The 72089-nt window shown below is 44.2% G+C and overlaps 1 protein-coding gene across 2 annotated transcripts; it reads right to left on the reverse strand.

Annotated features, from left to right (window-relative positions):
- Window positions 1–8421: 8421 nt before the first annotated feature.
- DEPDC1 (DEP domain containing 1) lies at window positions 8422–26753 on the reverse strand. Of its 2 annotated transcripts, XM_075002782.1 has the most exons (12): window positions 26706–26753; window positions 26138–26403; window positions 25417–25567; window positions 24332–24450; window positions 23272–23402; window positions 22902–22949; window positions 21389–21529; window positions 20059–20940; window positions 19200–19372; window positions 16850–17026; window positions 15248–15433; window positions 8422–8873 (listed from the first exon to the last, which is right to left on the reverse strand). In XM_075002782.1, exons 1-12 carry the CDS (start codon window positions 26751–26753, stop codon window positions 8733–8735), a joined length of 2463 nt encoding a protein of 820 aa, XP_074858883.1. In that variant the 3' UTR covers window positions 8422–8732. The 2 variants fall into 2 exon arrangements, with proteins under 2 accessions (XP_074858883.1, XP_074858884.1); XM_075002783.1 differs by lacking the exon at window positions 20059–20940.
- Window positions 26754–72089: the final 45336 nt, after the last annotated feature.

Raw genomic sequence — 72089 nt, forward strand, 5'->3', positions numbered from 1 at the left:
CTCAGGATCACTGCTAAAAATATAGGAGTCAGCAGTGTTGATGTTAGTGGCCATCAACTAATCTAACACAATAGTTAATGATGTACCTACTGCGGTCATACATACAAAAAAAGATTACAAAGACCATGAAGAATCACTAAGGCTCTTGTGATCTATAAGACAAGATGCTCCAAATAACTGTCACAGGTGACAGGAGGGAACTGAGAGGGTGTAGGGCCAGTGGAGCCTAATATACTGACACATGAGGGTAACAATCAAGAGGGCAGCATAAGTGGCACTACAATACATCTACTAATAGGCCTGTGAATTGTCTCTATTCCTATAAGGATCTCAGGGTTTCCAGAATTTCCACTGCAAGTCCCATATGGAAAATGTGGCCCCCATGGGGCAACTATACCTAACGTTTTCTCCTTCTGAATGTTTATTCAGCCTTCGACCATTCTGAAGGCTGGCTTCACCATGATTATGAAGGTCAGCTGTGTATGCTCTGTTGTGATTCCATTGAGCTATCCTTATCAGAATCTCAGTGGAGTAGTGGATGACTGTGGCACCCACCAGGGACAGTCCAACCATATTAGGTTACATAGCTCCCTTTTTTGGCGACTCTGTGCAGATACCCAAAAAAAGGGGATTAAAGCTCTGCTGGTACCAACAAGTCACATAGAAATAGAAATTTACCCAATACCTGTGAAAGGAACAGAGATGGCATTTTTCCTTCCTAACTCGTGTTACCATACCTGGCTCGGGAGAGCCACTGACTTAAACGTTGCGTTATCTTTACCTATAGCTGTAAGCTGTGACAATTGCTGGATGCTGTCTTGCCCACACCTCCTGTGTTCCCTCTGAAACAGCCATCTTAGATTTATGTGACTTCTGAGGTAAGACTGCGTGTTTTGAAGATGATGCTGAATGTGTTCCACCCAGTCTGCTCAGCACACAGTATGGAGATTATTTTTCCCCCAGCACTACCAGCTCAGTATCCCAGATTTTTGGATCCTCAGAGGTACAGCTAGGAGGATATTAAGTCTCTCAGGGGCTACGTCTATACTAGCCAAAAATATTTGTACATCCAGCAACCTCCTGGTCCCCGGGCTGTGAGATATGAAAGAGTTTACTGTAACTTCACAACACTATGCACACACATACTAGCTCTGAAGACACCACAGTGCAACATGTCAGGCCACAGGAATTGAGAAAGAACTGAAGTGGCAGCTGGTTTGACCCTGCATTACAAACCCTTGGAAAAAGGTGCAAGGATAACTAGGGCATGGGGTGGACAACATGGGTACTGCTGACAAGAAATCTCTGAATGCACATGGGGTGCAGCACTCTTAGGATAACAGGAAAGGTCCTCTCATGCATCAGTAACCAGTAAAAAGACAGGAAACAAACACAAATGATCAGTTTTTACCTCTCTACTCTGTGAGCAGTGAGGTCTCTGGAATCAGACCAGGGCTGTTCAATATATTCAAAGATTATCTGAGAAAATGAATAAAAAAGTGAGGTGACAAAGTTTGCAGACAGTACAAAACTACTCAAGTCAGTTAAGTCCAAAGCAGACTGTAAAGAATTACAAAGGGATCTCACAAATATTGCATCTGAAATTCAGTGTTTATCTGAAAGTAATGCACATTGAAAAATAATTCAATAATTCCAATTGTACACATAAGAAAGTAACCAGGTTACTCACAGAATCATGGGCACTTTCTCATGCTCCTCTACTAACATCATATGTGCCATCATGTGCCAAAAATGCCCAGATGCTTTGTATATTGGACAGACTTCTAACTCCCTTAGACAAAGGGTTAATGGGCAGAAAACAGACATCAAAACACTCCAGATCCACAAACCAGTTTGTGAACATTTTAATGGAATGGGGCATTCTATTAATGACCTAAAGGTATGTGTGTTACTGAAAAAGAACTTTCGCACCGTTCTTCAAAGGGAAGCAGCCGAGCTGGCTTTTATATTCAAATTCGGCACATTAACACATGGTTTAAACCGGGACGGGAACTTTCTGAGTCATGAGTCATTATAGGGGCTCGTCTGCATACTTGGGTTAATCTAATTCTTGACCTCCCGCCCTACCCCTCCACTCTCTGATTTGCTCACCTTGATTATCTTTTTCTGATTTGTCCTCCTTGCTTACTGTTTTTGGTTCTCTGTGTAAATATTGTCTGTTCTGGTCTGGCTACGGTCTGAAGAACTGGGTCTGTCCCACGAAAGCTCACCTAATAAACTATTTTGCTAGTCTTTAAAGTGCTACTTGACTGCTTTTTGTTTTGATAAGAAAGATCTTGCCACTCAAGAAGTAGAACTATCCATAGTAACTCCAAGATCTCCAGAAATATCTGCTCAATGTGCGGTAGTAGTCAAAAAATCTAACAATATTAAGTATCATTAGGAAAGGGATAAATAAAAAACAACAGGCTGACAGCCACTACAGGCCCTGGGACAAGGAGTCCAGCATGGCACTTTGGTGGTGATTCAAGGGGACAGAGACTCTGGCTGCCCTGGGGCAACTGCCCCCTTTCCCACCCTCCACCCCTCCCATCAGGCAAGATAAGACAGAAAGCATAATAATAACTATGTAAATCAATAGTACACCTGCACCTTGAATAGTGTGCGAGGATCTGGGTACCCCTTCTTAACAAAATATATTGAAATTAGAAAAGGTATGGAGAAGGGTAACAAAAATGACTAGGGTTATTTACTTTGCACCAAATAAGCAGACAAAAATTAATAGACAGGTTGAAAGCAAAACATAGTGAAGTATTTCTTCATGCAATGCACACTCAGTCTGTGGAATGTGTTGCTAGGGATGTTGTGAAGATGAAATTGGGGTAGTAAAGAACTACCTAAGTTTACGGAGTGTAAGTCCTTTGATGGTCAGAGATGCTACCCCAAACTCTGGATGTCCCTAAGCTTTTCACAGGTGATAGAATACTTCTTATGTAAGCTACTATTTCACAGCATATAGCTACTGATTTGGAATCTTTAAAGGTAACTTGCAAATGGAAAGGGAAGAAGGTTTCCTCCTTTTTCATTACTATACACTACATAAAAGCCTTGCTAAAAGAAAATCCTTTCCTTGCTTTTTTCACTAGTTACACCATCTCCCATAAGTCATGAAAGGTAGACAATATTTGCATTTCTATTATAAGAAAACACTCAGGATTTTTTTTTTTTTTGGAGGGGTGGGCTAAGACTTTCAGGATACAGTAGACCCTCATTTTGTGTGGACTCGACTTAACGCATTTTCATATTAATGTGAGCCGACTGCGGTGGGACCATACTTTATTGTACCCCACCTCTCTGTTCCAGCCGCATGCTTCCCCCAGCCAAGAAAATTCTGGGGATCTCCCCAAACTCCCTCCCCTAATTTACACAAAATTTGATTTATGTAGAGGTTGCCCAGGATGCAACCTCTGCATCAATCGAGGGTTTACTGTATGCTTTCACAAATGCCAAAAGAATGGCACAAAGCCTCTCCCTTTTTCATCCCAGCGTTTGCAGATCACTAAGGCTGCTCTTACTCAGCACTCCCCTTCCACAGGGGGAATGCAAATGAGCAAGATAAAAAAATTCAAATGAAGCGAGGATTTACATATCTCCCACCTCATTTGCATATTCCCACACAGTCATGTTTCCTGCAAAGACTTTTCGGAGGCAAAAACAGCCGTTTCAGGAAGAAGTGTTCTTTTGAAAATGGGTATTTTTACTCTGAAGGAACCCTGTCTATACGGCTGTTTTTGCTTCCGGAAAGGTCTCTTCCAGAAGTGCGAGCGTGCAGAAATATGCAAATGAGGTGCAAAATATGCATATTTGTGCTTCATTTGAATTTTCGATCTCACTCATTTGCAGTCCCCCTTCCAGCAGGGGAATGTTCCATACACATGGCCTAAGGGTATGTCTATGCCAGCTGCCTTATTTCAAAATAAGCTGTTCTGGAAGAGATTTCAAAATAATGCTGCTACACAGAAAAATGCATTTGGAAATAACACTTAGCTTTTCAAAATACAGCCTCTACATGCATACAGACTATTTCAAAACACAGCCCTTGGCTGCACTATGGCTTTTTTCAAAACAGGGTCTATGCCTTGGCCACTTCTACACATGCAAGATCTTCTGGAAGGCCAGCACTTTCTTCCAGAAGATCTGTGGAATGTCTACATGCGTAAGGCACTCTTCCAGAAGGAGTCTGGAAAAAGGCACCTCATCTCCTGAATTCCATACTCCACTGCAGAACCAGGAAAGAGAAGTTACTCACTTGTGTAGTAAAGATGGTTCTTCAAGATGTGTCCCTCCGGGTGCTCCAATTCAGGTATCAGGCCCGCTATGGCACCGCAGCTCGGAGATTTTCAAGCCGTAGTTAGCTGGACTGTGCATGTGCAGGAGCACGCCAGGCTCTTCGCATACTTTTGGTCATGTGCACGATCTGGTCCAAGCCAGTTCCTCGAAGACCGCCAGTGGTTGCAAACACTTCGCTTGTGCTCTACGCACGCATGAAACCAAAGTTAAAAATTGCCTGTAAATAGTTTGTTTTACTCTTCTTTCCCCCAATATTTTAAAAGTTTCTTTATTGTATATTGCTTAAAGGAAAAAAAAAAGGAGAAAGTTTTAATAAGTTAAAAATTAGCTGCAAGACAGAGGGGCATGGCGACCCCCTCAATGACACGCTCCCACCAGGGCACAAATGTTCCAGCCTCCATCCTGTGAAACAGGATGGAGTTCCGCAGGATGTGTGTGTTGTGCACCCTGCCTGGCCAGCCGACATAAATGTCTGTGAACCTCCTGCAGGCATCCACCGCTGCTGGACCATGACTGAGTGGTACCCCTTGCGGTTGACTTATTGGCTGCTGCTGTGGTCCAGGGCTCTGATGAGGATATGCATCCCGTTGACTGCCCCAAAGCACTGGGGGAACCCGGGCTCTGTGAAGCCCTCAATGAGCACATTCAGGTACCCGATGTGCACCAGCCGCCACATCAGCACGTGGTTGATGGCCCTCATGACCTGCAGGGGAACAGGAGCGGGGACACTGATGGGCGTGTGCAGGGGTGTCCCTGCCCCCTTCCCCATCTTTCTCCCTCCCTCCCTGCCTACTTGCCTGCTGCTGGAGGGATTCCCTAGGGGCGGCCATGTGATATGCCCCCTGGACTAAGCTTGCCTGCTCCCCGGTCCACCCCGCTGTCCCCAAGGAATCCCTCAAGCCTGCCGCCCCCTCCACAGCCAGGGTGGGGCCTGGGGCAGGGATTACCTCTAGTACAACAGGCTTGACCTTGGATGTATTCACCCCAAACTGCTGCCCGATGGACCGGTAGCTGTCCAGGTGGACAATTTCAATACAGCAATGGCCATGCGCCTCTCCACAGAGAGGGCTGACCTCATCCAGGTGTCCTGACACCACAGCATGGGGGACGAACCAGCTGCAGATCTCCAGGAAGGTCTCCTTCATCCATAGATTCTGCACCCAGTGGTCATTGTCCCATTCTCCCATGACGACCCTGTCCCACCAATCCATGCTGGTGGCGTGGGTCCAGACATATTGCACAGGCTGGCAGGGAGACCAGCAAGGGCAGTGTGGGGTCGGGACCCATGGGTCTGAGTCTCCATCAACACAAGAGTGCCAGGAGAGTGGCCAGGAGGACGGCCAGCTTGCAGGTCAGAGCAAGCCTGCTGACCTCTCGCTGCTGGGGCTCACAGAACAGGAACCTGGGTCTGCCTTGCTCCAAGAAGCTCAGTAGGCCTTGGAAGCTTGTGCAGGGAGGGGCTATTTGGGTGGGGCCCTTTGAAGGGCTGCGTGACCGGCAGACCCAGAAGGGCTCTCCAGCCGTGCGACCCTGTGCACGCCGTTTCCTCCCTGTTCTTCCGGAAGAGTGCCAATGCATGTGTAGATGCACTATTCTAGAAGAAGGGGCGGCTCTTTCAGGCACACATTAGGCCGTATCTACACGGGCCACTTTCTTCAAAAGTGGCATGGTAATACACGGCCCCAAATATGCTAATGAGGTGCAGATGCAAATTCCCCATGCCTCATTAGCATGCGGTCACGTGATTTGGAGTCCGGAAGACCATTCTTCTGGACTCCAAAACGCCGTTTAGAAGCGCGGCCCCGGGGAAGCTTCCGGAAGGAAGTCCTTCTTCCGGAGGCCCCTTCTTCCCAAAAATTTTTGGGAAGAAGGGGCCTCTGGAAGAAGGACTTCCTTCCGGAAGCTTCCCCGGGGCCGCGCTTCTAAACGGCGTTTTGGAGTCCAGAAGAATGGTCTTCCGGACTCCAAATCACGTGACCGCATGCTAATGAGGCATGGGGAATTTGCATTCGTGCCTCATTAGCATATTTCAGGCCATGTATTACCATGCCACTTTTGAAGAAAGTGGCCTGTGTAGAAACGGCCTTAGAGTGTAGACACTTTCTTCCAGATGATGATGCTCCGGAAGACATCCTCCAGAGGGTCATCTTCCGGAACAAGTAGCACACGTAGGAAGAGCCCTTGTCTCAACAGCACTTATTTCGAAATAGGCACTATTCCTTGTAGAATGAGATTTACTAATTTAGAAGTGATTGCAAAATAGTGGTTACATTGCATAGACGCTAGGATAGTTATTTTGAAATAATTTTGCTGTTTAGACCTATTCTAAAGTTCTAAATAATTTTGCCGATTGTTACTTCACAGTTACAATGCAGTTGCTTTAGGTATGAGCTGCAACTCTAATCCTACACAACACTTCTAAAGAATAGTCCCCTTGTAAGGGTTACTCACATGTATACATAGTTCCATGTGTTTGAATTTAGGGAGTGTATCTGGACTGTTAAATGGTGACATTTTGGTCCCAGTGAAATTAATGGTACAACTCTCTCCGACTCTAACAGGGCCAAGTTGTCATTCAGAAAGTTATCTAGAAATCCAGAGTGAGTGAGTGAGTGAGTGAGTGAGTGTGCACGCACATGCACACTTCTGTCTCTCTCTCTCTCACACACACACCCCCACACGCCACACAATCTAAGTTTAGTTTTGGTATGGTTTAAGATTCATATACAGAGTGCCAAAGAGTTCAATGGTCTGACAAAGTTTCTGATTTAGACAGATGATAAACCATGATTTAACTACATTAAATCACCAGCATAACTAACAGTGGCCATTTACATCTAATTTATAACTTAAATAATAGAAAATGCTTAAATATTAGACGAATAAGTAACCCATAGACTAGATGGATAAAATAACCCCCCCCAACATTCTTATATGAACACGTTGTCCTGAATTTAAATGGCAAAAACCAAACCCACCCACAAAAACTGTGACATTTACAAAAATAGAACACAAATTTTAGCATAGTGCATGGAAATTGCTGGAAAAGAGCCCTACTTTCAAGATTTTAAATGTATTGCACGGAGGTTTAAAATCCTGATAGCTGAAATCCTAGTTATCAAGTCACCAGGAAAACTCCCATTGCCTTCATTTGGGCCATACTATCACCCACAGGCTAGTGCTACACTCACCCCTAGTGCCGGCAGCTGACTGCAAAAGAGCAGTCTTGAAAATGCAAAATACCTGCTCATTTGCACATTCATGGTAGAAAACAAGCAGTGAAGACGTGGCTCTGTCAGCAAAACCCCTGCCACCAGACGGACACTTATCCTTGGAAAACATCAGGGATAAGGGGCTGCCGACAAAGGGGGTTTTTGCTGGCAGAACCACATCGTCACTGCTTGGTTTCTACCACAAATATGCAAATGAGCTACTCAAACATGCAAATGAGCAGCAATTTTGCATTTTCAAGACTGCTTATTTGCATCAAGGTGCTGGCACTAGGGTGAGTGTAGCACTAGCCATAATGTTTGAGAGGGAACAATGAGTCTTTTCAAAATGGCTTGAAAAGGCAGCTTAAGTTAAGCAGAACGCTGAAGCCTACTATACAGTGACTATATGCCAATTTGGTTCAGTGTAGGTATCATCCTTCCCCTCTTATTTTACCAGTATTTTGTTTGAGCAGTGTGTCAGTTCAGTTATCCATTTGAGATCAGCTTTCCATCAAAATTAGAAATACACATAAAACCAAGTATAATAATTTTAACATATATAAATATATAAAAAAGTTGACAAATGATTTACAAACAAGTGCAAAATGCAAATATACATACAAAGTGTGAAGTTGAATAAACAGATTATCCTAGCCTAGGGTGAATTTCTAGCCCTTTTGAAGTCAGTGGGGCCAAGATGTCATCTTTCTTAATCCAAAAAGGTAATGTTTTCTTGCAAGTAGACGTTATATGGAATAGCCAAGCAGAGCATTTATACAGTACACACAGAAATGATTAAAAACCAAAATTACCTTTTAAATGCATAATTCCCATAACAGATTTAACACAACTGTTATAACAATGTACGTATTTTTTCAGACTCTAGTAATAACACATACACACAGACATTTTTGGTTACTAATAACTTAGTGCTTCTTTTCACATTTTTTTTGCTTCTGAGATTCAAAACATACAACTAAACGTTTGCTTGCATGTATCGAATAACTTGTAAACATTAAATACTTATCTCATTTCGAGATTTGAAAAGTGATCTCCAGAACAAAGCTACTTTGGCACTTTACAACATAAAGTGTGCCTGTGCACATCTCTGCCCCTTCACAATGTAAATATCAGATTTTCATAGTATGTGTCCTTCACTAGATTACGCATATACCTGTCAGATGAACAGATTTAAGAAGTATAGCTGAATCAATATCTTAGGCTACGAAACTTTGGTTTTTTCAGGCTAAGCATTGGTTGCTTAATTGTTGGTTTGTCTTCAAATAATATTGCTTCACTTTCTGTAGTTGGAAATCTGTTTTTGTAGATCAGAGGATATTCCTTCTGAAACTTTAAAAAAAAAAAAGAGACAAAAAAGGAAAGCAATTTAAAAACAGGATACTTAAAAAAGAAGATAGAGAAGGCTTGAAAAATATAACAACCTGGTTATACACCTTTTTAGTCTGGGGAATAAGCCCGATAGCCAGGATGAAAATATCTTTGCAATAAATACCCTACACAATCCATGGCTCCTAGCCTAGAAGAAATAACTGTTTAACTTCAACTATAACATTATCCCATTTCTGTTTAATGTATTGATTAAAAGTGCTCCCTGGTATATCTGTGTGTTTTGGGGTGGTGTCAAGCCTTACCTTCAAGGCTTTACCCAATGTTTTCTTTTCTATAATATAGCATGGATTAACTCTTTTGTTCCTGTCTAGTCCTACACACTGGCTATGTCTACACTACAGACATCTTTCAAAAGAAGCTCTTCTAGAAGATCTCTTCCAAAAGAGCTTCTTCCGAAAGAGAGCGTCCACGCACAAAAAAGCAGATTAAAAGAGTGATCTGCTTTTTCGAAAGAGAGCATCCACACAGCCCCCACTCTTTTGAAAGAATGTGCCAGGGATCAAAAATGAAGACTGTTCTTTCGAAAGGGGGTGCTCTTCCTGAAATAGGAAAGGAAGAGTGATTTCGAAAGGACTGCCACATTCTTTTGATTTACTTTAAAAAGAATGCCTTTTGTGTATAGATGCTCCCTGGGCTCTTTCAAAAGAACTTTCTCGTGAAGCCTTCCTCCTTCTCCTCTCTTTCTACCTCTAACAGCTCCTGGGAAAGAGAAAGTTGTCTACACTGCCACTTTACTGTGCTGGCTCTCTCACTTGGAGGACAGAATGTGTTTTCACATTCCTAAGTGCTGCAAGTTACAGCACTGTAAAGTACCAGTGTAAAATAGACTCCCAGTGCTGTTAGCTACTCCTCTTATGGAGACCGTTAACCTGCAGAGCTGGGAGAGCTCTCTCTCAGTACCGCTCCCACGATCACATGGCCACTTCAACAGTACCTCAACTGCACTTTAAACTTACAAGGGCAGACGTCAAAAGGTGCTAGAAGAGTTACCAGGACAGCATGCTTGAACAGTGCTCATGGGGTCTGTCTTTCAGATCCAGCTCTCATAACCCTGAAGCCTCTCCTCAGAGAAAAAAGAAGTACATTCTCTGCCTTCCCCACTCCATGGCCTCTCGACTACTGTGTTTGAGATGGCGTTATGTTCAAGAACTTCTCTGTCCTGTACTCAGCCAATGCCAGTTATCCTTATGTAGAACTACATCCATCTTTCTATTTTAAACAGCAGTGACATTGACATGATGCTTATGAGTTTGCATTATCTATAAGTTCTGAATATTCCAGTCAGTTCTCACCCTTCAACAGCATAGCAAAACTGGAACTGTTTGCAAAGAAAGCCTTGCATTGGCACACACTCTTCTCATTTAGAATCTTACCACCACAAAAATAGAAATATAGGTTTTTGCATAAATTTTAGATCACGCATATATTGATAGTGGTAGGAAAGATTTCTACTCATCCTGTTTTACTGTGTGATTTAATATTTAATAACGTGAAGACATAGAGAGGTATTATGGTGAATGTAAGACCATGTATAAGATGATTAAAAATATTAATAGGAAGTGGCAGCCGAAGCAGATGGTGATCAAAGATGAGAACAAAGAGGTGCTCATGAACAATGAGAAGATGGGTGCAATATCTCATCCATCGCTGCACATTATGTACAAACTACAGTTGGACCTGAGTGTCTGAGAGAGACTGACTAAAGAACTGAAAGATCTCCACTGAGCATTGAGAGCGAGACCAATATTTTGAAGGAGGAAGTAGAAAGAGCAGTGGAACGACTGAAGAACAAATGAGCCCTGGAAATGATAAGATCACCGGAAAGATGATCAAATATGGAGGAGAAAGTGTAATCCAGGAAAAAAACATTGACTATGTAATATAGCGTGGAAAGAAGGAAGGCACCTAAAGAATGGACAAAATCTGTGCTAGTGACAATGTACAACAAACAAAGTGCATTGGAATGTAAGAGCTACAGAACAATTGCCCCAATGAGTCATCTAGGCAAGGTGCTGATACTGACAGAGAGACTAAGATCAAAAGATAGAAGAACATCTAGCGGATGAACATGTGGGGTTCAGGAAAGATAGAAGTACCCTACAGAATATACTGGCATTAAGATCGATAGTGGAGAAAGCTCGATGAAAGAACAAGAACATACACTTGCTTTGTCAATTTTCAGAAGGCATTTGGCACTATAGATCAGAAAGTGACTTGGGTGGTGTTGGAGTCGTATGGAGTGGATAGCAGAACGATACTGTTGTTGAAAGATCACATTGACGATGCAGAGGCAGTGGTGAAAATGTGCAGAGAGTTGGGAAGCTGGTTTAGAAAGAGTAGAGATACAATCTCTGATATCACCGAGTATCTTCATCACGCATCTAGAGAGAGTGATGGACAAGATCAAAGAAGAGATAGAAGGGATATCTGTGCACGGGATAAGAATTAACAACTTGAGGTTTGCAGATGATATAGTTATAATTGAGAAAGATGAGGAGAAGCTAGTGAAAACAGTACAGGTGTTAAATGAGAAAGGGAAGCAGTATTGACTAATTATGAACATCCATAAAACAAAAACAACGGTATTTAGATATAAGGAAATAGGAAGTGAGATCAGTGCAGATGGGATTGACGTAGAGAATGTAGAGAAATTCACGCATCTGGGGAGCAACATAACGTATGACCTAGACTGTAAGAAGGAAATAGTGACTAGAATAGCAAAAGCAAGAGCGAATATGAAGGGAATGGATGAGATCTGGACAAACAAAATAATTAGCTTGAGAACAAAGCTGAATGTCTTGAAAATGTGTGTATTCAGCAGCATGTTATACAAATCTGAGACATGGGTGATAATGAAAGATTAGAAGAGAAGAATATTGGCGTTCGAGAGGAGGTGTTATAGAAATATACTGAGAATAGTATGGATGCAGAAGGTCACCAATGAGGAATTATACAGGAAGATAAAGCCAAAAGAGAATGCACTGTGGAAGGTTACACAACAGAAGTTACAGCTATTTGGGCATAACCGCAGAATGAACAATGAACAAAAAAATCAAGACCCTGGTATTCAGCATAATGGACGGTTCAAATAGGAGAGGCAGACCCCACAGAGAATGGGTAGATGATATAGTAGACTGGTGTGGAGCTAGTCTACAGAAGCTAAGCCACTCCACGCTGGATAGAGAAAGATGGAAGGAAATAGTGAGAGAGGCACTAGATACCAACAGGCGCTGAGCCCATGGTTGTTGATGTTTTAATACTGCATCAAAATACGTTTCCGATGCTTTCCTATTATCTCTTCTATTTTTTGGTGCTGTTGCCAGAAAGAGGGTAAGTGGTGTAGATTCAGCCTCCCTGGTCTGGCACCCTCAGGACCTGAGTGGTCTCAGACCAAGGATTTTGCTGGAATAGCAGGGGTCAATTTCGTCCACCTTACCCTCAGCCCCTGCTCCTGGGCTCCCCTTCCTGCCACTCCCACCTCCAGCCACCCCTCCACAACCTCCCTAGGCCACAGATTCCTACCCAGCCCCAGGTGTGACTTCCCGGGGCCACAGCTTCCCTGCAATGAGCTGTGAGCCTGGGCTGCCAACTTACCAGCCCAGGACACAGCTCCCTGCTGCTGCTGCTGCTCGGTGCAGTCTTCCTGGCTGCTGCCCCCAACCCCCAACCAGCTGTGTCTGCCATGCCCTGGGCTTCTGCTGCTGATCTGGCTGGCCCCTTCTCCTCCCAGCCCTGGGACTCTCTGGTCCTGCAAAATCCATGGTCCTGCCAGATGACGATGTTGCCAGATGAGAGTGAAGGATTTAGGAGTTATATGAACTTTATGAACTCTATACGAACTTTATTCAAACAGACCAAAAGCTTTATGCTGATCAAGTCAACTTATTGAAAATGGCAGCACAGTTTTATAAGCTTGGGGTGGGTGGAAGAAACAACTGGACCTACTAGAACACATGGATTAAAAATAAAGCAACTTGTGCCCCGGGGTTCTCATTTTAGGAAAGTATGTAGTGTCTGCCTTGATTGCTGAAGGTAACGCTACAAATTCTTATACATTTTCTTGGCCTTAGGAAGTTTTACAAATTAATTGACTTTATACAAGAAGTTCCCAGACTGTGGACCATGTGCTTGTTGGAAATTGTACTCCTCCCCCTCAGCCTTTCAGTTTAAAATAAGAAGTCATTGTATGCATTGCAGCGTGTCAGAAATACCAGAGAAGCAATACACATTTGCCTGGTTATCTTTAGGTACAAATGAAGGAACAATATTGATCAACTATTTCAACACAGTAATTTTATTTAGCTGTTAACAGTATACTGTGATTGTGCAGATGAGCTCTGTACTCCTGTCTGGTTGGCTTTCTGCTAAGCCTAGGCCTCGGCCTCAGCCTGAGCTGCTGAGGCAAACTTGTAAATTTCAATATCACAACATCAGATTGTTGTTGTCCAAAAATACACATACAAACAGAGGCAGTATTGAGCAAATGCAGTGAGACCCAAGATGAAAGGGCCCCCCCAAAGGGAAGGAGGTATAAAGCTAGAACTCTCTCTACACTCACTAAAAACAAGAAGCCCTGTGACACCTTATAGACTAACAGATTTATTGGTGCATAAGCTTTCATGGCAAAGACCCACTTTGTCTGGTGCATGCGACATGCACCTGATAAAGTGGGTCTTTGCCCACAGAAGCTTATGCTCCAATAAATCTGTTATTCTATAAGGTGCCACAGGACTTCTTGCTTTTGTGGATACAGACTAAACATGGCTACCCCTCTGATATTCTACATTCCCTACTCTGCAAAAGTGGTGGCCTGACCTGTGGAGGCCTACAAGGGAAAATAGGCATGGGGAATTCTCTCCTGTCTCCACACAGAAAGAAAAGGGTAGTCAAAAGGTTAATCTACCAGTGCTGCTCCAATTTGTTTCATACAGTCAGTTGTCATTCATTTAAAAAAAAGAGAGGGCCAGCTTTTCAATTTTGAACATTTCAAGTACTATAAAATCATTCTTCTTGTAGAGACTGGGAGAGGTAAGTGGGGAGAAAGGGACAACTTAAAGATTGAAAAAGCTGCTATTGTGGAGCTGTGTTTGAGTCACAAGACATGCTTAGTAAATTCTGGGACAAATACGCTATTCACTGGTCAGAAATATTTGCCAAATGTTTTCTGCAAGAGGAAAAAAAAATCCTCCAGCATTAAATCTTGCCAAAATTGTTGAGCTTTTAGTTTAACTGTTAAGCAGCAGATTAGTAGAATTTAGAAATATCAGATAACTTGAAGCATTACGTAAGGAAGCGTTATGTAAGTTGTTCAGAACTCTGTGTATGTTACAAAGTACCAGTTACTTGGTCAGAAGAGGGTTTCTAATTCCAAATAGTCCGTTCTTAAAATTATACCCAAAACCACTGTCCCCCACCCCCCCAATGTTTATCCACTTTACATAGGAGATTTTGCTAGTGAAGATCCAGGGACAAAAATTGAAAAAACAAAACAAAACAAAACAAAACAAGAAGAACACCACACACCTGGTGCATCTAGCTTCATCAAAAGAAATAACTAATTCCTTCCACAGAGTTGGTATTTACTGCAGAGAGCTTTGAAACAAAAATGATCGGTTTTCATCTTAAATTGTGCTTAATGTGAAAACCACTGTTGCTAGCCAATATAAATTCTTGTACAGGTTCAAATTCTGAAAATCTGTGACTCTCTGGTTTGGCAGGACCACAGATGTTGCTGGAACAGAGAGCCTCTGGAGCAGGAAGCCGGGGTCAGGCAGTCACAGCCAGTGATGGGGGACCAGCAGTGGCCAGGGAGACAGTGCCCTGTGGCTGAGCCAGCTTCAGCTGGTGGAAAGCTGGCTGGGAAGCTCATAGGGCCAGGAAAGCCAGACAGGAAGTGGTGGGACTGTAGGCAGTATTGGGGAAGTGGCCGGGGCTGGCAGCTGGAAGCGTAGCTCCGAGGGCACTGATCCCTCTGGTCCATCAAATTCGCTGATCCAGGACTGCTCAGGTCCTGAGAGTGCTGGATCAGGGAGGTGCAAAAAGTAGTTGAGACTAAGGTCCCTGCAAAAATAGCATCAGAACTTGCCATTGGGACAAGCATTCACTTAGAGTCACTGCATACCATTCTTTTTGCTATGAGACTAGAATCCATTTTTAAATATGCTGATATGCAAACACCCGGTAATTCTTAATTCTCTCTTCCATCTCTTAATTTTTAAACCATCTTGCACACTACAGCCAAATGTTCTAAAAAAAACCCAAAACCAATGTCACCCCATCACAAATCAGAAACAATAGTTAGTTCCTTTTCTTACCTGCTTTAGCTTTTTCTTTTTGTCTTTCAGAGACAAGTTTTTGTCCCTGATAATGTTCTCCAACAGTTCTGCAACTGCGGCTTGAGAGGTAGAAACTTTTTGTTCATCAAACTCCTCAGGAGTTATCCGCTTACAGTATGAATAAGTTGGCAAAATGGCACTAATTTCCTCCCCTGGATATTGGAACTGTAACAAGAATGGCAATAAAAAAAGCTACACAAGCTTGGTTACAAAGCTTCTGCCTTACAGATATTCAGTTACATGGTTACATTGTAAAGTAAATGCAAGATTTAAAAAGCTAAATTGCTTTAAAAAAGCGACAAGCCTATTTATAATAGTGAAACTGCATGAAAATTTAACAGAGGTAGCCATGTTAGTCTGTACTCCAACAAAACAAAACAGCAGAAATGTAGCACTTCGGATTTCTGCTGTTTTGTTTTGCATGAAAATTTGTACTCCTTAAAAAAAACAATGTAGTTTTCTTTTTTACCTTGTCAGTAGCATAGGTTGCACCTCCCTCATCTGGCACCATCAGGACCTGACTGGTCCTGGACGAGGGAATTTGCCAAATAAAGGGAGGTTCCCTGCCTCCAGCTACTCAGTCTGCTGCTCGTCCCTGCTGCCAGTTCCACTTTTGCCCTCCTGCTCCCATCTCCAGCCCCATGGCCCTCTTACATCCTGCCCAGAACTTAGGCTGACATCCACCACACATGCTTGGGCTGCCTGCTGCAGAGGCTGGCCCCAGCCCAGCTACTGGACACGGCCCTGCAGGCACCACTGCCAGCTCCAGCCCTGGTCACACTTATGCTGGACGAGGCCATGGCCCCACGGGCACTGACTTTGGTTCTGCAGATGCTGGATATGGCTGGACTCCAGCCCCAACTGGACTGCTGGCACAGCCTGAACCCCACAGCTGCTGCTGGTACATCCTCAGCCCCACCTGGGTGTCCAGCCCTGCTCCAGCCCTGGCATGGCCAATGGACCTGGCTGTGACCCTGGCCAGACTGCCAGCACAGCCCCAGCCCAACGGTCACCAGGGTCAGCCTCCCAGGCCAGGGTGGTGGTGTGGCCCCAGCCCTGTGGAGGCTGCCTCTGGCCAGGGACACAAGCCCTAATAGGCTTCCTCCCTCCCACTGGCGCTGGCTCTAGACCTGGAGGCTTGCTCTGACCCCAGCTCTACAGTCATTGGATGTGGACGTGCAGCCCTGGTGTTGTGGAGACTGACCCCAGCCCTGGCGGGGCACCAGCTCCAGCCTGACCATGGGAGCTGGCTGTGACCCCTGCTTGACTGTTGGCATAACTGCAGCCCAGTAGGCGTCAGAATCATCCCTGACCAGGCTGCTGGTGTGGCCCCAGTCCCATGGAGACAGGCTCCGGCCAAAGACACAAGCCCTGCTGGGCTCCCCTATCATTGGGCTCTGGTTGGCCCGCCGTCTAATAGCCTCCCCACTCTGGTCCAGTAACATCTGTGGTCATGCTGGACTATAGATGTTGCTGAGTGAGAAGATTCTAGTTTTGGGAGATTGAACCTGTAGCTTAATACTCTAGAATTCATAAAAAGCAATTAGCAAAAGGGATTCAACTTTTCGTCACAGGACCCACCTGAGCTGTCTTTAGAGAGTCTATATGATCTTGAACTGCAACCTGTAGGTAAGTTGGAACCTGAAAAATGTCCTGCTGGTGATCCATTAGAAATGAAACTAATCTTGTGGCAAGTAGATCATCAAGATCCACTTCTTCTGCACAGCATAATACACATTGAGAAAAAGTCTGTATCATCTAGAAGTACATAATAGGTTGTTAGTATGTACAGCTATGGTATTTGGATTCTTTTCCCTCACCCTTCAACTCCATATTGATTTGCATCAAAGTACCTCACCTTCCTCAACTATTGACATATATTACTGGAGCAAGGAGGAAATCTGCTCGTCTCCCCATTTGAAACAAACTGACTCTTGCAAAAGAACAGGGTAGAGTTCTAGCTTTATGATTAACTAGAGCTTACGGTTTTGGAGTTCAAATAAAACATTTAACCAGAAAGAAAAGTCCAAGAAAACTGCTACATGGTAGCAGCCGCTGAGACTTTGAGACAGCTCTAGAGTAGTGGTTCTCAACTCATGGCCCAATTAGCACATAGCTGCAACCTATGTCACATCCTTAAGAATCATCTTTGGGATGAAATATGGCAGTTGTTGACCATTTTGCAGTAATACAGCAATAACTTGGGTAAGAAGTGAACAATATCCAGTTGAAATTAAAGGAGAGAACTTCCCCTAACCAAAAAAAAACAAAAAAAAAACCAACCCTCAAACACATTATTTGTAGATCTCAAGTCACTTATTTTTTGAGACTATTGTGGCAGGATCTAGAGACATCAATTAATGTTAAAGTGCCCTCATCCCCACTGTACACACTGATTTGGGAATACAACTCAGATCCATCTAGCTTCTAGCTCCATAAATCAAGCTCACTATCCTTCCAGTTTTGTAGGAAAACTTTAGTAGTCTAGGACACAGTGGCTAACACCTTTGCCTCTTGCACAAAAAAGAATTGAGAGAGTTCAAGATGGCATAAATGGTCAGAATATCTGTTACATCTCTTGCAATAACTGAAAAGTATTTACAGTAGACCGCTGAAATACCTGCACTCCAGTTGCATGTACATTGGGTTAACACAACTCTGAGTGGTGGGGAAACTGACTAGTACCACTGTGCTCATCAGTTTCCTCGTTCTTGTCGGGGTGGCAGCCCAGTCCTCTCCGGTCAGTGGCAGCAGCAGTTTCCCTGTTCCTGTCAGGGGCAGCAGCTGAGATGCTGCCACTAACAGGAGTGGAGAAACTGCTCTTGTCAGGGGCGGCAGCCTGACTCTCGCCATGTGACAGGAGATCCACTGAGTGGAGGGGAGCCAGGAATCAAGCAGCAGCATGGTTCCTGGCTTCCCTCCACTTGCTGGAGCCAGGAAACTGACCAGGGATACTATGCTCTGAGTTCTCAGCTGCCCACCACTTGCAGGAGACAGGAAGCTGACCAGTACTGCTGCAGTGGTCAGTTTTCTGGCTCCCCCAGTTGTGCAAACTTTGACTTATGCAGGGTTGCACAAGAACACAACCCCATGTAAGTCAAAGATCTACTGTGCTCATCTCATGCTTTCCATTTTTAGTTAATGTTCTTTAGTCAGTATTTAATGTGCTTTAAAATCACAGCATCTGATGAAGTGAGTCTGTGCTCACGAAAGCTCATGCTCAAAACTTTTCTGTTAGTCTATAAGGTGCCACAGGACCCTTCGTTGCTGTTAAAATCACTGTCAGTACTATGGTAACAGAACTAAAACACACGTTTGGTGTCATTGTTAGAAGTGTAAATACCTCTATTCTTTCCACTCAGAGCTTAAATTCAGTCCTCACCACTAGTAAGACTTTAACAGACTTCTCCTGTATCCTTTGTGATATTAGATCTACTAGACTTAAAACCCTATAGTTAGGTCCATTCTTTAATTTTAAAGACCTAGTGGCATCAGTGTATAACAGTTAGAATTCTGACATAACATTTATATATTAGAAAAGCTGTGCTTACGCTCAAGTTTGGAAATTCACTCCATAATGGACAAAACAAAAAACAAACCACTTTAAATAGATATATTGATAGAATTTTGGCCACCCTCCCCCCGCTTTATTTATTGATGTTAAATATATCAATTAGACTTTTTAAGTTATGGGAAAGCAAAATAAGTTTTGTGTTCATATCAGTTGAAAAAAATGCCTAGCAGTTTTTGTAGGAATTTAATTTACAATATCAGGTTAGCTGCTGAAAGGGAGATACTAACTAGTAGATGTTGCAAGACAAAAAGTTCTTCCTTTAATATTGAATATTTTTGCTTTTCTCAGATTCAAGCATTATTTTTATTCCACTGAATACATTAAAGCTATTTATACTCTTAGAAAAATGTGTCTTACCAGAGACCTTGTGCCTATCGTATCATGAAGTCGAGGCATATCAACATTTTGGCTGATTCGAGAGATCATACGCATTAAGAGTTGAAGTTTTCTACGATTTGGTGGAGGAAGCAACAAACAACATACCCGTAGTGCTTCAATAGCAACCCTTTCTAAATGAGGCTGGAGAAGATCTAGAAGTTATTGAAACACAGCAGTAATTAAGTTTTGAAACAATATGAAAGATAGCAGTATCATAATATAAATAATTTCATTTTATCAAGTTAAGACAGCAGCCACTTTGTAGCACAGATTGTTCTAATATAAAAAAGGATCAGAGTAATTTTGACATTTTTCGCTCTGCTCTTCACCCCCACTTAACCTCATTTTGTTTTGGTATAATTATTGATGCAAGCAAAGACCTGCTAAAGGACATAACTGAGGCTAGTTCTGCACCTCAGTTTGGAGTATTTTCTAATATTTTAGAAACTTCACTCAGCATCCAGTTTCAAAGAACATGAAGAGATGTCACTTTGAAGCAGAGAAATCTATGCTGATTCCCCTTTTCCCCTCAGATATTTGGATCACAAGGAACAGTACTTACATATACAAAGAACAAAATAAGGGGAATTGCTTAGACACCACTATTTTGGGAAAGAGAAGATACAACCAACTAGCATGCATTATGAAATATTCAAGACCTTATATTTGATATAACTAGTTAAGTTACTTAACTTCGTAGCTATTAGAATATTCTTTAAACAAAACCATAAAGTATGCAATTTAAAAACCCAACAATGGGGGTCAAAGAAAGTAGAAAACGAGAGACAGTTAGTCAACACAGTAATCCAATATCACATGCTTTGGAAAGCAATCTTACTTCGCGTGCCAGTCAACATAAAGGAAGCTGGAGTAAAAGTATTTTCTGAAAGTTCTGCTGCACTTTTGCAGAGTCTTTTATTGACTGTGATATTAGAATTATTAGGCTCATTTTCTACTGTAGTAACCTCACTGGTAGTACTTGATTTCCTTTGTCCAAGATGAACTATTGGATATGGTTTTACTGTGATTTCAGCAACCGGTGTATTGATGCCACTACAATTTCTGGAGTTACTGCTTCCAAGCAAACTCTGAGACCTGAAAAGTTGCTTACTTTTGCGATTCCTGTTACATAGCTCATGCTTGTGAATAGTTGATGCAGACACTCTCTTGAAATCATACGGTTGTTTCTGCCCAGTGCTAAATGAGCCAAGATCCAACAGCGATTCTGCTTTGTACCCAGAGCATAATAGTGGGTTTTCCTTATTTTTGCCTGATTTTATGTTAATGTCAGATTGATAGAGGGAGTTTGATCTTATTTCACTACAAGCACTTGAGGCAGTAGCTGCAATTGTTTCCAAAGAACAGCACCTTGCCCTAAGTTTGAGAGCCTGGGCCTGTTCATTCTTTGAACATGACAGATTTTGACAGCTTCTTTTTGTGAGGTCATCAGCACTGGCTCGGTTATGTGCCACGTTATTGCGCCGTAGTTTTTTAGCACCTCCTTTTTGACAAGTATGTTCTTTTTGGAAAATATTTCCAGAAGACTCTGATTCTTCCTCTTGCTTATCAGTCTTTTTTTGAAGTAAACTTAGTAGGAGACACTCAGTTGACTTGAAAGAGTTCAAGTGCAGAGTTTTTGAAGGACATGGGTCACACGCCACATCTTGGATACAGTATTTTCCACTGGGTCTATTTGGAATTATGATGTAGCCACACACAACTATCAGAAAATGAAATACAAGTTAAGATGCAAATAGCGTGAAAGTGAACAAGAATGCACTGTAAGTAGCTAAGTAAAACAGAACAGTCAATGAATATAACACATTAATGTAGCACACATTGTTAGTTGTAGCTAAAAACATTAAAAGCATAAACAGGACATGCAACAAGTCAGCTCATACATGCAAGACTGAAGACAAAACTTCACAGTTAGCTTTTGGAACTATGATTAAGATCAGTGGTTACTAACTTTGAAGATGTCAGACTAGATAACTTATAGATATATTGTTACAAGAATGTAGTAGTACTAATGCCCTAGCAGCCTCCCACAAATTCGTAACACCATACAGGCTGGTAACCAGTTCTGCATGTATTTACATATATGTAACCCACTAGACACAAATTTGTACTGAAGAGTTAAAATGCGTTATTTCTAAAGTCATACATACCAAGAATGTTCACAAACAGTTCATAGTATTCAAAAGTAAGCAAGGGTTCAGGTAGACTGAGGAAGTAATCAGCAACTGTTCTGAAAACATCCCGTTCAAAACCAACATAAGTTGGTTGGCTCATGTCATTACTTCTAGGCCCTAAAAAGAGGGTGAGGAAAGAAGGCTCATGGCAGTACTGTTTTTCCATAATTACATTTAAAAAAAATACTTCTGCAACATTAGCAGAAAGAAATGTATTTCTCAAGGAGTTTCACGTCAGCCGATTATTAATTTACAAACATTGGATGAGAAGAATTCAGCCTCATATAGAGCTCACAATAATGCAGTGACAGAATAAAACTGTTTGTATAGCAATAGATGGACAAGAAGCTATGCTCAACTTCAGGAGATAGATACTTCAATACAGTATTAATAATTTAGAGCAAGTCCCTTCTTAGACTATTTCAACCCTTTCTGCTTCCCATAAATCCCTAACAATGGAGTCAAAAGAAGCAAATCAATCTTAGTTTTTCTGTTAATGAATACACTGCCCCATTCCCCAAGCCAAACATATTACCCACAAATAAGCAATAAAAGCAAAAGTCACAGGCACTTGGGAGTTTATTTTCAGATATTCACAATAAGTTAAAAAGATTTATTCATAATCAATAAGTTTAGAGCTCAGCTAATACAGCTGCTAACTTTTCTTTTGGTTGAGGAAAGGCGTGTGCTTTTTTTTTTTTTTTTTAAGTGCATGCACGCGAGCACGCACACACACACACACCCCCTCTGCATAACTGGTGCTGTAACAGTACGCTGCTCACTTCACATTTGCTCTTCATCCAACAACAACATTTTCAAAACTGAGCAATGAATCATGCAATTAACTAATTTATGGTCATAAAGACAAGGAAAGATTAAATGAACCCAAGTTCCCATGCAGCTCGGTTTCCAGTATACTCCCACAGAGAGATGGGCTAGAATGAAGCAAAGCCACAGCATCTTCCCTGTTCCAACTTTCCTTTAGTTTTCCTCACAGAGAGACTATGGTTTTTTAGGACCTTGAATAGAATTGGGGGAACATCACCCACTGCAAACAACTCCAAGCTCTATAAACTCCATATGGACCCCTCCTGCAGCTGCCACCAAAAAAGTTACTTGACTACATATATACATGTAATGAGACAGTCAATGCCCCCATAACTTCTTGAGCTTTGTTGGAGGTTGTAGGAGATATAGCAACGAAGCCACACAATGTCATAGGCACCAATGCAAATATAGTTTTCACCATTTCATGTGTAGTAAGTTGGGAGACATGACATTTCTAAATTCTGCATGCCCCAAACCGCTTCTTTTGAGAACTGCTCTGCAAAAAAGTTGATCATCTGAATACCTCAAATTGTTAGATATAGTTGAATTTGCTTCAGTGTAAAAGAGAGCAGTACTTCTCATACATAAGTTAATACTTTGGAAATTCCACTCAAGATAAACTTCTTCATATCTGAAATTTTGAAGACTTGATATAACTTACAGTATGCAAGACACTTCATGGCTGATAATACCCAGTGAGGGAGGTCTTCTAATAAAAAAAAAAAAGTTTGAAAAAATTATTCAGCAGCTACCCCTTTATTCTGTATACAGTAGCCTCTTGCTATTATACTTGAAATACAGGAAGACAATATAAGGAATTTAACTAGCTTTAGAAGGATATACTGAGCAATTTTAAAATAATTATACTTATTACATTCTCATCTGCCCTGCTTTTTCATTTTTCTCAAGTTAGACTACAGAAGTTCTCATGCTAAGCAAATCTATTTTATTACTGTAGCTAATTACCGTAACCCCCCCATTGATGATAACTGAATCTGCCCTTGCAACGAATGTCAAAACCAAAACCAAACCTGATTTGTTTTGTAGAACAACAACACCATGTTTACTTGTGTTAGTCATATTGTATATGACATATTGAGGAACTACTTGGGCTGAGTGCAAGACTTCTTCCAAAGATGGTACACCTAAAATGGTTTGCAAGCTGTGGGGTGGAAGAGAACAAATGTTGTTTCAGAAGTCTTGATAGCACATGAATACAAGCTACTTACTTTAGAACCTCTTCAACAAGCAAAAACTCTAAATTTAAATTTACTAAACTATAAACTTTTAGTACAAGACTTATGCTTCCAAGTGTCAGAGGTGTTTTTATGCCACAGATGATGAAATGTCTGAACCAACAGGAAAAGTGAACAAGAAGTAGGACACAAACTCAGTGTCTGTTGAAGCATGAAAGATGAGTGCCACAAGTAAACAAGCAAGAGAAAAGCACCTACTCATTCTGCAATCTTCATTCCCTATAACCGGGTGACCAAACATTTTACATCAGGCCCCAATTTTCATCCCCTCATTTAGCAGGGGACCCCCAACCTGGCTAATATAATCCAAACAGACGGAAATTTCAGTTATCTTCATAAGAAAAAAAAATCCGTTGGGCATGTGTAAGGAAATAAGTATGCCGAGTGTAAAAACTTTATCAGTATATAAATGTGAATATGTACATCAAAACTAACATATTTCAACATTTGTAATGATGAATGAACCTGAAACACAAACAGCCAATCATGCTGTACCCCATGAAATTTTGCCCCCACAAGGGGGCACACACCTCCAGTTTGCTCACCCCACCCTACAATATTTTTAGTAGTGTTACTAAATATAACATGCGATCCTTGATAATATATTGGAAAGTGCATGCATATCTTAACAGAATTACTCCTTCTGTGTGATAAAAAGTTTTCTGAAATCTTCCAAATACTTGTTTAGATCATTGATTGACACATTCTGTGTCATGGATATAACTTTGCCTCTCACAGTATGTTGAAAATAAAATTGCATAATTCCTACGTACTGACAGGAAAACACACAAAACACATACCCTTCCCAACAATTTCCAGTTTGTTACTGACTTACTGTATCAAAATGATATTTTGCCAAATTTCTTCTATATCCTCTTGACTTATTTTCCTCCCGTGGAAGCCTTCCTTGTCCTCCTCCTCCATTATTTTGTTTTTTGTGTCTTCTGTATTCTCCTACCAACAAAAATAAAAATAAAAAATGCATATTATATTTTCTTGACTCTCTGAGGTATCTCAAAACTCAAAATTCCAAAAACGTACCCCGCCCCCACACATGTAAAGATTGCTTCATTCCAAATTAGAGAAAGTATTTTTTCCCCCACAATCTAAACTCTTTTATCACTAAATGGATCTTTCCTGATTTTAAAAATAGAAGGCTAAATCTCTTTTCCATTCATAGCTAATGCTTGCTATCTGCCACAGGAAAAAATATCATACTTCCATAAGCTTGGAATTTTAAAGGAAAAGTAACAAAAAGGTAGGAGGACAAAGCTGTACATATTGAATGCATGACTAAGATCTTGTAGGTTTGGGACTGGGTCTTAAATTCAGAAAGACAAAAGAACAAAACAAATAAAGACCGGGCAAATATATTCAAGGCTGTGGAGTTAGGCAAGTTGACTGCTAAGTAAGGGACCCCTTTTTAACTGTTCCCAAAATGTACAAAGTTTCTAAGAATGTATGAGGAATCAATCATTTGACAAAAAGAGAATCAAATATTTAAATATATAAAACATATTGAGGTGGAACATTTTCAATTTTATTACTTAACTAAATGAGGAAAAAAAATAAGCAACTACCAGACTATTCTTAATATAAACAAAGTTGTGGGTACAAGAACTTGTATGTGGATTTCAGTCTACAGCATATAATTCGAACCCATAAATACTTAATTTCGCTATTTCCAATTTGATGAATAACAGAGAGGTAGCTATATTAATCTGTATTTTAACAAAACAAACAAGCAGTCATGTAGCACCTTAAAGACTAACAAAACAATTTATTAGGTGATGAGCTTATTTTTCTTCCCAGCTGGAGAAGAAAATCTTATAGAAGTAGACGGTTCACACACTTTAAAAGCTGATTTTTCTTTTCATAATGCTGAAGAAAATCCTTGATTGATAAGAAACATGTTATTACCGGAATATCAAGTAATATGTGTTTTTTAGGAGTCCTCCTAGAGAAATATGGTACTTTAAAGACACTTTCTTTCTCTTTTGAAATATTTTCTGTGTTCTCTTTCAATAGCGATCTCCTTGGCAAAGTTTTAACTGGCGATGTTGAAGGGAATCTATAATTAACATGAGAAAATATAAATGCATTAGAACATCTTACAAGAACTTAGTTTCACCAAAAATATTAGTGACCAGTGATGACCCTATAAGACTCATTAGAAGATTAAGGTAAAAAGAAGAAAATACAGAACACCTCTACAACACACATAAATTAGGTTAGGCAAACTTCCAAATTAGCTTTGGACCACCGTCCCCCTCTCTCAAATTCACACACGCATGCACACGAGATCAGTGGGGGCAGTTCAACTATCAAGTTAAGTCCTTGGAGATTCTGCTGTGTCTATGCCTTCTTATATGCTCTAGAAAGCACTGGCATGGAATGGAGACAGCACAATGTAGGACCGCAAAATTTGCACGTTATGTATCTTTCAACCTCTGAGACCAGGCCTGTTGCACTCAGTACTACAGAATTATTAATGAATGGTTAACAGAAAAGTAGACTTCCTGGTGAATCGGTATTTTTTTACTGAAATGATTTTCCCCACAGAATATAACTGTTGATCCAGTTACAGAGAGCTATTGGTTAATTCTCACAGTTTAGCAATTTGTGTACACCTGTGCAGCACCTGAATAAATTGTTGTTGTCATCAAGATTTTCTGATCCCCATCTTCCTTTTATATCCTCAATTACATGATTCTTGAGAAACTTTCTTAGCAATTGAACCGTTTGCTGCCTGGTAACTTCTGGACCAAAATTGCTGTTATTCCTTAGCAGTTCGTGAAGCCAGTCCACGGCTTCCATGGCACTAAAACAATTCCCATGTTTTCTGAACCGTTGCCTGTGCATCCTCAATGGCATCCCTGCTCGAAAGTATTTCGTAACTTCATTCCACTGCAAGGGAGAGAGAGCAGGGGAGAAAAAAGGAAAGAAAATTTAAAGACAAATTTCAGTGCATTTAGGCTATGGGCCCCCCCGCCCCACGGCAGCCGGGCCCCCGCCCCGCCTCACCGTCCCCTGCCAGCCAAATCTCCGGGTCTCCCCAGTCCCCTGCCAGCCAGGCCCCCAAATCTCATCGCTCCTTGCTGTCTTCTCCCTCCCCCATCATCCGCTCCCTCAAGGGCTCCAGCCATTTAAACGGCACCCACCAGAGTCCCCGCCTTGTGCGCTGACCCGCAGCCCTCCCATACCCTCACCAGCTTGGTGGCGCGGTAGGGTCCCGGTGTCACCAGCCGACTCTCCATGCTGCGCGCCGCAGCCCGCACACAGGTCAGAGGTGAATAGAGAAAACCAACCACCCAGCAACTGTCAGTAACCGTCTCTACTGTTTGAATTGACTGCTCGAGCACTTCCGGGCTCCTGATTGGTGGAGCCGACAGCCACGTGACGGAGCGTGCGCTGAGGGGACACAGTACCCGGAGGTCTAGGGTTGTGTGTACGTGTGTGGAGAGCAGTCCCGCGCTGAGGTATTGTTCTGGGCGCTAGTCTCATGTTCTCACCGGCCCCTGACTCTAAAGCGTCTGCCATAGGCATAGCTGCGAGCCTCAGTTAGGCAACGACCTCGGTTCTGTAGCGCACGGCATGGCGTGGGGGTGTCAGTGCTGCTGTCCTCCCTCCCCAGTGTTTGCAGACGGGGGGCCATGTGTCCTACAGCGTCACGAGGGAGCTCTAGAAAGCGCGTTTACCGTATTACGTATTTCTGCGGTCATAGGTGTTCAGAGCCCCGACGTCTGGATTCAGAGAATTACAGAAGTGTCTCAGTTTTCGGGGGTGCGTGCACGAGGAAGGGCGGGGGCTGGGTGTGCATCTCTCGGGGCTGGGACTGGATTACTTTACCTAGCTAGCAGCCTGGTCTCTGCCCTGCTGCTTCTTTTTGGATGGCTGTGTGGTTGCACTGCTGCAGGCAAGTGGGTGGAGGCAGTGTGTGAAATGCCCTAGGCTGCTGCTCCCTTTCTCTAGTTTATTCCCAGGCGCTACACGTGCACTGCCCAGTTCCCAGTAGTGGAGGGGTAGCAGGACCCTCGCTGGGAGTGCATAGCTGTTCTCAAATGTCATTGCACCATGCCTCTCTTTTGTCAGAATAAAATTACTATGTAACTGCGGGGGTACTGATGTGTAAGCCCACTTAAGGGAGGGGAGTCAAAGCCCAAGCCCCAACACTGCATGAGTGAGCTAGCAAAAGCTAAAGCCTGTGCTTTATCTTTGACTGGGCAGTGGGGCTTGGGCTTCAGCCCCAGCTGTCAAGAAGTCTAATTCAAGCTCTGGCAACTCTGTTAAAGTTGAGTTCTGACCCATAATTTGAGAACTGCTGCGCTAATAGCAGAGGGAAGGGTGATTGGAAAGTTTGTGTACCACTGCACTACAGACTGGTTTTAGCGGTAAGCATATGATTTAATGCCCCTAGCTCTACTTACACTATTTACAATCACTCGGGATATTCTTATTAGCCGTATAATATCCAGGCCTTTTTTGACTCTTGATGGATTTTTGATCTCAGAACTTCCTGCTGCCGTTCTGTCACTATCATACATCATATGAAAAATTCTTTTATTGGTTTTAATTTAAATGGCCTCTTATGAGACAAAAAAGAACCTCCCAAAATACCTTCTGTAGATCATTAATAATTGTATATGTTACCTAGTATTCCCTTTTATTTGGGGCTTTTCTGATCTAAACAATTACAGTCTCTCCAATATCTCTTCCGAAAAGAGATTTCCATGTCCTAGATAATTTTGATCACTCTTCTCTTTTAGACATGAGGAGACAAGCACTACACTCAGTATTCCATCTAAGGCCACTTCATTGATTTATGTAAAGGTATTATATTGTTCATCTCATTCTGTGCATCTAATGTTTTGTTAGCTTTTTTTAAAAACCATAGCTTCCCATTGAGATCTTTAGCAGTCTGCCAAGACACTCAAGAACAATGTAGATAGTACTGTGAGCAGAGTGAGTGCTGCTTCTGTTGTAGGATAGATACTAAGCCAATATTATGTATAACTAACACTCACTCCTTTCTTCAGCACCTCAGTTTAATTATTTGCTAACACATAGGCCAGGATTCTGTCTTTCCAGAGGGCATCACATGGAGTTAAAATTGAGAGTTATTACCATCCTGATAAATGTAAGTGTCCAGTCTACTTTGAAGCACCATACTAGTTTTTAGAAAACAAAAATAATGCACACAGAAAACATTGTAAATAGTATTTGGAATACTGTGAATAATTACTAAAAATCTGTTTGGTAGTATATTTACAGTTATTCCTTATGCAGGTTTTGCCACTTTTATTTCAGTGATATATGTTTAAATATAAGCTTCCAACATACTCACACGTGCACTTTAGCACACATATAAATATATATATATATATATATAAATATAATATATATATAATTTACTTGTGATCTTCTCTATAGCAAGCATTCTCAAACCTCATTGCATCATGGCCCCGTTTTTGACAACAAATATTACTATATGAACCCAGGATGTGGGGGCCAAAATCAGCCTGACAATTTGTAGGGGAAGAGGGAGATCAGTGCAAAAAAGCCTGAACTCACCACCGTAAAGGGCTGGCAAAGCCAAAGTCCCAGGACTTCAGTTCTAGGCAGAGGGACTGTAACGTGAGTCCAGCCACCTTGGCTGTGACTACACTAGCCCAATTCTTCGAAATGGCCACGCAGATGGCCATTTCAAAGATTACTAATGAGTCTCTGAAATACATATTCAGCGCCTCATTAGTGTGCCGGCAGCCGCGGCTCTTCAAAATTGCTGCGTCTCGCTGCTACGCGTCTTGTCCAGATGGAGTCCTTTCAAAAAGGACCCTGTCAACTTCGAAATCTCCTTATTCCTATCAGCAGGAATTCCTTATTTCCCCTTTTCAACAAGGACCCCTGTCTGGACGAGCCATGTAGCCTCGAGATGCAGCAATTTTGAAGAGCTGCAGCCACTGGTGTGCTAATGAGGCGCTAAATATATATTTCAGGCGCTGATTATGTATTTCAGCACCTCATTAGTAATCTTTGAAATGGTCATTTGGATGGCCATTTTGAAGATTTGGGCTAGTATAGATGTAGTCCTTGTGTTGAAGCCCTTGGGCAGTGGAACTCAGGCTTTGACTTCAGCTACAGGCCACAGCAAGTCTGAATCAGTCGTGGTGACCCTATAGGAATGGCTTCGCAACCTACTTTGAAGTCCTGGCCCCACAGTTTGAGAACCACTGTTCTGCAGAGATAACTTCTCTGCCTTTATAACATGCTCTCAGTATGTAGTGTGTATCATTGTTAGCCTGTGGCCACGTAATGTGCGGTGAGGTACTCCCCTGGGTCCTAAGCAACCCAGTTTTTTACTGTTAGAGCAGGCAGCTCCTAGCACACTCACCCACGGCCAGGCTGTAGTAACCAAACGGTTAAAGTTCTTTTGTTGTGCCGGCTGTGTTGCAGTGACAAAAGGGTTAACAAAATAGTTAGGCTCAGAGCTTAACTAGTTACAAGTTTATTTAAGCTACAGTTATAAGCGTGCGGTTACAAAAGGCTATTGTTTACTTCTTATATGCTAGCAAAGTACAAGTGTTAACAAGTTACGTTACAATCCAATACAAAGATATCTGTTATCATCTAACACAATGATATATTGATACTAGTTACAGAGCTCTAATTCTTTAGCTGTGCACAAAAAAAAAAGTCAGAGACCTAGCATGGGTGTATCTTACCCTCTCTGCGTCTCTCGATACCAGCGTAGCCAAGCCGGATTGGTCACTCAATTCCGCGGAAAGACGAATACGAGGTTGGGCGTCCCCAGTAGTGGACCTCGGGAGGCAATCACCTGACCCGACCAGCAGGAAGTTGGTTGAAATGCACTCAAAGTTAGAGTTCTGCTGGACCCATCTTTTATACCCCTTTTGGGTTATGTATTCTCTTTCTTATCTATGGTGCCAGATCATACTGGTCTGTCTTTGTGACTCCAGTTTGTTACAAGGGCATTTCTACTTAGTTTGCACTTGTAAGACAAGAGATAAACAATTTAGGAGTACAGGACATTCTTTTGTGCGGGCGGGGCACGTCCCCTTCTGGGTGATTGTGTGTGTGCATCATATTGATCAATGCCAGCTGGGGTGATTTCTTGAGGGTCCACCCCCCTCTCATGTTGACAGTCTGGCCTGTTAGCCTTCTAGCTGTACTTTCTGCTTCTCAGGGTCACGATAAGCTAGCATATGTGGGCCTCAATGAGGGCATCAAAGACTGTGCTGTCAGCAGCCGTTTCCGTGCCCTGTGTGCTCCTCAGTGGAGGGGGGGCAACGAGCAAGCTGGCTTGTAAGGGGGAGACTTTGTCTGGCTACAATCATCTGGATTCTTCAGTGTCTGAGAATGGCAGCATCTAATTTTTTTCCAAACAGTTCAGATTTAGAATATGGGTTTTACATCTATGATAGATTAAATGAATCAGCCTGATGTTTAACCAGAGAAAACAAAGCAATTAGTATAAAAACATAGCTGAAAGGTATTTAGTGTTTTGTGTCAATGGGATTTACAAGATAAGGTGTCATCCCCGTGTGCTTGCAAATAAAATGTTTAAGCAGATTTTTTCTTTCAAACAATGTTTTGTGCCATTCCTTCAGTATTTTTAGTACGAGTGCAGGTTTTTTTTGGTTGACATAACTTTATAATTTTTGTGCTATTTGGAGATGAGGTCTTAACCCCTGGAGTTTGTGTCTATGGGGAAAAAATTCCCTTTGAAAAAAGCCCGCAGGAAGTATCACCATTTCACAATAATTAAAATTCTTTTGAAAAGCAATTATTTGCCTTTGTAATTCACCAGTTTGTACAAAGTGGCATGTTTTAACAACATCAGTGGATCCCTGGGGATAGCTTTACCAGAGTTTCCTAGTGAAAACTGGGACACCTTTTATTTATGGGAGATGGTGTTGTGGAGAAAGGGAGATGAAAGAATGCAGGAATTGTGCTGGTGGGCATAATGGAGATGTACATGCCAAGCCTTTCATTTCCACACCCCTCAGCCGAGCACTCCCATTCATTTTCCACCACCCTGTGATTTTGGCTTTACATTCATGGAATGGCTGGTTTAAGGAGTGATGTAGTGTGATGCTTATTGGAGAGTGTGAAGAGGGGAGTGCTTCATACTATGATCTGGTTCATACCATGAGAGGATGCCATTCTTATCAAACCAAGCTATTTGCAGAGCTTCTCTACACTTCATCTTAATATCTCAGACCTATTTGCTGATGTCATTTATAAGTTTCTTTCTCCTGCAATGCATGCTCCTCCTTCCAGGCTCAATGGAGGGTGCTACAGAGAGAGGGGAAGGTGTCAGTTTGTGACAGGCGTGTGCACAGATGCATGTGCCCTTTGTGACCCTGTTGTCACTTTCAGCAATTCCGCTCAACAGTGGGTCTTTCAAGTGGTTATTTGGCAACAGTTACCAAAAACTGAGACAATATGGTGATATTTTCTATAACTGATGGGTTCACCACAAAATGCCTTGGGTCTGTGATTGCCTTGGGTTCAATGGATCTCTAGGTATGACCCAGTATGGCCATTCTTATGTTCTTATGTTCTTAGGTTCCCCTATAAGTAATTCATTTCTGCTATTCAAAATGTGAACACCTAGGATGTACATTGCCCATGAACCAAATGTTTTAAAGCAAGCCCCCTACATTATAAAAACACTTTGTATATTTTTCTCCCTTGAAACTAGTTGTGGAAGGACAGAAAATCAATATACACAGACTTAATTTGTGGCAGAGCTTGCCAGGGCTGAGCTCTGGCTCTCTAAGAATATTTTTCATGTTTCTGTTTTTCTACATTAATGCTGCTGGTAATGCAAGTGTTGTTATAATTAATGTTACGATTATTTACATGTACTGTGATATACATTTATTGCTTGGACTCCATTTTGTGAATAGATGCCATCTTGAATGGGCTAAAGGACATTAAGGATTCCATCTTGGTAGCACTTCACTATGGACTTTGGCACTCTTTTCTCTGAAAGGCAGGGAAAGGTTCCAGGAGGATCCAGAACTTCAGAACTTTCACACCACTCAGGCTATATAAGGGCACTACATATAGCAACCATTGCTGTCCATTATAGAGGCAGCTAATGGAAGAGTCACTTTATGCAGGCATCAGGGACCATCAACACCAGCACTGTTTACCTGAAGAAGACCATAACTGAGATACAATACTTGCTCCAGATTCGGTGGTTCTGTGTTCCTCCTGTCGTAACTACACTGGGGACATAAAGAGACTGGAGCCCATTGGTTGCCCCTTGACTGGTTCCAGAGTACACTAATCGATGTCTACCTTCTGCTTGTCTCTGCTATCAGGATCTGCAAGTATAAAAGGATTTAGAAGATCCATGGTGTTGACATGAGTAGGTTGGAGCCAGGTTTCATGATTACACCAATGATGTAGTTTGAGGTATTTTATGGTATTTGTTTATTTTCCCCTGGGTTTTCTCTAATTTCTATATATTTCCCCTCAGTAATCTTTGGATTGTTTCACCTTATTTTGGACTGCCTTTACCTGCCTGAGACAGGAAAAGTGGGTGGGTCCAGGTTTCAGGAGGGCAGGCAGTGATGGAGGACACAGGGAGGGGACAGGAAGGAGCTGATGTGTGGGAGGGATCCAGTATCAGGGAGAACGGATGTGAGGGATCTGTGGGTCCTTGGGACAAAGGGCAGTTAAGGGGCATGACCTGTCTCCCTCCCGCGCTTAGTGCTCAGCAGGCACCTGGAGCACACAGGCTGCAAGGTACACCCATAGGACAAAGGGGGATCCCGCTGGATCCTACTTGAACTCCACCCACCCTTCCGAACCCGAGCATGGTGTCCACTTTCCTTCCATGGTGCATGTGCTGCTTCCCTTGTTTCTAGACCCATGTCCAGCCCTGCCCAGACCTTCCTCCATGAGGCAAGAAGGGGAAGAAAGAATAGAGGAGGGAGCACAGGAGGGATCTGGTGCCCTGGTGACAGGATCAGAAAGGGGAAGGGGCACAGAAAGGCTCTAGAGCCAGAGGAAGGGGAGACCTGTCTCCCACCATCACCTTCTTTGCCTGTCCATTTCCCAGTCTCCAGTAGGACCACCCCACTCTTACTGCTCAGCAGGCAGCCCTGCCACATCACTTTCCTGCCAGCGGGCCATGCACTGCTGCCCCAGTTTCCAGCCCCATCATTAGCCTTGTCTGGCTTTCCCTATGAAGTGTGCCCATGCCCACAATGTTATTTCTGGGGCCAGGACAGTAGCACATAGCCAGGCTGATGGGCGACCAGGTGGGGTCAGGAGTCCCAGCCTATGGATTCAGGGAGGCCTGGATGCAAGTGCATGGGCCACGGTCCACTCAGGGCCACCCCAAGGTTTGCCCTTGGCCTGAGGGGTGGAGATCTATTTTACCAGTCGTTGGATACTGGATGCTTGGGCCAACTACCGATCTTTAAGGCAGCTGTTGCCCTTACATTCTCAGTGCAACAGCACCATTAGGCTGGGCAGTTCATAGCCCTGGTGCCTCTAAGCTTGCTGCATCAATTATGAATGTATGGGAGATAAAATGGCTTGAGCCCTGGCACCCTTGCAAACTTAAGTACTGACAGTATGTTATTCACAGTATCACCGTCTTTGTTGTGAATCTAAGAGAACGGCAGTTGTAGTGCAGTTCACAAATGAGAACTGTAGACTTTGGCATTGGAGGAATGTCAACATTAAAACTTTTAGCTGAATAACAAATTCAACAAAAGGTTTCAACAATTATTGGTGGATCAATGACTAATAACTAATTGAGATAATTTTTAAGATGAGATAAAATAGCTTTGGAGTAGAAGAGATTCTGCTTAGCAAAGTGAGAACAACTGTAGCAATGGGCAGCAAATTAATGTTTTACTTATCTAGATTGGGAGATCACTCTCCTTGCAAAGATATGTTAATTTAATATCAGATGTATGTATACAGTTAAGATGTATGTGATCTTTGAATTGTCAGAAATGTTCAGAAAGGGATAGTTTGGAGCTTAGCCTATTAACATTAGCATCAAATATGCATTCAGACTTTGAAGAAATATTTAATCTATAATTAATAACCAGTGCTTTACACCCTTCTTGGAAAACGGCCAGGGTTTTAATACCAACTTTTGTTTTTCATAGGATTCAGATTTGTTCAATACAAAAAAAAAAGATAAATCACATAGCATAAGCATCAAAGGGACCTGTGGCACCTTATAGACTAACAGAAAAGTTTTGAGCATGAGCTTTCGTGAGCACAGACTCACTTCATCAGACGCTGGTCTTGACCAGCGTCTGATGAAGTGAGTCTGTGCTCACGAAAGCTCATGCTCAAAACTTTTCTGTTAGTCTATAAGGTGCCACAGGACCCTTTGTTGCTGTTACAGATCCAGACTAACACGGCTACCCCTCCAATACATAGCATAAGCATGTGTGTTTACAGTGCAGTATCTGCAGTTATTTTACAGCTGTAAACAACATCTTCATGGAGTGTGCACATAAGGTATTGTGTGTCCAAGCATTTAATGTATACAGCTGCTTTAAACCTTGAAGTAATTTGAACCAGTGATAAGAGAGAACCATTTTGCTGTGTGCATATATTATTTACTAACTTGTCAAAGGTGTTTTTATATAGGGCATCATTATGTAGCAATTAACAGACGTGCTTTCCCTTCAGTCCTCCGTCAAATGAGTTAAGCCTTAGTCAATGTTAAACAGATTTTATGGATTTTGTATTTAATTATGATAATTTTAAAAAGCTTGGAGATTGTAGTGCAACTACCTGTTCTTAATTTTGCATTCTGAGAATTTATGTCTGTTAACTTTTTTGAACCTTTCAGGTAAGACAAAAGATGAAGTTCTAATCCTTCAAGACTCTGAGGCTTTCTTTATGACAGAAAGATTGTTATTCCTGGTTTCCTACTCATATTCTAATGCTGGCAAGTACATTTTGCTTACCTAGAATCTCTGTAGATTTAAGTGGATAAGATTTTCGTCACATTCTGTCTTACACAATTGTGTGGTGTGTGCCATGAAATAATTACTGGAGAGTTGCTTGCATTTCAGTGGTGTATAAATCTGTAAAGTGTCCTTGATTTATCTGGTTGAGGGGCCAGATTTTCAAAGGTATTTAGGCATCTAAAGATGCAGATGTGCGCTCCTAGTGAGATTTTAAAAGTGCCTAAGCAGGTTAATGCCTACGGCCAGATTTTTAAACAATATTTATTTTATATTGCTGTGATCAGCATAGTAAGGCCTATGTGACTCAGATGGCTAAATGCCATTTTTAGGTGACTTAGGAACTTATATCCCACTGACTTGCATAGATTTCATCAGGTGTTGTTAAAAATCATACTAGGTACTTATCTGCATCCATGGACACTTAAATCCATTTAAACATCTAGCCCTAGATCATATATATGTATGTGTGTGGTGATTAAAAATGCTGAATCCTGTCTACATTAGCCCTCAGATTATTGGTACCTTCTGTGGAGCTTCGTCAGTGGGTATGAAACAGTAGGAGATATTCCAGAGAAATGATGATATAGATACAGCTAAGCAAACACTGTATTTGCTTCCCACCAATTGACATTTATTCATCTATCTAAGGAGGTGATTTAACAGCAGAGGACCAGTTTTCATAGTAGGATTTGGGAATCAGGTGGTAGGAGCTTTTTAAAAGTCCATTATTTGTGCACATTTTGTAACAGGCAGAAATTATTTTGTGTTTTACAATCCATGAACTAGAAAAATGAAAAGGGAACAGGTAAACAAGCCTATGAAGCATGGAGAGAACAGAAGAGAGAAAACCTAGACACAGGCCACCTTTGATGCATTTATTGTAATCTTTAAAATTGCCTCCTTTTAGGCCATTAAATTGCCTAAATTGGTCGTTTTCATACCACAGTGTTGGTTGGTGTACTTTATTTTATGTGCATTACATGTTAGTTTAAATAGTCCCTTTCAAAGTGTGGGTGGAGTAGTTTAAAACTGTTCTGCAGAGAATTATTGTGTAATGACCACAGATTGCTAAGAGGAAAACAAGAGTAATAATGTTCCTAGAGACTATCTTGGTAGCCTTTTCCATCCAGACATGAGGAAGCTCTTTGGAGTATTTATTTTCTCACTGAAAATCATGTCAAAGCAATCTCAACTATCATAAAAAAGTAGTGTTAATTGTATGTTTTAAGAAAAAGTATGTGCCTTCATCAGCTACTTCTCATGGATTTCTGTATGCATTCAACAAGTTCTTTGAAAATATCTTGCAAACTGAAAAACAAATGCCAATGCATGAAGCAGCCTGATCAACTGAAGGGGAATTTTGATTCTAACTGAATCTGTTCAGTAAAACTGAACAAAACTTCTCCTGATAATTTGTGCAGAATCTCATACTTGTGAATATCTGCTGGAATGTTCGCATAAGAAAATTCGATACTTTAAAAGGTACTTTTTTTTCCCTTGGGTTTTTTAGGGAGAGAACAAGGGTGGATGGTGAATATTGTATCTTACAGAGTGTACATTATTTTCTACTATACATTGCAGGACGTAACACAAGTTGAATGACCTGACTCAGTATCCATTGGTATTTATGAGCATGTTATTGATTTTGGTAGGCACTGAACCAGGGTACTTTTCAGAGAGGAAAAAGACAACACACTGGACAAGTACTATTCACTTCTGCTTTTGTTTATACTTAGTGTAATTCTCTAGTTTCCATGCAATAGCGCTATGCTGGTGAACTTGGATTGCATATGCTGCGCTAGAACCTGTGACTCCAAACAAAGAATAGTTTTCCTTTGAATTTATTTTTAAACTAACTGAATCCTTTCTAGTGATCCGAGATTTTAGAAGACATTGACTTTGCTCAGCTTAAATTTGGATCTAAAGTGACCTGAAAGTGATACTTCAGTTTTTCAACGTATGATTATTCAAATGGACAGTTAAAATGATAACTTAAAATAATAAATGATAGATTCAGTACATGTTGAGATATTGTTTAGCAAGGGCTCCCCCACAGGCTTTGTGCAAGGGTCATGCATTCCGGACTATGTGTTACATACGTTAAAAGGTCAATGTGTAAAACTGATAAGTTCTTTCCCAAGAAGATGTCAGCTATGGTTATTTCTGACTGGGAATAACCAATGGATGTTTGTTCTGATAATTTAATGCTTGTAACTGGACACTTAAGAGCTATGGTGGAATTGCTATAGAGGGCCATGATACCTTTGCTTCTGCCTGTCCATCTTGCTCATGCAATTTCTCTTTACACCGAGTTGAATTAACCCTTTTTTATACAAAACACAATTATTTTTCTGATTTAGTCATGAACACTTAAATAACAGTTGCTTTGTATACAAACAGCTGTTTCCTGTCACTGTGATCCACAAAGCTGCTACTTCATTTTAAAAACTATACACTGTTTCAGCCAAGTTGTTCTGAAAAATTTAGTTCCCTTATGCAGTAGCTCTCAATTTGCAATTATTCATTTGTGAACTGCACTACAGCTGGGCCCTGTTTTCTCACAAATTAGTTCATCAGGTCTATTATTCCATAAATGCGAAGCAGCTGTTACTCAGATCCAGCTTGATTGTAAACGTCGTTTACTGTTCTACTCAGTTGGTTTATTCCAAACATTTTGTTGCAAAATCGTATATTTGGCTCTAACCATTCAGACAGAGTCTATGTGAAATGCTTCTTACTGCAGCAATTAGAGTACTAATTGTTAAGAACATCAAAGAGTGAGAACAGATATGTTTTAACAAGAGCAGACTACTAAATAGGGTATTATCTTTTTCATGCATATACATGATTCCTATTGTTGCTAGTGGAAATCTAATGCACACATTAACAGAAGAATCTGTCTGGTCTACAGAAATGATAAATTTATAGTTTCTTAATCAATGAAATTTGAAATCTGTAGAGAATATATAGTTAATATTGTACATTTATATAGGTACTTCACCCCAAAGATTCCCAGTATTTCATAAAATACACAACACATTCCAAACTACCTACTGAAATGCGGCAACCTCTAGAGTGGGAGGGATTTGAAGATGAGATGTGGTGTGTAAGGCCCCAAGAAAGCAAAACATATGCATGTGCGTAAGATTAAGCATGTTTCAGTACTTAACAGGACGCAACTCTAAGAGCCAATTACTTTTCAATTGTATAATACTTTTACAACACTGGCTGATATGATGTACTCTTCAATGAATATTTTATACCAGTTAATTTGCTTTGTGTACACTATGTTTCACTTTTACAAAACACTGAAGCTAGCTTCAAGAAACTTAGCACTGACGTTCACACATCCTTACTATTCTCCTTAGGAGACATTTCAGCTACTTTTTTAAGAACCATCATATAATGGAGAATCTTATTTTGAATCTGTCAGGGATTTTTCCATCCCTCGGGCATAATCGCCCCCGTGGGTCAGGGGAAACAGGCCTTTGGCCATTTAACAGCATTACAGGTACAGGTATAAACTAAGAACCCCATAGGCTGCCTTTAGCAGCCCCTTGTAACGGTCTCTCTGAGTCAGTTGGTCTCCCTAGTAACCCTGAACTCATACACGCTTCAAACCTAGGCCTCTGATTGGACATTGGTGAAAACCTTCTAAAAACATCCATAGCCTGGAGGACTTGATTGAAAACCAGGGACAAACTCATAAATATTCAAATAGAATCATGAATTAAACATAAGAACACCAAATAAAAGGCGGCGCAGGACAGCACCCGGGGTTCAGTCTGGGGGGTCTGGCTGCGGACGAAGAGCTCCTGCTTTGCGAAGAGCTCCTGCCTGGCCTAGAGCCACCCCCTATTTTCTAAAAGAGCTTTTAGGGCCATAAGTAGGCTGAGGGCAAGGCGGTCGGGTGGCGAACTGGCCTCGCCTTAGTGGTGAGGTACTGCGTACCTGACAAGCCAAACCCAGGGCCCGCTTCCCGGCGGCTAAGAAGCCTCTGTGGAGTGGCAGCCGAGTGTCGAACTGGCCTGCCTCAGCAGGTGCTGCGCACTCGGCTGCTTAACCCAGGGGCCGCCATTTTGCCTTCTCGGAGCAGCACCATCGCTTTCGCTGCCCCGTGACGTCACCGCACCCGATTGGACAACCGGACACGACCACCGCACCTGATTGGACCACCGGACACGACCGCTGTACCTGACTGGACCATTACTACTGGACACGTAATATCCCTACAAGCCCTGGGCATAGCCTGGGGTACTGTCACCAGCCACTAAACTTCTTTCAGACATTTCAAATCCTGTAAAAGGACTTGAAAGGATTGTAGCCTAGGCCACGGCTCTACAGGGCCAAGAAAAGGCTACGTATAGCCTCAATCTTGGAGCCAAAGTTGTTCGCTCCAGCTGCACACTTGTTTGATAAGTTCCATAGTTAAGGTTTAAGTGGTTAAATGTTAATTGTGTTTGTAAGAAAGTTGTCTCGGTAGAGGTTTAACCTCCCAACTTCCCTTTTCTTTTCCCAAGTTCTGATTTCTCTTACCTATTTTTGTTCTCCAAACCCCACTGGGAAGTCCTTCATTTACTAACCCATCTGGGAGGAGATCTTGACAGGCTGGACCTCAGGATCTCCAGTAGGGTGGCTCAGCTAACCACCCAGAGTCTAAAAGGAAAAGGCCATTCTGCCTTCCCTTGCTCGGAGGAGAAAATTAACTCAACCCCTTAAAGTCTTAAGGCTTTCTTTAACCATTTTACTTTTCTGTCCAATAAGAAAACCCACATAGACTCCCTACATGGATTTCCTGTTAGTGGTTAGTGTAAGTGTTTGAAAAACATACTCCTATAGAAATAATAAGGTTTAGTTAAAGTTGTTGCTAATATTTCTTATAATTCAAATGTTATAATGAATTGTTGTATGGGTTTATTTTATATGTTATGTTGCTTGTTTGCATGTTGGTGTTTTTGTTAATAAAAGCAGTTGTGGTTTAATCAGTCTTCCTCTTCTTGTCTCACCCTTTCCTCCTTCGAGCGAAATAGCCTCCTGCCTACCAGGGAATTAAGCACCCTCCAGCCTCCCCCCTCTACTACAGCGCAAAGTCAGTGCGCAACTCTCTAGACCCCCTGCCGAAGGTGGGTGGGGTTGGCCTGCAGAGGAGCGGAGCGGCCTCCGCCTGCTGTCGGGCCTCTGCCGTCTCCTCTGTACCCTTGTCCGGGGCCCCGTGGGGATCCGAACGGTACGCTGGTGCAGGGTCAGTGGGGGTTTTGCCCGCGACTCTGCTCGTGCCGACAGAATCCAGTAAGTATTTGCCCATCCCACTGAGGGCAGTAACATTTTCTGATTAGGAGATACAAGTAAGACTGCAATTTCCATTTAGGCAGATGGTTGGGTTGCTGCTAACAGTTAAATCAAGAGTGTTATAGCAGTTCACTGAACACATCGTCCCTCTTTTGAATGATAAAGGCTACATAGTCAGTGAGTGTTCAGTGCTTGCCAAAGTGGGTAATTTTTCTCATTGAGTCCGATCTTCTTTCACTTTTTTGATTGCCTATAAGAAAAATATTTTTTTATCTATCCCCAAACACTGTAGCAAGCAGTAGTTTAAATAAGGGAGCCAGTACTCAGCCAGCTTCTCACTCCAGCCAATCCCATGGCTAGGACTGCTGAGTTGCCGGTACTCAGTACCAGCAAGTATTGGCACAAAAAATCCCATGGCTTATAACTGGGTCTCTTCACAACCATTGATAATTTCTGTGCGCCTTAAAATTAACCAGTCATGGTTTTTCTAAGGCTATTTAATTTATTTAATTTGTGCAATGTATATATTTGCTCAATTTGTTTACCTTGGCAGAGGAATTAGCTAATTTAGTCAAATAGTCTTAGATCATTATTGCTGATGCTGTTAGCAGAGGATGGCAAGCAAGATTCTTTGTTAATTTTGTCTTTTTGTTACCTAGGGCTGTATTGCTTTAATTCAAAACTTGTAGTGTAATGATTTTGTGACCCACTGAAGTGACCTGAAAGACAGGTATATCTTGAAAGAATAAGAAGAAAATGCTAAGAAACCACTGGGTACTAGTTGTTTTCTGGAATAAAACAGCGTCAAGGTTAATACCCACTCTGACACTCCACATACCATATCAAATATGTTATCGCACCCCTTATCAAAAATCAAAAATGACATGGAGGGCTATACACTTTTAAATTCATATTAAATATGCGTAAAATAGTTTTATGTTATTACTCACCACACATAATAGTATGCTAGGCATACAAAAATACTCAGGTACTACCCAGAGATGTTGAGGAATTTTGCTGTGGAAGTAAACCGTAACCAACATGCTAACAGTTAGTGGCTAACTGAATTCATATGTAGGTTTGATGAAACAAAGTAGTTGTATTTATGTGCCTGTGCTTAATTTGTGTTTTCGATGATTTACTTTCTAAAAAAATCTGGCATGTCTCACACCCTGAAAAAGGGCCTCATGTACCCCTCAGGGTGCATGTACCTCAAGTTAAGAACCACTGCTGTAATGGGATTCAATAGCCTGGGATGAGTTCCTGTGACCTTATGGAGCTGAGTGACTTCAAGCTAATAGGACACCAAGTGGATTGAGAAATTTGAATTAGCTGATAAGATGACAGGATCTGCCTGAATTTAAGTAAATGTGAGCCTAGTGAGTGTAATTATAATAGGGGGGATCAAAGTAGGAAGGATGAGAGAAGCTAAACTGAATGGCTGTGGTCACACTAGCAGCTCATTTAGAAGATTATTTCGAAATGAGGGGCAATTTCGAAATGAGCAGGAGCTTGACTACACAGCAATTGCTCATTTCAAAAGTAATTTTGAAATTAAAAGGCGTTTATTTTGAAATGGTTATTCCACTCCTGTGTTGGGAATAATGCCTCCTTTTGATGTTAATTTCTAAATTAAATGTGTGTAGCTGCTCCCTTGCTGCTATTTTGAAATTAAAAGTCCTCCACAGAGCCGGCCCCTCCCACCAGCAGCCAGAGCTCTATGGCTGTCAGCTGTGGGTGCCTTATAGCTGCAGGGACACAGAAACCCCGTGCAGGAAACTGAGAGTGTGCTGGCAGCCATAGGAGGACGAGGTGGCCAGCTGACACTCCCTAGCTCCCTCAGAAAGCAACACCCCTCCGTAGCCAGACAGATGGCTACCAGCCAAGACCCCAGGATCCTCATGGAGCCAAGGGGTCTGGGTGGAAGGGCTCCCAGGGATCTGGGCAGCCCCCAAAAAGGAGGGGGACCCTCTGGCTGGAAGCTGAAGTCTGGGACCTGCTGGCTGTCTAGGGGGATGAGGACATCCTGCTCAGGACGGAGGGGCAGAAGAGAAATGCGGACGCCTTTGCCCACCTTGCCAGCAACCTCACCGCAAGGGGCCACCCCCTCCAGACCCCCTACCAGGTCTGCTCCAAAGTGAAGGAGCTGCATCAGGGCTATGCCCAAGCAAGGGACTCAGCCAGGCAGTCAGGGGCAGCGACGGCCACCTGCATCGACTTCAGGGAGCTCCACCAGCTGCTGGGACCCAGGGAGGCTGCACCACCCGAGGAGACCCTGGACACGGCAAAGTCGGAGGGGCAGGGCGAAGAGCCCTAGCCAGGACCCTCGATGGTCCCCCCTGCTGCAGGCCCTGAGGTACCTGCTGGCACCAGGGACAGTGACAGTGGGATCAAGGGACTGTTGTGTGTTGCCGAGACCTCCGAGGGCTCTAGCCAGGCTATTTCCACCTGGGCCTCCCCTGAATCACCTGAGGAACCCTCAAGTAGGACTGGTCGTGGGGTGCCCTGGTCATGCGGGAGGGGTGGTCCTCAACGCAGCCAGTACGGGTCTGGGCACGTGGCCATGGGCCAGGGACCCGGGGATGGCCGTCATCACTGCTGGGGAGGGCCTGCATGGGGCTATGGGTTGCCATGAGGGTCAGAAGCCCGGGAGAGCTGGGGCAGCCACTTTAACAGCCCCGCGTTGACGGACCTAACAGAAGACGGGCCACCCCAGAACCCCTCACCACGAGTAGGGAGGGATGGCCATTGGCCCACAGAACCCAGGATCATGACTGATGGGGCACCACCCTCTTGCCTTATGTCTTCACAGCCTTGGCATCTGCCAGCCACCCCCAGCCCTCCGACGTGCCCAGGAGCCCCGCAACAGCTGAGGAGGGCGAGGGGGTGACACCTCCCTGGACTGGGCACCGTGGTGGGAGGAGCCACGGCCGCAGCTGGCAGATGATTTGGAGGCAGCCCACACAGCTACATGGCGAGAGCAGAACCACTTGCTGCGGGATGGCTCTCCATGGAGTGAGTGGCCTGGGACTGGGTGGCCGGGTATCTCGACACCCTGACCGAGGCTGTTGCCAACCGCCTGGCCCAGCTGCCCGGCCCAGGGATGGCCTTTCCTGCAGCACCCCTCTCTGCCCCAGCCCCCCCTTCCTCCCCAGTTCCTGGCCCCCCCATCCACCCCAGTCTCCCCCTATTGCCCGTCCCCCCCATCCCAGCCTCCCCTTTTTCCCTGACACCCACTTCTTCCTCAGCTACCCCCTCTTCCTCAGCCCCCCCTGCCCCTCCCGCCGCCCTTGCAGCTCTGCTCCCAGCCGACATGACCCCAGCTGAGTGGCAGGAGCTGGCACAGTGGCTTTCATTGGTGTGTCATGTGTAGGGGTGCATTAGCCAGGCCTGGAGTGGGTAGGCAGCATCGGCGACTGTTGTTGGGGGAGTCCGGATGGTGATGTGGGTGCTGTCCAATGCACTGATGCAGCTGGGGAGTCCCAGCTGTTGGAAGCCGGCTGTGGCAGCGTCCATGTCTCCAAGGTGGATCAGGCAGTGCAGGAGGCGACAACCTGTAGGGGGTAGAGGGCACAAGTGCCTGTGAGTGTGTGGTAGCATATGGGGGACCCCCTCCCTGGGACCCCACTCCCCGGGGCCCCACTCCTTGGGACACCCCCCCCAGACCCCATCATGGGTATGTGGACCCGTGTGCCTTACCTCAAGGAGGACAACCCTGACAGTGGCCTTCCCCACCCCAAATTGGTGGCCGACCAAGTGGATGCTGTCCAGGGTGGCCAGCTTCCACAGAGCAATAGCTACTCGTTTCTCCAGGGGGAGCATGGACCGCATGCGGGTGTCCTGGTGGCGAAGTGCTGGTGCCAGCCAATGGCACAGCTCCATGAAGGTGGCCTGAGTCATCCGGAAGTTGTGGAGCCACTGGTTGTCATCTCACTCTCCAGGGACGATGTCATACCACCATTCCCTGCTGGTGGGGTCCTGTCAGAGGCAATGGCAGGGCTGGAACAGGTGGTGCTCTGGATGCATCATGGGGGGAGCCTGCAGGAGGCTGGCCACATGTCAGGCACCATGTGGCCTCATATGGCAAGCTATCAGGATGGCTCTCCGGCTGGCCATGATGTCCAGGGTGTCCCCATCAGTTAAGTGCTGTGGGTCCATGTCAGGCAGTGGTGTGGTGGCTAACCAAGGCTCTGCTGAGTGCTGTGCTGGAAGTTGCGTGCTGCAAGCAGCCAGGGTCCTCAGCATGTGCGTGGGGGATGTGTTTGGGAGGGGCCCTTTAAGGGGTCGGCTGGTGCGTGCTCCAGGAAGGGCTTGTTGGCCATTCGACCCTGCCCCCTTATTTTGACGTGAAGCTGTGGCTTTGTAGCTGCTCCAATTCAAAATGACTGGGAGTCTTTTAGATGTTGCGGATCGCAACGTTGACCTATGTTTTGTATTTAGTCGCTTCCATAGCACTTACTTCGAAATAGCTTATTTCAAAATGACGGATAGGGATAAGCCATTTCGATGTCACTCCCTAGTGTGGCCACAGCCAACATGCCTGCTTTTGTAAATTTAAATCTCAACTTTCTACAAATCTTTTTGTGATTTGATTGTTTTCTGCCACATGATGGTGGTATTGCTTCTCATTTTAAAGTTGAAAATTGACATCTGATTGTGGTTGGAGGAGGAAAATTATTCAGTGCAGCCCAATGATAACACATTTGTTTAACAAATGTTAGCACAATTTTCATGTTATTTTTGTAACTAGCTATAATTAGTCTATTTCTTCATTAGAAAACAGATCTGCTATATATCAGAAAGGATAGTATCCCCATCATCCACCATTTTTCCAGTCATCCCAGATCCTTGAATTTTTGGAAACCTTACTGAATTCTAATTGCCTGACAGTGGTGGTGGTGTTTTGTTTTTCAGTAAGACAAAGATGATGCTGTCTGAGAAGCAAAACATGAATTCAGACTTTGTCATTTATTATCATTCTACATAATTAAACTCATTCTTTTAAAGGCAAGTTGGCAGGCATTATGTTTTATGTAATATAGTACAGTTTCGTCTCTGTAGGTTTCAGCTTGTGCTAGCTCAAAGACATCATTCTTGATAGCTGGGTAACCATCTTGTTCAGGGATAGTGATACATAGAATGAAATAGTGATCTGTGATTTAGCTACTGTAGTAAAGTCTGCCACAGTATCCCAGAGCTCTAGATTTGCTGAGACAAGAATCAAGATAGTATGGCCCAGCATTAGCTGTGTACATCAATTGCCCTGTGATGGTACCATAAAGGGGAAATTAAATCTGCTCTGTAGGCACCCTGAGAATTGCCCTTGTATAGAGGGGGTTCCGAAGGTGATGTGGTACCAATACACAAGGTCTCTGCCATTATATTGCCGGTGAGTAAGGTAATAAGAAAAGGGTTTCTGTTTTCCAGCAATCCTCAGCCATTGAAACAGTCCTTTTGAGCTATAGATAGGTGTGTGGGAAACAGAGTAGATCTGAGGCATATGCTCTAAGTGGTCCCAAGGTTTGAGTCCTCTTGTGTCCATTGTAAGAAAACTGCTGGTGTGGCATAAAGTCAGCCTTTCCCATCTCCCTCCAGTCCTGCACTGAGCACAGCTATAACACACTCAACAAGATATGACTTAATTCAGATTTCTCATGCATAGTGTAAGCTTACTGGCATATGCTTCATGTAATAAGCTTGCTATTCATCCCATACAGTCGTGGATCACCATTAGCAGTCAGAAAACAAACAGGCATGGAAAAGAAAACAGAACACTTTTGCAACTTTATTGGCACAAAGACAGAAGTATTAAACAATCTTGCCTTGTCATTATGGTCATCATCCTTAATTAGTTAATGGGCTCTCCCCTCATGTGTTATGGACTTTCTAGACTTTCCAGAAGGGACAGCGGCTGTCTAGAGAAGCTCAAAATGCACGGACAGGTAGTCATATGGACAAGAGATTAGGGGAAGAAGAGGAGCAAATAGGTACCTAGATTCACTGTAAGAACCATGTTGAATAGTAACAGAGAGGTAACCATGTTAGTCTGTATCCTAACAAAACAAAAAAGCAGTCATGTATGACTTTAAAGACTAACAAAATAATTTATTAGATGATGAGCTTTCATGGGGAAGACCCACTTCATCAGATGTGGGGATAGTGTTGTACTGGAAATGGTGCTGAACGTACATTGGCATGACGATTGTATAACAGAGATAAAAGCAAATAAAATTAAATGAAAACTGACAAATCAGATACAGAGGATAGAAGGTGGTGCAAAGGTTGGGGAGGAAGCGGGAGACAAAATTACTAACTGTGTCTATTGAATTAAGTGACCTGCCTGAGATCACTATGAATATCGAAGATGGGGAGGTTGTCTTTGTAATGCATAAGGTAATTGCTATGTCTATTAAGACCAAGTGTCAAAGTATTGAATTTGAACATAAATGCCAATTCAGAGGTTTCCCTCTGTAATCTGGTGTTAAAGTCTCTTGGTTGTAAAATCCATGTTCTCAGGTCTTTAGCAATATGATTCAGTCTGTTGAAATGCTCACTGACGTGTATTCAGATTGCTAAGGTCTGCTTTGTGTCCCTTCATTCTTTGGTGAAGTGATTGCCCAGTCTGTCCAATATACATAGCAGAGGGGCATTGCTGGCACAAGATGGCGTATATAATATTGGTTGAAGTATAGGAGTATGAGCCCCAATCCTGTAACTAACATGGTTTCGTCCAGTGATGGTGTCTCCAGAATAAGTATGTGGACAAAGTTATCACCAGGGTTAGTTGCAAGGAAATGTTCCAGGATCAGTAGTACTGTGGTTGCTAGTGAGAATTTTCCTGAGGTTAGGTGGTTTTCTGTAGTAGAGAACAGGCCTCTCACCCAGAGCCTGCTGGAGTGCAGCATCATATTCTAGTATAGGTTGTAGTTTGTTGATGATGTGCTGCAGGGGTTTGAGCCGCAGGTCTATAGATAATGACAAGTAGTGTTCTGTAATTGACCTATCTTGAAGTATTAGAGAGGTAGCCGTGTTAATCTGTATCATGCTTCACTCATGCATCTGATGAAGCACGTCTTTGCCCATGAAAGCTTATTCTCTGAAATATCTGTTAGTCTATAAGGTGCCACAGGACTTCTTGTTCTCTATCTTGAAGTAGCTGGTTTGTGGGTCAATCTTCTTCTTCTTCTTTTTTTTTTTTTTTTTTACTTCTCCCAGTGGGTGATTAAAAACCATGGCAGAAGAAGTTTTTTAAGGGAGACTTAAAAATGTAGACAGAGTAAGAATTTTACAGATAAGCTGAAGGAGGCTCTGTAGCACAGAGGGCTGTGTGGAATAAAACACAGAGGCAGTTGTTCAAACAGCTGACAAGATGAGGAGGCTGGGTACACAGACAATGTGTAGAAGTTGAAGGAAAACGTGATGAGCTCTTGGCCAGACCATGCTAGTAAGGTCTTTCATCTTCTTAGTCATTTTTGATTGGTATTACAATTTGGTCCATGCACTTAACTCCTGTTGAAGTCATGGGAGTCTTACTTCCAAAAAGTCTGCAGAATCGGGCCCTCGCTTCCCAGATAGCAGCAGCTTGTAATTGTTTTCCTGCTGTGCTAATACAGAACATTTGGATTAGTGCTACGGAAGAAAAAGGTGAACCACTGAATATTCTCCATGATTTGATTAGTGATAGAAGAGATGCTGATTAGGTAAATTCCTAGCAAAAAGATGAAGAGGACAATTTGACCACATGAAATGAGAGCAGGATTTATACTGTGTAACAAATAGAAGGCATGGTAAAGTTTTAAATAATTCACCTTAAAATCCAGCAAAAATTTGGATTACTGTTTTTCCACAACTCAAACAACCTAACTTGACTTATGTGCAATCTTACTATATAACATCATAGGTCTGATCTTGCGCTTCACACCCCTCCTCCCGAGGTTAAGTATTATTTTCTTTTTACTTGAGCTAAAAGAGTAGCTGTTTGTCATCTATGTAGACCAGTGCTAGAGTAGGATTGGACATCTTGTTGGTGAGTACCACAGGTGTCTGCTGACAGCAGAGGAACAGTGAGACTCAGTACTTTTGGGTTCCATTTCCCATTTTAGAAAAGAGTATTCACAGTGAGCACAGACTTGCCCAGCAGTTCCTCCTAAGCTTGATGCTTTTTGCTCTGTCCTCACTAACTTATCCTCCCCATGCCCAGTTTAGTTTCTTGACCAGGCTCATTTACTCCTCCCACTTCTTGTTCAATCTCTTTCTCCTCTCCTCAGGGTCCAGTTGAACCCTGTTCGCCTATATTCTCCATTGCCAAAGGCTCCCAGTCCCAGTCTCTCTCCCAGGACTCCTCATCTAATTTACTCCTTCCTCCCCACAGCTGTATCCCAGTCTCTTTGCCCAGCCAGTCTATCTCTTCTGAGGTTATACTGGACAATTGAATGATCCCATAAGCTTAATATTTGTGAGTCTATAAATCCTTTGCATGTGCTAGATTGCCCATTCTCCTCCACAGGCTCCCAGTCCTAGTGATTTTGCCAAGCCAATCCCAGTCTTTTTTACACAGCTCTGAGTGTTAGGCTTGGTCTACACTAGACCTTACAGTCGACTGCAGATACGCAATTCTTGCTATGGCAATTGTGGAGGTAGAGTCAGTGTATCTGAGTCTGAAGTCTACAGTAAGGTCTGTCCTCACTGAGGGAGATCAACGGGAGCATTTTTCCCATCGACCTCCCTTACTCCTTGTGATAGTGAGGGGTACAGGAGATTGACTGCCAACCCCAGAGAGATTGATTTTGTGTGTCTTTACCAGATGTGTGAAATTAAACTCTGGAAAAATGACCCTGAATGGGTTGATCTTCTGGTGAGTGTGGAGAAACCCCTAGTCTCCCTTTATCCATAAAATTTCCAGTCTTAGTCATATGTTGTCATCCCACAATCTCCTTGTTCTGATATTTTCTCCCATGCTTGACCTCAGCTCTGGCTTTTGTCTTCAGGTTTAGGCAGCTTCTTCCTCCTCACTGCCTAGGCGTTAGTAAAGGAAACAGGCTTCTCACTCTCAATTCTAGTGCCTAGCCCTGGTGTTTCCTGCAGTATCTCAGAGCTGCAGTTGCAAGAAAAGCCCTACTCCACTGGGGGATGGAATTAACTGTTGGTGGATACCTTGGTAAATCCCTACAGTGTTTGTGTGGATGATGATTTTTCAAAGGCTTATCACTTGGCCAAATTCCAACAGATTTTCCCAAGAACAAAAAAAGGCACAAATGCCTCTTTCTGACAGATTTCAAGTCCTTGCTCAAGAGCATGTGAATGGTGGAATCTCTCAAAGAAAAACTCCCCAGAATTCCTAGAATGGGCAAAACAATATATTTTTCTCAGCTGTGGGAAAAATATGGATTATTTTTCCTGAAATTTTTCACAAAAACAAAACAACAACAAAAAACAAAACCAACAGTCTGAGACAAACACTCAGCATGGAAAATTTTGCCTAAATTGTTGAAGTTTGGCAAAATTATAAGCAGCTCTGTGTAAAAAGTCTTATAATAGGACAGGTCAGGCAAATTTAAGTGGTGGTACCATCTCTTCTATAATTAACCTGATCTCAATTCTTTTTAGCAAAATTTAATTTTTCCTGAAAATCTTTTGGTGACTCTAATTTTAGACTATAAATGCATTTACAGAATTGGAAATGCCAAATGTGGCATAGTAACATGTTGGAAATCAATTCAAGTGAGTGTTGATGATGCTGATGGAAATATTCCAGCCTACTCACATTCCTATAGCCAAAGAGCAATCTGCATTTGTCATGCTTTTTAGTGCCAGTTACGTATATTTTCAGCTTAGTTTATATATGGAACAAGTGACTTGGTTAAGAGTATTCTTCATGCATATACAGAGGTTTGTCACTAAAATAAGCTTTCCTTTCAGCCGAAGGGGTCTAATTCTTTCTTTAGTGTGCATGAATAGATCCTATTACTGTTAACATGACAATCTCTAGAACATAAAGGTTACTGTTAATGTAAATTATGAATATGAATTGATAGAGAAATAGATCCTAAAGCTGTAATCTGAGTTCAAACTGAATATCAGCACATAGGGAGTTTAATACATTTTTTCAGGGATGATCAGACAAAGCCATACAATATTTGCATTAATCCCTACATTTTCAAAGCAAGGTATAGTTTTCTAGCTGCAGAGCCACTGTTGACTTCAGTGCAAGTCAAAGCCCATGCAGTGCTTTGAACTCTTTTCCCTTTTAGAAGCTGTTGTTTTGGTAAGTTCAGTTGCTTCTAAGGCTGCTGTAAAAATGACTTTTTCTTGGCCTTACGTAGATGAATTTACAAGGAAAATATCACACTAATATGCTCTTGGGAGATTTTTTTTTGCTGTGGAAAGGTTCCAGTTTCAGTTACCTATAATTCTATAAACACAAGACAAAGTACTGTAAAATCTTTCATATCTGACACCCCCCAGGACTGGGAAGTTGCTGGATGTTCAAGTGTGCTGGATGATGGAGAGCTGTCTTCTCCTGTGCCTGCTTGCTGGGGTCTCTCATCTCACTCCTGCTACAGCATGGTGGTTTCACTCAAATCCTCCTTTTCCACCTCATGGCGGATGGCAGCTTCTCTCATGGCTTGTTGAACTGCTGCACTGCCCTTCTTCTCCCTGGTGGCCCGTGATGAGGCCTCACCATGCCACTCCTGCTCTCATTGTGCCTGCCCTGAGTGGTGGGGCTCTTCCCCCTTCCAAGGTCAGCACACTGCTCCTGCTGCCTCTGGCTTCAGTGCAGCCATGTGCTCTGGGGTGCTCATGGGCATCTCCAGGGACCCGCAACAGCCAGAGCAGTCTTCCCTGCCTGGATCATTCAGCACCTCCCCATAGCGGGGCTGCCTTGTCCTGGGCCACTGGCTTGGGGCTCTGCCTTGCCGGGAGCCGCCAGGCACGTGCCACTCCCTGGGCAGCAGCTGGATTCTGCTCCCCATGTGACCAATGGGTGGCAGAGGAGTGGGATGGGGAAGTGGCTGCAAGCAGCGCAGCTCCCAGAAGAGGGAGTTTAGGTGCTGAAACAGCACATACTTCTGCTTCATTTGAGAATTGCGGCAGATGGAATACCAGTTAAAAGTTTATTGTAGTTGTTTTGTTTCCTAATTACATGTTTCTTCTATATTGGAACAATATTTCACATGGAAAGCAAGCTCTGCTTCCCCTTATTAAATCAGTATTTTAAAAGGTAATTTTATTGCATTTAAGATATGGATAAATTGTCACCTTTTTAACAGCTGTAAAAAAAGACACAAGTGTGCTGAAAAATTATCACTTATGTATTCAAGTTTAGCTCCTGCTTTAGCAAGTTTAGAAATTGTAATAGTAATGATAAGCCTCTTTGTGTTTGCACAGGAATGTACACAGGGACCATAATAAAAAATGGTGGCTGTTGATGTTAGGGTCAGTCAATATCTATTGAAACACAAACACCACAATCCTGCATGAAGTTGCACACTTGAATTCATGTTTGGACAGTTGGTGCTATATTATGTGTGAATGCAATTCCAATGGAGGAACATGTGAATTGCACAAATAACTTACTCTGCATACATTTCAGAAAAGTCCAGTCTCAAGAGATCTAGAATGCATAGAGTAGCATTGCAAAGGAGAACCCTAGGAATTCAGTAACACCTTTAATACAGTTTTTACTTTTTCAGTCAGATAAGTTTAGATTATTAATATATTCATACCCTGGTATTGCCCAATCAAGATTTGTGTCATATAATATTGAGTTATGTGGGCTTGATCCTGTTCCCATATAAGTCAATGGCAAAACTCTTATGGAGCAGGACCAGACCCTGCTTTAAAACATATGTAGAGATGATTCCTGACAGAAAGTTTGTTTGAGAGATCATAAAGCTAAATAAGCCCTCTGGAAACAGTATTCAGAAAAAAAAAGAGGAAATCTGTTAATGATGTCGCATGTTACTGGCATGTGATCTGTTATAGTGATTTTTACCTCTTGGACCTTGGTTTGACACCACCCCAGATTTATAGCAGGCAAAATTCAGACCTGAATTTTAAACGTCCCAAATGCTGATTATGGTTAAATCAGGTTTGCTTTGCCCAGTTATAAAGACAGGGAAAATCTGCAAAATCCAGAGCTGGATCTCAGTGCAGAATTTGAAGATCTAATGTTCTGAAATATTTTATTGGTTTGATTTTCTTTGGAAACAGAGTTTTGGCATAGGCAGTGCTTTTTTTTTGTGGTGTTATGGGCTGGTACTGCTTACCGACACGTACTCGACAGAGTTCTTGATTATCAGCAGCAGCCCAGGAATCAGAAATAATTGTGGGTGAGAACAAAGTTACCAGAATTATTCTATTTGCTACCCAAAGTCCATAAACCTGGAAATCCTAGGCACCCTATCAATTCAGGTGTTGGTACCCCTCTTACAGGATTGTCCTGCTATGTGGACTCTCTCCTCAAACCCTATGCTACCAACACTCCTGGCTATCTCTGACATACCATTGACTTCCTGAGGAAATTACAGTACATCCAAAATCTTTCTGAAAATACCATCTTTGCCACGAGGGATGTAGAAGCTGTTTACACTAATATTCTACATGAAGATGGACTGCAAGCCATCAGGAGCACTATTTCAAATGTTATCATGGCACATCTGGTGGCTAAGGTATGTAACTTTGTCCTCACCCGCAGCTATTTCCGAATTGGGGACAATTTTTACCTCCAGATCAGTGGCATTGCCGTGGGCACCCTCATGGCCCTGCAGTATGCTTTCTTGGTGGTCACTCAATAATGAGTAGGACGTCTACATGTCACCCTCCAATTTTGTGAGTCCGTTGATGGCTGATAAGCCCAATTCTGGAGCTGCAGATCTTATCATAGAAGAAGCCAGTGTTGATAGCTGTTGGAGTGGTGTGGGGCAGTTTTTGATGCTCTTTTCTTCTTCTCCATCTCTCCTCATCTGCACTATGGCATGACCTCTCAAATTGTGCCACCCCCTCAAAGGTTACCATTTTCCACTGAGGACGGTCTTGGGCAAGGTTCTCCTAAGTTTCGACACCAACACTGCTGTTCTTCATATGTGCCTTCAGCATGTCCTTTTACCACTTCTGCTGGCGCCCAACGCTCCTCTGTCGTTCCTCCAATTCAGAAAACAGAATCTATTTTGGAAGGTGGTGATCAGACACGAACCACATGACTAGTCCAACAAAGTTGTTCATGAATGATACCAGCTTTGGTGCTGGTCATGTTCATCTCTTCCAGGATGCTAGTGTTCGTACGCCTATCCTCCCAGAGATATTTAGGATTCTCCTGAGGTAGTGTGAATGGTATTTTTCAAGTGCCTTCATATGACACTTGTAGGTTGTCAAAGTTTCACATGCATACAGTAGCATTTGAACAACCACTACACTTTATACAAGGAGCTTTGTCTTGGGATAGATGTCCTGATTCTTGAAAACCCTTTGTCTCAGGCGGGCGAAAGCAGAGTTTGCACAGCTCAGACAATGCTGGATTTCCATATCAATGTCGACTTTAGTAGAAAGATGACCTTCAAGGTATGGGAAGTGCTCCACATTTTCCAGCAGTTCTCCATGGACTTCAGTAGAAGGTGCATGAGATTGTCCAGTCAGTGAAAGTTGGTAGAGCACCTTGGTCTTTTCAATGCTCCGTGTGAGGCCAAGATTTTCATATGCTTCTGTGAAGGCACTTAAGATGGTCTGAAGGGGTGTGGGAGAAGAGCAACAACCATGTTGTCATCCACATATTGGAGCTCCATGACCGAGGTTGTGGATGTCTTGCTTTTTGCCTTCAGTCTCCTGAGATTAAAAACCTTCTCATTCATTCTATAGACCATCTGGAAGTCTGCCATCAATGAGGTGAAGGGTCATGGCAATGAAGGTGCAGAACAGTGATGGGGCAATGACACAGCCTTGCTTGACTCCTGTTTTGACCTCAGAGAGGTCGCTTTGGGATCTGTTGTTGCTCAATACCATGGCAGTCATTTTGTTGTGAAGCAACGAAGGGTCCTGTGGCACCTTATAGACTAACAGAAAAGTTTAGAGCATGAGCTTTTGTGAGTTAACTGACTTCTTCAGATGCTGGTCCTGGAAATCTGCAAGGCCAGGTATAAATAGGCCAGAGCAAGGCTGGGGATAACGAGGTTAGCTCAGTCAGGAAGGCTGAGTTGTATTGTCATCAGTAGATCTGGAGGTGTGAACTCCAAGAGAGGGGAAGCTGCTTTTGTATTTAGCCAGCCATTCACAGTCTTTGTTTAATCCTGAGCTGAGGGTATTGAATTTGCAGATGAATTGTAGCTCAGCAATTTCTCTTTGGAGTCTGGTCTTGAAATTTTTTTGCTGCAGTATAGCTACTTTTAAATCTGCTACTGCGTGTCCTGGGAGATTGAAGTGCTCTCCTATGGGTTTTTGTATATTGCCATTTCTGATGTCTGATTTGTGTGCATTTATTCTTTTACGTATAGACTGTCCAGTTTGTCCGATGTATATGGCAGAGGGGCATTGCTGGCACATGATGGCATAAATTACATTGGTAGATGTGCAGCTGAATGAACCCACGATGGTGTGGCTGATCCGGTGAGGTCCTGTAATGATGTTGCTGGTGTGTATATGTGGGCAGAGCTGGCAACGAGGTTTGTTGCATGGATGGGTCCCTGAGATAGAGTGACTGTGGTGTGGTGTATAGTTGCTTGTTAGGATTTTTAGTTGCTTGTTAGGATTTTTTGTTGTGAAGCAGCCTCAACATGCTAGTGAATTTTGGGGGGCAGCCGATCTTTGAGAGGATGGTCCACACCGTGGTACAATTGACTGAGTTGAATGATTTGGTCAGGTTGCTGAAACTCATACATAAGACTTGGTTGTGTTCGTGACATTTTTCTTGCAGTTGCTGAGCAGTGAACATCATATCCACTGTTTCTCAGAATGGTCAGAAACCACACTGGAATTCTGGGAGAATTTCTTCTGAGAGTGGCTAGAGTCAGTTTCAAGGAATCGAGCTAAAATTTTCCCTGCCATTGCCAGGAGGGAGATGTCATGATAGTTTTCACAGTCCTACTTGTCACCCTTCTTGTAAAGACTGATGGTCAGTTTGTCTTTGAAATCTTGTGGCATCTGCTCCCTTCCCAGAACCTGAGAATCAGGAGGTGGAGCTGTTTGTGGAGCTCTGGCCCACCTTCTTTGAAGACTTTGATGGAGATTGCATCTAGTCTGGTTACCTTGTTGCACTTCATCACTTTGATGGCAGCTTGGACCTCACTCAGGGTAGGAAGTGTTGCAAAATCATCTCTGCGTGGTTGTTGAGCGATTTGATCAAGGGATTCTAGGACCATGGTGAAAGGGCACTTCAAGAGGCCATTATAGCGCTAACTCCAGCAAAAAGCAACAGCTTTATTGTCATTCAAGAATTGGGTACCATCCTTTGATCTCAGGGGATTGAGTCCATGGTTTCTCAGTCCATAAACAGCTTTGGTAGCATTGAAGAAACCTCTTGTATTGTTGATATCTGGGAGATGCTGGAGATCTCATGCCTTCTTCTCTGTCCACCACTGGTTTTTCAGAGTCCTTGTTTTATGTTGCACTTCTGCCTTGGTCTTGTCCTTGGCATGCACTTCTCTCTTTGTTGTGCAATTAATGCCCCTTTGCCAGGCCCTGAAGGCTTTCTGTTTTGCCTCACTCCAGCATTCAATTTCCACGTTGTTCTCATCAAACCAGTCCTGATCCTTCAGTGTGTGGTAGCCGATGGTTCTTCTTCGAGTGTCCCCGTGGGTGCTCCACAATAGGTGTCGGGCTCGCCCGGCGCCGCAGATCGGATCTTCCAAGCAGTTTCTGCCGGACCGCGCCGCTCACTTGCGCGCTCCTGGCCACGTGCGCGATCCGGTCCCCGCCAGTTCCTCTTAACCGCCGTCGGCTGCAGACGGAATCCGACGAGGCTACGGCCAAGTTAGCGTATTCAATGGTTTTAACTGTTTTCTTTAAAGCTTTCAAGTTCTTAGGCTACTGTTAAGTTAGCCAGTTGTTATTTTCAAAAAAAAAAAAAAAACAACAAGCGGGACGGCATTCAGTCCAGTCCTAGTAACAAGCGGAACACCGGAGGCCAGGAGCCTAGGGCCATTAGCCCTCCTGCCGTGGCAGGCCATCGGAGAAGGGGAAAAACAGCACAGAGAAGGTGCTAAGTACCCATTAACAACTGAAAGACTCACCAACAATGTCCTCTTCAGGATTTAAGAAATGTGAGTCCTGCCGAGAGGCAATGCCAGCATCTGATGGACACAGTCTCTGCATAAGGTGCCTGGGGGAGTCCCATGTCATGCAGAAATGCTCCTTCTGTGCAAAATTAACAGCCAGAGAAAGGAAGGACAGGGAGATGCGGCTTAAAATGCTGCTCTTCGACAAGGCCCTCCAGCCAGACGTGCTGGAGCGGCCGCAGCAGGAGGGACCCCCCGGGGCCCATAAAAGGAAAGCCGCCTCCCTCACCCCATCAGCGCAAAAACGGAGGAAAGCCTCCCCAGCCCGATCCCTGCCGGCAGCAACAGCGAGCGGGACGGGAGGAGCGCGCAGCCCCCAGCCGCAGCAACAGCTCATCAGCGGTGGCATGGAGAGCCACGTGGAGGCGGCTCAGCCTCCGATAATCAAACAGCCGCCCCGCACCGCAGGCAGGGCGGCAGCTAAACAAGCGCCGGAACCGGCGGCACCGCAAGCAGCGGCACCGACCCCCAGGGAACCGGCGGTGCAGAGCGCACAGGCACACAGCCTGCAGGCACTGGAGGACACCGCCCGTGCGGCACCGCCCATGAGCGTGCCGAGCACAGCGCGGACGGGGTCGAGATCCCCTACACATCAGGGGGCGGAGTTACCTCCTCAAGGGAGGGGGAAGGCTGCACACAAAACGAGGCACCGCAGCCCCTCTCCAGACAGGGCTGCAGAGTTGCTTTCTCTCAGCCCTCCGCTTATGCTGCAGACTCCAACCAGAAGGCAGGGGTCCCCCCTAGCCTACCCGGAGCCCCCGTCTCCATTTTTACAACCAGCCTCGCCCTGGCTGGAACCACCTTCACCCTTCCTGGGGTTTGAGCCGCTGGAATACTATCACAAATCGCTCTCTCCAGTGTCCCAGATCTCTCGACGATCTCGCTCCCCCAGACGTAGAGGGTATGCACCAAGGGAGTGGTCTAGGTCACCTTCCCAAGAACAGTGTCTATCCTGCCATGGTCGCCCCTATCACGCGGGGCATAGACGCCACCGGCAATCTACCAGGGAAAGATCCCCACAGACGGTCCCGTATCCCCGAGGGCAATCGCGAACGGGGACAGAGACTCAAGTATCTCAGGGGGAACTGGTTATGCAACCCCGAGATTTTCCCTTGCAAGCTTCCAGTGAGAGGATGTACCATCACCAACAGGAACCGGAAGGGTCCAGAGGGGCGTACCCCAGTGGTTCCTCGCTCTCCTCCCCGGACGAGGCTACGGCCCCGGGGGATGTCCATCCTCCGGATGATCTCAAACAGTTTCAAGAGCTGTTTAAGAGGGTGGCCTTTACGCAAGGCATCCAGACAGCAGAGGTGCAAGAGAAACACCATAAGCTCCTCAAAAATCTGAGACCTCCGGCCTCCTCCAAAATAGCAATACTGCTTGATGAAGCAATCTTGGAGTCCGCCACTATGATATGGCAGACCCCTGCGACTATTCCGCCTGTCCACAAGAGAGCGGATAAGAAATACTTCGTGCCGGCGAAGGGCATGGAGTTCCTGTTCAGCCACCCACAACCAAATTCCTTGGTGGTGGAGTCGTCGCAACAAAGATCAAAGACATCTCAATTCAAGACAGGGGGAACAGACAAAGATACCAAGAAGCTAGAGCTGTTCGGCAGAAAGGTCTACTCCTCCTCTACTCTACTGTTGCGAATGGCAAATTACGCAGCGCATTTAGCGAACCATAGTTTCAACAACTACACTAGGTTAACCTCCCTCATGGACTCGCTTCCAGAGGACAAGAAACCGGTGCTCAAGGCCATCGTGCAGGAAGGCTACGCTGCCTCGAGGACAGGAGTTCAGATCGCCCTGGATGTTGCAGACACAGCAGCACGTTCCACAGCTACGGCAGTGGTGATGCGAAGGGAGTCCTGGCTCCGGACTTCGGGTATACCGAGGGATCTGCAGGCAAAGATAGTCGATCTTCCCTTCGACTCGCAGAAGCTGTTTGCTGAATCAACTGACTCGGTCCTTCATTCCAGTAAAGATTCAAGAGCCACACTTAGGACCCTGGGGATTTACACCCCTCCATACAGAAAGAAAAAGTACTACCCTCAACAAAGACGGTACCAGTACCAGTAACAGCGTCCCCAGTACCACAGGGGTTACGAGCAAGGGCGACATCAACAGCACCAGCAGTACAGAACTCCCAGGTGACGTTCCCAACAGAGCCGTGCGTCCTCGGGGCAGGGCCAAAGGCCACAAGTTTGACACACAGATCCAGGGCTGCGCCATCACTACCATCGCACAAGGTCATCCGAAGCGGCTATTCCACCATCGCCTCCAACCATTCTACGACCAGTGGCAAAGGATCACCACAGACAAATGGGTGCTGGAGATCATAGCCACGGGGTACGCCATCCCCTTCCAGTCGCTCCCACCGCCACGACCTCCACCCAGGCCCCACCTCCAGGAGGCCTCCCACGTAGCGAGGCTCAAGCAGGAGGTAGACCATCTCATGCTCATAGGGGCAGTGGAAAGAGTGCCGGAGCAACTGCAAGGAAAAGGGCTCTACTCGAGGTACTTCCTCACGGAGAAAAAGACAGGAGGCTGGAGGCCCATCTTAGCTCTTCGAGGCCTCAACCGGTACCTGCGCAAGCAACGCTTTCAGATGATCACAATCGCCTCCATCCTTACGGCACTGGACTATGGAGATTGGGTCGCAGCCCTCGATTTACAAGACGCGTATTTTCACATAACTATCAATCCGGCTCACTGGCGATTCCTCCGGTTCATGGTAGGCAAAGAACATTTTCAATACAAGGTCCTACCGTTTGGCCTTTCCTCGGCCCCGAGAGTCTTCACCAAGACCTTGGCAGTGGTGTCAGCCTACCTGCACAGACGGGGGGTATTTATATTCCCGTATCTGGACGACTGCCTACTCAAAGGGGCCTCGAAGGAGGAGGTACTACGCATGATACGCGTCACAGCAGGCACATTCTCTTCGCTCGGCCTGGTTATCAATCTGGCAAAATCAAAGATAGACCCCACACAGGACATAGAGTTCATAGGGGCACGCATAAATTCTATTGCAGCAAGAGTGTATCTACCAGAGACTCGCTTTCGGGCCATCGGCTCCCTCGTGCAGGTCATCACCTTCAGCCCTACGGTGCCGGTCCTGACGTGCTTACAGCTGCTGGGCCACATGGCAGCGGCGACGTTCATAGTACAGAATGCCAGGTTACACATGCGCAGCATGCAGCACTGGCTGGCGAGCGTATACAAACCGGCAGCACACACTGTTCACAGGGTGGTGTCGCCCACAGCAGAGGCGCGCAAATCCCTGCAATGGTGGGTAAACCCCAAGAACTTGCTAACAGGGGTACCCTTCCACCAACCACAAATATCGGTTTTTCTTACTACAGATGCCTTCCTCATAGGGTGGGGAGCACACATGGGCGAAGAGGTGACTCAAGGGCTGTGGTCCTCCACGGAGCAGTCACTGCACATAAATATACTGGAGCTCAGAGCAGTGTTCAACGCCTGCAGACACTTTCGAGACCATATACAAGGCAAAGTTGTCGGGATCAGTACAGACAATACCTCCACCATGTTTCATATAAATCGGCAAGGAGGAGTTCGGTCCCGTGCCTTATGTGCGGAAGCAGTCCGGTTATGGAACTGGTGCATCGCCAACAATATAATCTTGAGAGCCTCGTACTTACCAGGCGCTCACAATGTGAAGGCAGACCAGCTGAGCAGGCGTTTTGCACTCACGCACAAGTGGCAGATCCGTCCCGATCTGCTACGACCGATTTTCCACGCATGGGGTTTTCCCCAGATAGACCTGTTTGCCACTCAACACAATAAGAAGTGCCCACGATTCTGCTCCAGGGCAGGACTGGGACGGGGGTCCCTGGGGGACGCGTTCGCGATCTCGTGGAGGGGCCCCCTGCTGTACGCTTTTCCTCCCACAGTGCTGATCCACAAAGTCTTGCAGAAAGCCAGGAGGGAAGGAGCCCAAATGATCCTGATAGTCCCAATGTGGGATCGACAGCAATGGTTCCCCCTACTCCTGCGCATGTCGGACCGTCCACCGATGCCCCTTCCGGTGGCGCCGGATCTGCTCACGCAAGCCCAGGGGTCCATAGTGCATCCGCACCCCCAAGGCCTGCGACTACAAGCGTGGTTAATCCATGGCTCAGCTCCCTAGAGAGCACATGTGTGGAGGAAGTGCAGCAAGTCCTAGAAAGTAGCAGGAGGACTTCCACCAGGAAGACCTACAAGCAGAAATGGACTCGCTTCACGGCATGGTGTTCTACCAAACGGCTAGCCCCCCTTTCGGTGCCTATACCTGTGATATTAGAGTATTTACTGGACCTCAAGAAAGGAGGACTCTCACTATCCTCGTTAAAGGTCCACCTTGCTGCCATTTCGGCATTCAGACACGAAGAGGAAGGGCACACGGTGTTCGCCCATCCCATGGTTACCAGGTTCCTCAAAGGGTTGGTAAACCTATACCCCCCTCGGAAACCGCTTCCACCTTCGTGGAACTTGGACCTGGTGCTTAATGTGCTAATGGGACCACCGTTCAAGCCCTTGGCCACGGTTTCCCTCCGCCTCCTTACGATAAAGACGACCTTTCTTCTCGCAATCACGTCAGCTCGCAGGGTGAGCGAGCTTGCGGCAGTTATGGCAACGCCACCCTGCACTGTTTTTTCCAAGGAGGCGGTAACCATACGGCTGCATCCAGCCTTTGTTCCCAAAGTTTCTTCTGAGTTTCACATTAACGAACCTATGGTTTTACCGTTGTTTTATCCAAAGCCTCATAACTCTAACAAAGAGGCGCGCCTACACCTCCTGGACGTGAGGAGGGCGCTAGCCTTCTATCTAGACAGGACCAAGTCCTTCCGGAAAACGGATAGACTCCTAGTCTCTCTCGCTCCCAAATCGAAAGGAGAAGGTCTCTCTTCGCAGAGAATCTCGAAGCACATCGTATCCTGCATAAAAATGTGCTACGAACTCAAAAAGACTCCTTTACTGGCCACGCCCAGGGCTCATTCCACTAGGGCGGTGGCGGCATCAACAGCCTTTTTCAAGGGCGTTGCGCTAAAAGACATTTGCAGAGCGGCAACCTGGTCATCCTATGACACCTTCGCCAAACATTACGCCCTTCACAGGGTATTCCAAGAGGATACCCGTCTCTCGACAGCGGTCCTCTCGGGGACAAGCTGCACATAATCCGATTACCCACCTCCTATCTTGGGTTACTGCTGGGTAGTCACGTATTGTGGAGCACCCACGGGGACACTCGAAGAAGAAAGACAGGTTACTCACCGTAGTAACGGTGGTTCTTCGAGATGTGTCCCCGTGGGTGCTCCACTACCCGCCCATCCTCCCCGCTTCGGATCTCTATTTAGTGTTTTGCAGGAGCATCCGAGGCGGTTGGTCAAGGAACTGGCGGGGACCGGATCGCTCACGTGTCCAGGAGCGCGCAAGGGAGCGGCGCGCGCCGGCGCATGCGTGGTCCGGCAGAAACTGCTTGGAAGATCCGATCTGTGGCGCCGGGCGAGCCCGACACCTATTGTGGAGCATCCACGGGGACACATCTCGAAGAACCACCGTTACTACAGTGAGTAACCTGTCTTTTCTTCACAGGCTCCAGTGATGGCATTTTTCATTTGATGCCAGTGTTCTTGCAGATCTTTAGGATATACTGTTGGCAGCTTCCTTTTGAGCGCTATCTCGAAGTGACTTCATCTAATGGAGTCCTTCAAGCCTTGTACATTGATCTTTCATCGGATCTGTTTCCTCTGACTTCTCTGTTTGGTGATGGTCCTAATCGCCTTCATGGATCAAATAAGGCAGTGATGAGTCCTGCAGTTGTCAGCACTAGTCAGTGTACGTGTGAGAAGGACATCACGTCAGTCCTGAACGTGGATGATGACATAGTCTATGAGGTGCCAGTGCTTGAATTGAGGATATTGCCATTAGATCTTAAATTTTTTTTTCTGGTGGCATCTCTAGAATTGGACTGATCAGCCATCAACGACCTCACAGATAGGAGGGTGACTTGAAGGAGGGTGAAATGAGGACGTCCTATTCATTATCGAGTGATTGCCAGGAGACCTGAGGAGGATGCTTGTGTGAGACATCTTTTAATATGGGGGGATTGTTGCATTGGAGCCACCACACAGTTCTTGACAGATAGAAAACTCAGGTCTGATGGCATGGAATCCATGACATTTGGGAGTTTCCTGTCCACTACAGCCTTCATCTGCCTTCACAGCTGTTGTAGTATTACCTTTGTTATCCTCTGCCTATTCTCCTATTGAGGACTTTTGGGATCATTCTTTGCCTAGACCCTCCCCCTTGATCTTGCTGCCATGGGTGACCCTGCTGGGAGTATGAGACTCCTTGCGGCATTGCTCTTGGGTTCACTGGAACTCACAAGCTCACCCACCACGACAAGGTGACAATCCAGAGAGTAGGTACAGTATGCTAAAATTTTTATGGCTGACTTAAAACAATATTTCCTTAGCTCTCATCCCCTATTACCCATCTTTTACTTATGCTACATTGATGATATCTATCATTTGGACCCTTGAATTTCACAGGGATTTCAACAACTTGCAGCCCATCATCAATGTCAACATTGACTATTCCACATGAGAGATCCATCTCCTGGACACGACAGTACAAATAACTGATGGTCAAATCAATACCACTCCGTACTGGAAACACACAGACTGCTACTCTTACCTACATGCCTCCAGCTTCCATCCAGGACGCATCACACGATCCATCAGTTATAGTCAGTCCCTTAGATACAATTGCATTTGCTCCAGTCCTGCTGACAGAGACCAAAAACTTCAAGATCTCTAAGAGGCATTCGTAAAACTGAATTACCCCCTGGGACGAGTAAAAAACCAGATACCCAGAAGCCAGCTACTTCTAGATAGGCCAAAGAAGGTTAATAACAGAACACTGCTGGTAATCAGCTATAGCCCCCCAAATCAACCCCCCCTCCCCCGTGCATTATCAACAATCTGCTACCTATACTGGAACATGGTGCTGCACTCTCACAGGCCCACGGTGTCAGGCCTATTGTTTCCTACGGCAGCTGCCCAGACATAGGAAAATTCTCATTAGCAACCACATGCCAACAGAAATACTAATCCTGGAACCTCACCTTGCAAAAAAAAAAAAAAAAAAAAAAACCATTGGCAACTCTGTCCACATATTTACATTGGAGACACCATCTCTGGACCTAACCACCTCAGTTACACTCATAGCCCTGCCCTTCCACTAATGTGATTTGCCATCATGTGCCAGCAAGTCCCCTCTGCCATTTATATTGGACAAACTGGACAATCACTTCACCAAAGAACAAATGGACACAAATTGGACATTAGGAATCCGAATACATAGAAATCTGTTAGTGAGACTTTCAATCGAGCAAGACACAGTATTCAGCACTTAATCATGTGCATTTTAAAACAAAGAGCTTTTAACATCAGGTTGCAAAGGGAGATGTCTAAATTGGAGTTTATTTTCACATATGATACCTATCACCTCAGACTCAACAAAGTTATTGATTATCTTATGCATTACAAGGGGCAGTTTCCCCACTTTCCATATTCACAGTGACTGTGGCATCCAACTTAACTTAATAGAAGCTTAGTGACAGAGAGATAGCCGTGTTAGTCTGTGTTCTCTCAGAACAAAAAAGCAGTCAAGTAGCACTTTAAAGACTAACCAAATAATTTATTAGGTGGTGAGCTTTTGTGAGGCAGACCCACTTCTTCAGATCATAGCCTTACCAGAACAGACTCAATATATAAAACACAGAGGTCCAAGAATTACCTGGCCCATTATAAGGACTCTTTCACATGCTTTGTTTGATCTAACTCTTAACTTCCCCACCCCACACCCACCTCCTGCCACCCCTCTGCTCTTCTGATTTGGCAGCCTCTATACCAATTTTTCTGATTTGTCAACCTTGATAACAGTATTTGGACCTATCTCTGATAAATTATTTTGTTAGTCTTTAAAGTTTTAAAGGCTTTTTTTGTTTTAATAGATGCTTGCAGGGGCCTTTTTTCTCTCCCCCTTTCCCACCTTTGTTCTGCCATAGTTTTTTCTTTCATTTTTTTCTGTTTTTAAGCTTCTCTTCCTCTCAGGTACCAGTATTCTTCAGATCTGAAGAAATGGGTCTGTCCCATGAGAGCTCATCACCTACTAAATTATATTGTTAGACTTTAAGGTGCTACAGGACTGCTTTTTTTTTTTTTGTGAAGATACAGACTAACACAGTAACTTCTCTGAGACTATTTGAATTTAATGATGTCAAACTTTCATGAACTGCTCTCGCATAATTTCAGCCAACAATGTCAGAAATTTTATGCAATCAGCTAAATTTATGCAATTTCAGCTCTCTTGAATGGTAGAAACCAGACAGAAAGATATATTTTTGTGATATTTCTACTTAACTCATATCCTTTCCTGTTTTGGATACAACCTAAACCAATAGCCGCAGGAGTGAGTTGAGATCTCTGGATCTGAACTTGTTGCATGCCTAAGTAAAATACTTCAGATTACAGTAAAACAATGTTAGGAGTGAGATATAAATGAAGTTGGGAACAATACAAGTTCACAGAGTGCACTTAGTTCAAGTCTCCTTGTTCAGGGCTGGATTATTGTATTGCAAAATTAGGTGTGGGATAGGGAGGGGCAGTATCCAACTGTATAATACACTCATTTTGGTCTTGTCACCTCTTCATCACAATGGGAGTTGGTAAGCCAAGATTGAGTGAGGGACATTGCAACCCCATGCACAGGGCTCCAATGTCCTCAGGTTTGTCAGAGGGCTGCTTTTCCATCATGAGCCAGGCCAGATTTGAATGACACTTCAACTCCTCTCACAGGGTGCTTCTACACTAGCAAGTACATTCGAAATTAGGATCGGAAAGCCAAGTGCTTTCGAAAGAAGCCACAGAGCATCTACACTGACACGGCGCTCTTTCGAAATTAATTTCGAAAGAACCCCCCCAGTTCTTTCGAAGTTGGCCCTCTGCTCCCGGGATGGGAAAAGCACCCTCTTTTGAAAGACCATTTCGAAAGAGAGCAACTGTAGATGCTCTGTGGCCTGCTCTTTTGAAAGAGTGGGTCCTCCATGGCCACAATCAGCTGGCAGGCGGCAGCGCTGCTCATAGCACAAGCAGAGCTCTATGGCTCCTGCATCCTGCTGCCTCCTAGTACGCAGGCTCCCAGAAGTCCTCAGGCAGGAAGCTGAGAGCATCCAGGCAGCACAGAGCCCATGCTGCCACCCGCACAGATCCCAGCCATGACACCCTGGGGGAAGCCACAGCACCTCTGGCACCATGGCCAGCAGCTGGGACTCCTGCCCACCCCAGGAGCCATCCAGGGACCAGGGTAGTCCTTTCGGGGAGATCCAGCCCACCAAACCTTGGGCACCCTCCGGGACAGAGGCCAAGCTGCAGGACCTCCTCACCCTGTGGGAAGACAAGGATGTCCTGCAGCAGATGGGGGTCCGGTGCTGAAACGCCCGCTTTTGAGCACATGGCCAAGGGCCTCACCAGCTAGGGTCACCCCACACAGACCCCGGACCAGGTGAAGTCAAAGGTCAAGGAGCTCCGGCGTGCCTGCTGCCGGGCTCAGGACATGGCTGGGCGGTCAGGGGCAGCACCAACCAGCTGTCCCTCTTACTGAGAACTGGACTGCCTCCTTGGGCCCAAGGAGGCGGGACTCCCGGCCGTGTACCTGGACATCACCAACCCCTGACTGAGCTGGAGGAGATGGGGACGGGGACTGAGGAGGAGGACCAGCCTGAACCAAGGATCCAGGACACCAGCGATGATGAGGGCTTGAGGAAGGGTCTCTCATCATCAACATTCCCTCGGCCCATCCAGCCCGGCCCCCTCTGACCGCACCTTGCCCGAGTTCTTGGAGGGACCCACAGGTATGTACCATGGACACTGGTGGCTGCAGAGTGGGAGGGAGGGGGCACGCAGTCCTGCCCAGGGTGGCCGCAGCCCACCCGCAGGGACATCGGCTCCACGGCACGGACAGGCCAGATGGCCCTGCCACCCCGGCCTCACAGGGCTGACGTGTGGCATCCAGCACCATGAGGGCCGGACAGTACCATGGGCTGCTGGGCTGCAGAGGGACCGAGGGAGCCAGAGGACACGGCCCACACAGATGTCCTCAAGGAGCTGATGGGTGTCAGGCAGGAGTAGCTTGCCATGGAGTGGCAGGCATGGGACCGGGTGGGGTCCAACTTGGACGGCCTCACCCAGGCTGTGGTCGGCCACCTGGCCCTTGCCACCACTCCGTCGCAGGTCACTCCTGCACCCACACCCCTCTATCACCCCCCACTGTCCCCACACTCCCCTCTCCCTCCCAGAGGTCCTCCTCCACCCCAATCACACAGCCCCCCGCCTCTGTCCCTGGGGTGCCCGCCCATGCCCTTCCCCATCCCCACCCCTGGGCCTGGGCTGCCTGCCCTTCTCCCGACGGTGCCTGTCGCCAGGTTGCCCCCTGCATGCGGTCTAGGTGTGAGGTGAACATGGCTTACCTTGATGAAGACAGTCCTGATGGTGGCTTTGCCCACCCCGAACTGGTGGCCGACAGATCGGTAACTGTCTGGGGTGGCCAGCTTCCATAGGGCGATGGCCACCCTTTCCTGCAGGGGGAGCGCTGGCCTCAGGTGTGTGTCCTGGTGCTGGAGGACTGGGGCGAGCCAGTGGCACAACTCCAGGAATGTCCCCTTGGTCATCCTGACGTTCTGTAGCCACTGGTCATTGCCCCAGTCCTCCAGCACCAGCCGGTCCCACCAGTTGCTGCTTGTGCGGGAGCTCCACAGGCGTCAGATGACCCACGGGGACTGGCTGGGGATGTTGTGCCTGAGGATGGCATCCAGGAGGGTGGCTACTGTGGTGGCCACCCAGAGCCGCTGCAGCACGGCAGCCAGGACCACAGCCAGAACGCTGGCCATGGCTGCGATGGAGGTGGGGTGTTGGTCAGGGTCCATGGGGGATCAGGATACCACCTCCGATGCCTCTTGCTCTCTCTCTCTCTCTTTCTCGCGCTGCCTGCGGACAGGATTGCTGGCCTTTGGTGTGTGCAGGCTGAGGTATGGGGGCGGCCCATTAAGGGGGCAGTGGTTGGTGGCACCAAAAGGGCTCATCCGCTATGCAACCCTGCCCGTGGCGCTTCCTGTCCTTGCTCTTTTGAAAGAGTGCCCTGGTGTGTGTGGACACTCTCTTTCGAAAGAACAGACCGAATCTTCAGTCCCTGCTGGTGTGTGTGGACGCTCCGTTTTGAAAGAGCATCTTCGATGTTCTCTTTCGAAAGACGTTCTTTCGAAACAGAACTGTAATGTGGACGCAGCCACAGTGAATAGCTCCACAAAGCAGTGGCAGGATGAGCCGCTGATTCTGCTACATCCACGGCATAGCCAGCACAACTGCAGTAAGTGTATTTCATGGTTGTTAGCTGTTATAAATGAGAAGATAGGGAAGCCATAAGTGTGTTCTGCTTTGGCCCCACTGATAGGTTAATATAGTCCTGCACTTGTCATAAACCTTATGACATATTGTGAATTCTACATGTTGAACTGGTAACAATAACTACATTTATTATTGTAGCCATAAGGGATTGTCCTTATGCCTCATTTTGGTTGTGTAAGACTAGTTTATTTAAAGAATGCAGTTGCCTTTTTTTGTGTCATTGGGACTAATTACTACAATTTACATAATCTACTATCAAACAGTCCTGTGATCCTCCACAAACCTATATACCCCCAGTAGTTCAGTATTACATAATACAGCTACAACAAGAGTATAACAAGTGGTGCACAGAATATTTATATATGCCACAAGCTCCTTTTGGTAGATTAAATATTTTCTCAGTGGTATGTACCAACTTCATTTATCACTGCAGAATATAGAGAAGTATATTTGATAGCACAGTTTCCTTATGGGTATTTTGTATAACTCTAAATGTTGTCTTACAATTAAAATGACAAAAACTTTCAAAACATCCAGAAGGTATAATGATTTTCATAAGTGTCTTAAATGCTAGTTCTCTTAAAAATATACACTACCAATTTTTAATTCAGCGGGTAGAGAATAGAAACATGAAGTTATAATGTGGTTGCAAACAAAAGTAAGTAAAGCTTACCAATATTTAATTCTAAATCAGGAATCCAGTAACTTTAACTTTTCCATTCTTCCTCTTAAGACCCTTTTCATGTAGTGTGTCTTTAGAGCCCCAGGCAGTGCTGTAATACTGAGCCATGTAATAATTTTAAACAGAATTAAATCCTCATTCAATATACAGGATAGACAGCAATTATAAATTAAATATCTATTTATAAATGAAGAAGGATGGTCTGGTGGTTAGAGTGGGACCCAGAAGACCCTACTTTATCAAATTTCCTGTCTGAGCTAGGTCACTTTGGCTATGACGTATCCCAAAAATAGATCTGTTGTGTCGACATAGCCTTTGTCTTTTTTGCTCTTTGATTTTTCCATCTGTAAAAATGAGGATGATACCATCTGAGCAATTACTTGCCTATGTACTTCTCCTCCACCAGTGTATATACTCTTCCTGGTTCACAAAGAACACTTATGACTGTTCATTTCATCTGTGATGAAATGTGCCAACAAGGATGTGATGGAGGCAGACTGCATGTGGGCAGGGAAGAGCACAAAGTCTTCACATAGATTTCCATCTATCAACAATTGGGGGACAACACAAAAGGCCTCTTTGAAGTTCCACTTCTGACACCTTGCTCTGCTTACCACAGTGGTTTTGGACAGCAAGGCAAAAAGGGTGTGAAAGGGAGAACAAAGACCATCAGCTACATTAAAAGATAGGCCCTTAAGTATGGGGGACAGACTGAGACCTAGACCACTGCAGATGAATGAACTGGGATAAGAAAAGCCTCTTAGAACAGCTGGTAAAATAGACATGCATGTAGAATTTTTACTGTTTTAAAAATCCTTTTCATTATGTTATGTTTGGTTCCTGCTGTTAAGATTAAACAATGCTCTGTTCTAAGAAGGCTGTTTGGGAGTCAGTGACTAGTGGGTTCAGTGACCCCAAAAGGGAAGAACTGCAAGTGTCTGAACCCAGTCAGACCTGAATGGTAAACAAAGTTGATACACAAGGAACTATAGCCCAGGCTCCAGTCTAAAGGTGGGAGAATAGTAGGATTCTACTCAGAAAGTGATGCAGACACAAGATCTGAGGGCTGAGGAGGATGTGCTCAGGTGCAGCCAGCCCTGTAACCATGGCAACCAACCAAACCAGTTGTAATAGTGATTTTTGTAACATGGGCGCTTGTCCACCAGCAATTTGACTGAGACCACCCACTCCTTTTAGTTAACATATGGTGACAGGGTAATCTTACCCCACCATCATGTTGGTACTATTCAAGTCAGTTACTTAGCAGTCAGAGGATCCATGTCCTATCATCAGTCTCTTGTTTCATCAACCCTATTATTTCTAAAACCAGAGCCCAGCATTGATACAAAATTGGTATTCACATCCACATCTGAAAAAAATGATCTGCATCCATGATATAAAGCACATGTCCCCAGATTTGCAGGATTCTAAATACAAAATTTGTATTCATATCTGTATCTATGTCTGAAAAAATGAGCCACAGATATCTGCATCCACATCTGCAAATGTGGGAAAGCATAGATTTACAGGGCTCTGTCGAAGACTCTTTTGCTCCTTTGTTGTATTTATCTGGATATTTACATTCAGTACAAATAGTTGCAGTCTGGTGACTAATGCAACACAAAGAGTGCTTATAGGGTGAGTAAAATGTTTTAAAATAGTTGAATACCTCATTAATCAGTAGCGTATAATGATTTTTAGGGCTTGATCCAGTAACATGCTGAATCACTCTCGACATGAAATAGACAAGATGTCTAGTTAAGAGTAGATTTGCAATCTGTATTCCTTCTAACGTGAATAATCAAAAATCCAAACAACATTTTCCTAATTAACAACTCCTAGAACTAAGGATTTAACACAATTGTGTCATGAAGTAGAGCCTTGCTGTAAAACACAGCAATTTTTTTAAAAAAGAAACATTTAATCGTGAGATTTTATTGTTTTGTTTTAACTTGGGGGAGAATGTTCAGTTTTAAAGGATACCCCCATGCATGTTACAGTTGTGATAATTATGTGCTGCATGTCATTCAAATAAGTCTACTGTCATTAAAGCTGTTAGAAATTATAATGGACATGGACAGATGTTGCAACGTTTAAAAATAATACTGAAACAACAGAAACAGTCTAGAGGCTCATCAGAATTCATCAGCAATCAATTTAATTCCATGGTACTGTACTGTTATCTGTCAACCATTCATGCTATTAAGAGAAAATATCTACCAGCGTTTCCATGGTGCTAAAGCATTCCCATAGAACAACCAGCCCACACAGGACCCAGAAGCTTTAAAATATTAATTCAGTACAAGTACATTTTCAATAATTTCAACATTTATTACAGGCTATAGTAATTCAGTCCTAACAAACTGTTCTATTAAATAGAATATTGCCAAATCTTGCAATGCTCTACAATGATTTGTTTTGAAATATTATTTCAGATAATGTTATTTTTTATGGGATTAGGAATGTAAAACTGATGGAAAAGCTTTTGTGTCAACAATATAAACATCAGAAATTACAGCCAAGGAGAAAGGTTGAATGAGACAGTGCTTATTTAGCATACAATAGAAGTGTGGTTCAATAGGCTTAGAGACCACAGAGGAGATTCTATTACATAATCAAGAAAAGAGTGTGATTTTTCCCTGAGCCGATTCAGAAATCATAACTATAGGAAAGGTGAGTATCAAAGCAAGAGAAAGCAGTTTAGCAGTTTTCAAAGAAGGTCCCCTGTTATAGAGATGAAATCCAAAAAGAGAGGGAACTTGAAATTCTTTCTGTGCTCTAGCATAATGTATCTGCTGCATGGTACTGGGATAACAGTGCATACTATCAGTTTCACTGCAACAGATGAAAAGTGGTCCCTTCGCTGTAGTAGTACTAGCTTGTCATAGTTTATTAATGTAACGTGT

This window comes from Carettochelys insculpta, chromosome 9 (genome assembly GCF_033958435.1).
Source record: "Carettochelys insculpta isolate YL-2023 chromosome 9, ASM3395843v1, whole genome shotgun sequence".
In the NCBI taxonomy this organism is placed as follows: domain Eukaryota; kingdom Metazoa; phylum Chordata; order Testudines; family Carettochelyidae; genus Carettochelys; species Carettochelys insculpta.

What these genes read in the sequence shown, in the direction of transcription:
- DEPDC1 (XM_075002782.1), bottom strand. Translation starts at nt 26,753, where the DNA reads ATGGAGAGTCGGCTGGTGACACCGGGACCCTACCGCGCCACCAAGCTG. An exon ending in CAAAATATCATTTTGATACA is followed by an intron (nt 23,403 to 24,331) that starts GTAAGTCAGTAA and finishes TCCACCCCACAG; the next exon opens with CTTGCAAACCATTTTAGGTG. An exon ending in TGTTCTACAAAACAAATCAG is followed by an intron (nt 22,950 to 23,271) that starts GTTTGGTTTTGG and finishes TTTTTTTATTAG; the next exon opens with AAGACCTCCCTCACTGGGTA.